The sequence below is a fragment of the Gossypium arboreum genome, chromosome 2, assembly GCF_025698485.1.
Source record: "Gossypium arboreum isolate Shixiya-1 chromosome 2, ASM2569848v2, whole genome shotgun sequence".
NCBI lineage: Eukaryota > Viridiplantae > Streptophyta > Magnoliopsida > Malvales > Malvaceae > Gossypium > Gossypium arboreum.
In genome coordinates this window covers 99,690,501-99,762,589 of record NC_069071.1, presented here as the reverse complement: position 1 = coordinate 99,762,589, position 72,089 = coordinate 99,690,501, and the positions used below count along the sequence as shown (strand labels likewise).

The 72,089-nt window shown below is 37.0% G+C and overlaps 1 protein-coding gene and 1 non-coding gene across 2 annotated transcripts; one reads left to right on the top strand and one right to left on the bottom strand.

Annotated features, from left to right (window-relative positions):
• The first annotated feature begins 24,926 nt into the window (after window positions 1–24,926).
• LOC108477495 (uncharacterized) lies at window positions 24,927–41,303 on the top strand. Its single transcript, XM_017780042.1, has 5 exons — window positions 24,927–25,320; window positions 25,437–25,646; window positions 26,139–26,288; window positions 26,822–26,933; window positions 41,147–41,303. Exons 1-5 carry the CDS (start codon window positions 24,927–24,929, stop codon window positions 41,301–41,303), a joined length of 1,023 nt encoding a protein of 340 aa, XP_017635531.1.
• Window positions 37,961–38,067, bottom strand: LOC128289912 (small nucleolar RNA R71). The gene has a single exon (XR_008279553.1). It is a non-coding gene; the product is annotated as a small nucleolar RNA R71 (small nucleolar RNA).
• Window positions 41,304–72,089: the final 30,786 nt, after the last annotated feature.

Below are 72,089 nucleotides of genomic sequence, written 5' to 3'. Positions count from 1 at the left end.
CAATAGTGAAATGACTTCGTGACAAAATGAGTTTATAATTAATAGGCGAAAATTTGGAACCTAATTCTAAATCATTTGAGTCTCAACTAAATATGTCCAATTGGTTCCTCCGCTAGCTCGTTGAAACTAAAAATGAATTGCATGTTTAAATAGAAATGAACGGAATGAATAGAAAAAAAGAAATGGGAAACATTCAGGAATGATTATGGTTTTCTATGAAATAGAGAAATTGAATCATTTGGAAATGAATGTAGGTTTCGAAAAATGGAAATGAAAATGAAAATGGAAACTTTCAATCCTATATAAGATTACTTAAAAATGATGAAAGAATGAGTTTATGTTTTCGGACTGTTTTGAAACCCGGAAATGAAAATTAATCATTCGGTCATAGTGAACATGTTGAATTGTGATATATTGAACGAATTTTTTCGAAAATTTTACCAAAGGTAAAATTGTCAAAAAAATTTACTAGTTAATTGGGATGAGAAAATTATTTAATTTGCAAATATTAAAGTTTATTTTGAGAAATAGAAAAATTGAATCGGGTTGGAACGTATTACAGAATACTAGGTCAAAAAAGCCCAAGAAGTACTCGTAATTGGACCCGATGTGAGAGAGACCATAAACCCCTCATATAACATGAAAGAGGTGAAAACTTTAGTAAATACAAGGGTAAGTCCTACTCTAAGTAGGACGTTGTTTTTATATTTAAAGTAAACCTCTACAATTCTACAAGGGTTCTACATTCTCTTCCTATAAGTAGATGGCACCGATAAAGCTATTAACACAACTTTTAAGATATTGCTATTCTACTAAAAAATAGAGAGAATTTATTCTCAACTTATAAACATATTTTTTAAAATAACAATTTTACTGATTTCTATTATAGAAGAGGGAATTTCTGCTTTCGCCCTAAAAAGAAAATTTTTTCTCATCCTGTGTTTTGGTTGAATTGGTTTGAGCCCATAGTCGAAGCATTTTGTGGTATAAGAATAACAGAGAAGATCATTTAGTTGAAAGTCCAAAAACATCGAGGATCAGTTTATCAGAAAACACAGGTGTGTATTCAGTTAAGGTTTATAGCTATAAATATCACAATTCAAGTTGGTTTTAAAAATTTTAATGTTTTGCTGTACAAGAAAAAGGTTTCCAAACTGGATTTATTTTCCAACATCCATGGCATCCACAGAGATAAAGTTCATGGGGACAGTAAACATGAAACAGAGTAAGTTTGTCAAGACAGTAAACATTGGACAGAGTAAGTTTGCCGAAATAGTAAACACAGAATAGAGATAAAGTTTGCTGGTACAATAAACACAATGTAAGTCCTCTAGGACAAAAGGAAAGAGGTAAGATGGGTACAAAACCATAGCTGGGTTACGACATCCCATAAAGTCTGCTAGGAAACAGACTAAAAAGTATGCCAGGACCTCATGTGAGGGGTATACAGCTGATGTGCCAAGTACGGGATATCACATAAGTGGAAGAAAAGGTAAAGGAAAGTGTAAGTATGGTAAGTAGATTATGAGGAATCCACCAAAATAATGGAAGAGGTAAGGGATAAGGCATGGGCAAAGAACCAATAAAAAATATAGGAAGTTAGGTCATGCAAGGGCTGGCCTGTTCAAGGTAAATTATTCGAGGATGGCAAGCAAGGATCCGCCACAAAGTTAACTCCGTAGGGAGAATTAAAGTAAGAAGGGAAGCAGACCTGTGTAGTCTTATGAGTGATGACCTGTTAGGAAGATGAGTCATCTGGCTTTCATGAGGGACAGATAAGGTTCTAGGTTGGTCTTAAATATAAGACAAATATTGGAAGTAATCCCACACTACGAACAGTAAAGTGGAAGGAGAATGGGTTGTCAGAGCGGCAAGGTTTGATGAAATTCAACATAACACGAAAATGAAAACAAGTCCTTTGGAACTAGCACAAGAGTAGATGGAGTCTGCAAAGGACTAGTATGACCAAGTCCATCAAAGTAGGCGTGCAACCAAGGGAGCAGAGGTAACTAAACACCCTACATGTGGGATGTAAGAAGGGAAGAAGGAAAGATGAGAAGTAATGATAGGCTTCACTGATGCTGCAAGTTACATATAATACGGTTCAAGTATATGGTCGAGTGAAGAATTTGACCCAATGAAGGTATCAAGGCAAGCCGCGTAGCTCGAAAGATTGAGTAGAGCCCACCACCCTAGTGTCAAATAATCGTCGTGGACAAGCAGTGAGTATTTATATTGAATTCATTTGACATTTTTTACCCTTGTGCAATAGGGTTTAATTATAATGTGATAAAGGAACTCACTAAGTTCTCTCAAACTTATAGAGTTGTCTGATGTTTGCAGGACATGCGAGGATGTTCGAGGACTCAGAGGACGGACCAAGCTAGATGGAATGAGAACAAGGATCACATGAAGTTTAGAGTCATGCACATAGAAAAGAGATACCATTGGAGCCTTTTAATATCTAATTACAACCCAAAATGGAAAAGAAAACTACCCTAAACCTAAACTACAAGATGAAAGAAACCCTAAACATTTTTTTCTACCTCATAAAGAATGTCGCGATACCTATGGTTTGGTATCGCGATATCCTTATTAGTCTTGACTTGGGGTATTCCTTGGGAGTTGGATATCATAGTATCATTGTGAAAGGCTTCGATCCTCTTCAATTCAGCATTGTCCAGGGTATCACGACTTCCAAGCTTTGATGTCGCAATACCCTTCTTCTAGGGGATATTTTCACTCATGTTCGGACCTCTGATGACTCCCTACAACACTCAATCAACCATTAAGGTCCCTATGGAGCATTTGGCCATTTCAGGTCTCAAAGGTAATTGAAAACACACTAATCCACTTATTAAATCTAAGAATAGAAATTAAGTAAAAACATCACAAAAACATATAAATTGCTTGAAAACAAGCTCATTAAATGTACTGGGGAGACTAATTTGACATATCAAATTGTGGCAGATCAATAATTACTCTGGGTAAGGCCCTGTAGACATAGACTGAATTTGAATTGCATAAACAATCTTGGTGGTCTTCTTTATTATTTTTACACTTTTGGTTTCGTGGTTAAAACTATGACCATAGTTACAAGCACTAGTTACAAGCACTACTGCAGCCACAGTTTCCGTTTTGCAAAGCAAGTACCTCCTTGATTCTCGTTTCTACATTGTAAAAAAAGTACATACGAGAAGAAATACACATTTTAGACATGGTGTTGTAAAGTAAAAAAAAAATATGTGTTCAAATGATATTCAAGTTCATTAATATTATATTTTGATGTAAATTTCACAAAGGAAATGAAAAGATCTTATCTTTAGCAATAATAAATTAGTGTAAATAGATAATTTACCTTTAAAGTGATTTTTCAAAAGTCAAAGGCAAGAAACTCCGTCAAACCATATATAAATTATATTTTTATAAAAATATAAAAACCAAAAAACTTTCATAACAATATAATTTACTTAAAAATGATTTTTAAATCACTTTTCAATTGAGTTGATGTCGATTGACTTATTAAGGGTTCTAAGTGTAGATAAATATACTATGAAAGAATAATTGTTCATATTTAAAATGAAATATAAAATTTAATTTTATACATATTATTCAAATATGTAAATTTATTATTTAATGGATATAAAATATTTGTATCGATTCGGTTTTCAATGTGTCAAAAAATACGATTTTGGAGCTTTGTTTGCATAAATCGAGTCCGTAAATATTAAATATGGATATTTTAAGAAGTAATATATAGATGAATTGAAATTTGGTTAAGTAATTTAGTAAAAAATGTGATCAATTAAGACCTAGATACTAAATTGTAAAAGTTTAATCTCTATAGAATTTTAATTAGAAAAAGGATTGGGCACTTAGATTGCAATTATCTAAGGGAATAAAATGGCTGGTAAACCAATCTTAAATAGATGATAGTGGAATGTGATGGTGTATGTCATTTGTATTAATTAATTAAGGATTAAAGGATAATAAACTAAGATTTAACTAATTAAACTAGATTAATTAAGCCATAATCCTAAATTGATAGTGGAAAAAGATGAGAAATGTATTAATCTTATTCATTAAGCCACTGTCCCCCATTGTAGCTAAAGAAATGAAAGCTTTAAAACCCTTATGATATTTGACCAACATTATAAGTAAGTCACTAGCAATTTTTATTTGATTTTAATAGATTTTTTTTTTATCATGGGAGCTTGATTAAGCTAATCCATGTATCAATTTATTCAATTGGTGAAATTTTGAGAAGTTTCCATTTATGAGAAATTGAATAATTAGGCTTGAAATTGATAGAAATTAAACTTAGATTATAAAAATGACTAAATTGTAAAGCTTAACAAGCTTGATTGTTAGCTTTGTACATTAGGGACCGAATTGAATAAAATAAAAACATGTTATTAAATTATGCTAGGAAATGAAAGCATAGTGTCCCTAATGAATAAATGTGAAGTCAAATTTTAATCTAAAGCTCTGAATCGAAAGTTATGATTATCCCCAATTTAAAGACTAAATTGAATAAATTGTAAGACATACTTAACTTTATGTTTGGATGTGAATTAATAGAAATTTATATTGGTTATTTTATTGTATTATCATACATAACTAACATTGACACTGAACCATCGAGAGGGAAAGGGAAAGCAAAAGTTATCGACGAGTGACACGAAATCTTAGTTTGTACTATAACATCCTGAAATAGGGCCTAGTCAGAATAGTGGTTTCGGGACCACAAATATGGCATCAAAATATTTATTTTATGGTTATTATAAGGCCTAGAATATGAGTATATGCATTTGTTAAAGTTTCATAAAGAAATTCTAAGTATAAGATGTCCAATTGGAAATTAGGGACTAAATTGAATAAATTGCAAAACTTGGATTCTAGAAATAATTTGTATGAAATTGCTTTGGATGAATTAGAAGGTCATAGAGAGTAATTTTCCCAAATTCTAAATTTTTGGACAAAAATGGGATTGCATGGATGAAATTTTAAAGAAATGGCATGAGGGCATTTTGGTCATTAGGCATTTTAATGAAATAAAATGGGAAAAATGAACCAAAATCAGCTCATTTTCTCCTTCATCCAGCCGAATTTCAACGGTCACCATAGCTAGGGTTTTCAAGCTTTCCAAACTAAATAGTAAGTGCTCTCAAGCCCCGTTTTTCATGTTCTTTGTATTTTTGAAATCCCGGTAGCTTGCTCTCTTCATTTCTACCCATATTTCATGATAGGGTTTATGTTCAAAAATTTACCCATGCATGAGTTATTGGTATTTTAATGGATTATGGAGGAATATGAAAGATAAATGTGTGTTGAACATCTTTTCCAAGTTGGTTTTCATGAGAAACCCTTAGAGGGACCATTTTGCAAAAGATGTAAATGTGTGGTAAAAATGAGGAAAATAATGAAAAATGTGGGTTGCCATAAGAGAGAAAAATGTTCGGTTAGGCTTGGGTAAGATAGAAATTGCATGTGTTTCATTATACGAACCTAGGGCCTAAATCGTAAAAATGTCAAAGGTTAGGGGCAAAATGGTCATTTGGACCAGGGGTGGATATTAAACTTGAAATGTATAATGTGGGGTATTAATCAGTTAATTTTGCTGTTATAGACCCCGAGGAACAAATTCCGGAGGTCGATCGTGGTAAACGCAAAGTTTCAGAATAACCAAAACACAATCCCGAAAAGAATACTAGGTAAGTTCGGATAACTTAAAGTAAACCCCTAATATGCATAATTGCATAATTTATGAATGTATGATATTTACATTTATTGATGGTATGAAAATGCATGAAATGCACCTTTGGTAATGACTTGTTATAACTATCTCGGTTGAGGTTTAAAAAGGGGATTCAATGGATAAACCCTGATTGATATGTGTAACGAGGTCCTGCATGTGTTGCAGTAAGGATTTAGCCCAGACGGGCAATCCGTGATCTCGAGTATGGAAAGGAATCTAGCCCGAACGGGTATTCCTTGGATGATTAAGCCTCTCGAAGAATATGTGTGCGTTATGGATTTAGCCTAGACGGGTAATCCGATAAGGGTCTGAATTTAGCCTGGACTGATAGTTCAGATCTGAGCTCACTAAGGGTGTTTGTCGCTATAAGGGATTTAGCTTGGACTGGTAATCCTGACATCACCTTACAAGCTAATAATATGGGGAATTTAGCCTGGACTGGTAATTCTGCCATATGATGTGAGGTTCGTGGGAGTGCATATATGGAATGATCATTCGTATGAATTGATGGATAATGGGTATTCCATCGAGATTTATTAGAAACTCAACAAGGTTATCAAGGGATATACATATATGAATGAAATGTTGAATGAAGAGCTCATCTAGTTAAATTACATGATACATGATTATGTGACTAACGTTCATCTAGTTAAATTACATGATACATGATTATGTGACTAACTCATTGATTGAGTGCATGTGATAGGAAATCATTTCATACTGGATGAATTCATGATTTAAGTATTAATGTATGCTAATTACTCGGTAAGTTTACTTTCTAGTTATTCGAGCTTACTAAGCATGAAAATACTTACCCCCTCTCTTTTCCCTGGTTCACAGAGCTCAAGGACTCATAAGGATTGGAAGACGGTTGGAGAAGCAATACACTATCAACTAGCCAAACTTTGGTATAAAGACACTTTTATTTTGTTAATGGCATGTATAGGGCTTTGAGTATTTTGTCATATGTGTCATTTGAATCGCCAAAAGAAGGCATGTAAAGATGCATTCATCTTTTCGTATAAGGCCATGGAAAATGGCATATTTGAAAGTAGGCTATGACTTGCCTTTATATGCATGTTTATGCTCCATTATGTTGGGTTGCTACAAGTGGCAATGAGTTCAAAAACGAGCCAAGTTTTGGATGTAACAAATAACATAAGAACCCATGAATACTAAATGGGAAATAACCTCTTTGTATGAAACCAATGATATGAGGTTTCCATACAACTAACTTCATCAAGATAAATTACAAGTGTATAATCATGTTTTACTTTGAATTTGGTAATCTTTTAAGAAAAAGAAGTAGAAAGGGGTGACTAAAGGCTTAGAAAATAGCCTAATAAAGTCCACATGGTTGGACACACGGGCGTGTGTGACACACGGTCCATCCCCATGGGCGTGTGGTATGGCCGTGTGTCCCCTGCACCTAAAACTTTGAGTCAAATTAGTACACGGGTAGGACACACGGGCGTGTGCCTTGGCCGTGTCTAAAAGTTAGTGTTTCCTATGGATTAAAGGAATGGACATACCCTAGACCACACGGGCGTGGGTAATCACACGGCCCCTCATACACGGGGCGTGTGACACTCCAAAGCTAGAAATTTTATTAAGTTGCCCAAAGTTTCCCGAATGTTTTCAGTTTTGTCCCGAACCTCCTTAATGTAAGTTTTAGGCCTCGATGGCCTGTTTAAAGGATGATAGTATATGTTCTAAAAGTTTTAATTTTAGGCGAAATTTAGTGACCCGGTTTTGTATGTTTATGAATGTTTAAGTCTGGTAATGCCTCGAGCCCTGTCCCGGTGTTGGATACGAGTGAAGGGTGTTACATGTACTTTTATGATTCAGGATCACTTAAATTGTTTGCATATACATGTTGATTAAATTGTTGGATACCAAAATGAGTATATGATAATAGTATGAATTGTTTTTTGTCAAGTTTGATATGGAATTATTGTTGTATCTGGTGCCTTAAGTGTAATATATTCGTTTGTAAACTTGTAATTTTTTTGAAAAATTGGTTAATAAAATATTTCATGGATTACATTAATAAATTATGTATATTGTCCTCACATGGTTTTTGCACACAAAGCAAAATGGAAGCAATCTTGCTCATTGGTTGTCTAATATTTAACTAGTATTAAGTAGTATTACATGGTCATATCATAATGCAGAAAGATAACTTGTTTACGTAGTCGGATCGTAACATGGAAAGACGACTTATGTTAATAGATGAAAGACAACTTATATTAATAGATGAACTTAAACATGTCCTCAGTCTAATCAGAAATGAGCAAACCGATTAAAAGGCTAATATGTCATCTATCAAATCCAATTGGGGAGATGCTCTGTCTTGGGCATCGGAGCGGATGAATACTAGAAGAGAGACATGGATGTGACTAACTAGATTGATAGTACATCGAAATAGACCCAAGAAGAATAGATCCAGAATTCATTATTATTCACTTGTGACGTTCATAATGTGGCATACCTAAATCTTAAGTGGATGATGGACTATGTATACATGACTTGTATACTTTGATGTAAGTAAAAGCCTGAGTTCAAATAGATAAGGAACTAAAAGCTGGTGCATTGGGTATACAACTGTTGTAGTATGCAGCGCCATTCACAATAGTTGAATTCATAGCCCGAGACATGCATAAGTGATATCCTATTATTGGCATTACATGATTGATGAAAATTAAACGTAGTCATGGGTCGTTTGTCTTTGTGATGAATGACTTGATTACTATTTGATAGTAATTGAATTTTAATGAAGGAACAGTAATGGTTACAATGAGATAAAATAGAATCATATTGGGAGAACGGTTTTATCCCAAGAGACTAAAGATATCTTATAAGGGTAACAAACTTATGACACGGTCACTAGACGGACACTGATTAAGTTGTTTTTGTAATGATATGCCATTAAGGAGACCTTAGTCACGATACTATAGTGGAATGACTTCATGATTAAACTTATTAATAAATCATTTGAACCCTAACCGCATATGTGCAATCGATTCCTCCGCTAGCTCATTGAAACAAAAAACGAATTGCATGTTGAATCAAATGAATAGAAATGGATAGAAATGATGAAAATGGAGAAATGAAAAACATTAATTTGGAAATGAATATGGTTTTATCCAAAATGAAAATGAAAATAGAGAAATGGAAACATTTGGAATTTATAAGGATTTTTCAAAAATGAAAATGACCTGGAAATGAATTTATGGTTTTCAAATTAAATGAAGTTTGAAAAAAATTTTAATTAATCATTTGGTCATAGTAAACTCATTGAATGTAGAAATATTAAATATATTCTTATAGGTTCTTTTACGGTAAAGTCGTTGTGATTTTAACGGAATTAGAATTGTGTTTAGAAGATTATTTAATTGAAAAATTAATTAAGATGTTTATTTTTGGAAATAGAAAAATGAATATCGGTGTAACACCCCTTACCCAGTTCGATCTTCGAACCCAAGTTATAGGATGCTACAGCATATAACACAACAGTTACATTCAAAACCTATATTAACAATCAAACAAAACGTTAAACATTTCATATTTTAAGTATACCATGATTTCTAATCAATTCCGAGTCTCAAACAATCTTACGAAGGCTCTTAAACCAATTTGGAAACAAATAAGGACTTAACTGAACATATAGAAAAAAGTATTAGAATTTTTGAAAATAAGGGTCACATGGCCATGTGAAAGGTTGTGACCATGTGTGCAATAGTCACATGGTTGTGTGGCTAGGCCGTGTAACTAATTAGTGAATGTAAGGGACACTTGCATTCCAATTCCAAAACAGCAAACGATCGTGTCACTAACCTGTGTGGTCAAGAATATGTCTCCAAATGCCTAGTTTTGTGCAAAAATTCAATAAGGCTTAAAATGCACTCTTTCATTAACAATCAATCCAACATTAGAAATTTCATATTTTAAATATACCATGATTTACAATCAAATCCTAGTCTCAAACGAGCTTACGAAGGCTCTTAAATCAATCTGGAAACAAATAAAGACATAATTGAACATATAATAAAAAGTATGAGAATTTCTGAAAACAAGGATCACACAACTGTGTGAAAGGTTGTGACCGTGTGTACAATAGTCACACGATCATGTGGCTATGCCATCTAACTAATTGGTGACTATAAGGGACACTTATATTCCAATTCCAAAAGAGCACACAATCATGTCTATAACAACCCAATTTTAGTGGTGTCAGAAATAGTGGCTTTGGGACCACAAATTTTACGAGTGAGTCAGTATTTTATTATTTATTTAAGGTATATTATGGTCGTATTAAAGTTTCGTTAATAAATTTTGAAGTTTAAATGGTTAATTAGGTAAAAAGGACTAAATCGTAAAGGTTGCAAAAGTGAGTATCTATTAGTCTAAAGGGATAAATGGCTATGGACAAGGTTTTATTGAAATTTTTTATTAATAGTAAGGTTAAAGCAATAATTTAGTAAATAAAAGATAAAAGAAAGATGTTATCTTCTCCATCTTTGTTTCAAAAACCTAAAATAACCATTAGAGAGGGAGGAGAGTTCGACAAAAGCTTATTTCAAATGCATGATCAAGATAAACAAAAATCGGATTGAAGTCAAGGAAAGGCGAAAGCTTCAGATTAGCTTTCAACTCAACTGCTATGACTATAGTTATTAAGGTGACTTTGTATGAATTATAATCATTTTAATGATAGCTAAATTGATTATTTACTATATTATGTTAATATAAATGGACTTGAAAATGCTTATGAATCAATGTTTTGTGTAATTAATGGAAAATGAATCCCATTTGAACCTTAAGAATTCTTAGGATATGAATGACATGTCATTAGGGATTTCATGTTTTAGGTGCTGGTTTTAAGTGCCTTGTCGATGGCTGAGGTCCTACATTTTTTGTGGATTCTGCATAGCTCATATGAACAGCATAGTAAAGCTAACATTCCGACCCACAGCTCGTATGAGTAGGCCTATTTCACAACTCGTGTGAGCACTATTGAAAAGGAAAGGTTGCAGTTACATGGAAAGGCATACTATGTGTGAGCATTCTTGAGTATCCGATGTAATTTTAGATGGTTCAATGGGTAAGTAAAGGAAATGGCATGATAAGTATATAATTTAAATGGTTCGTGTTTTTATGAAAAAGTTGATGAGTTAAATGATGTGTATATGAAATCTACTTATTATATGATTACACTCATATGTATTATGGATGAACCTACTAACTTGTAAGTTTGATGGTACTTGTATAGGCTTTTACTAAGCTTATGGTCTTGGTAATGGTATTATGCTTATTCTATATTTTCTACTAAAGAAATGGTAAGTTATCTTTGAGTTTATACGAGCTTACTAAGCGCTAGTTGCTTACGTAGTTACTTTCCTTTGTTTTATAAAGTATCGGAAGCTTGATCAGTTGGAGGCTTGTCGAAGATCTATCACACTATCCTGCAACCACTTCAGCAGTTTTTGTGCATTTTGGCCAATATTATACATGGCATGTATAGGACCTTTTTATTATGGTAGTTCCTGAATGTGTAATGGTTGATTTGGTATTTATATGCTTTTGAAGTTTATATTTGGTTTGATGAGCTTTGGAACCTTGACAAGTTAGGTAATTTTGACCATTCTTAAGAGCTTGTTTATAAGATACTTTTTGGTATGTTGTGATGGCATGTAAATGTTCATTGATGATATCATTTGGTAGATAAATGAACTAGGTTTTTTGCTTGAAGTATGGCCATATTGATTTGTTGATTAATGATGTTTTGATATATATATGTGGTGCCTTCAAGTGGCATAATGGTTAAATAAAATTGAATTTTTTAAATGGTATGTTTATGAGTTTTTGAATGATGTTTAGACGGCTATGTGTGTCTTGGCCTTGAAATGGCATGTTTTTAGGGTTAGAATATGGATCACATGGCTTAGGGCACGGGCTATCACACGGTCGTGCGTCATTTGTAAATTCTTAGTGTATTAAGTTAGTGAGTTACACTGCCTACCACATGGCCTGTGACACGACCGTGTGTTGCAAGTTAGAGAGTTACACAGTCTGGCACACAGCCTGCGACACAATCGTGTGACCCAACTCAGTGAGTTACACGGGTGGAGACACAGGCTGTCCCTATGTTTGATTGTTACATTGCCTAGGGTATGTCACACCAGCCTGGCCGTGTGACCCCTATTTTTAAATTTTGCAACATTTTTTCAAATATTCTATTTTGTTTCAATTTAGTCTCGAGTTGCTTTTAAGCTATTTTTAAGGCCTCAAAGGCTCGATTTAGGGACCAAATGCATTTATTTGATTAGTTTTTTATGAGATTAGTCTATTTAATGTTATGATGTAAATGTTGTTTAGATTTTTGGTAATACTCGTAACCTTAATCCGATGATGGAGACGGGTTAGGGATGTTACATTTAGTGGTATCAAAGCTACAGTTTAGTCGATCCTCGGATTGAATGTAGCATGTATGGAGTCTAGAAATGCATGTCATTATATAAACTATGGTAGTGTGATATCTCCTAACTCAAATTGAATTATGTTTTCATATAGAGAAAAGATGTCATCCAACAAAGCCAATTTCGATGAGGTTCATAATAATGCACAAGCCTTCGTTTATGGAGTAGCTAGCAGTAGACCCGTAACTGAGGGCCAGGGGAGTGAGGCGAAAGAAGCCTTCTTCCAAATGATGTCTGAATGGTTCTCTGAGTTCTTTAGAACAAACCCTATAGCTCAACGACCTTCACCCCTTCCCGTACCCCAACCTGTCCCCACCATTCCTTAAAGTTTAAAATTGGTATTATGAATAGACCTCCAGTTGATAAAATTCGTAAGTATGGTGCTGAAGAGTTTTACGATACTGCGAAAGATGATCCAAAAAAGGCTGAATCCTGGTTAGATAATACTATCAGAGTTTTTGATGAATTGTCTTGCTCTTCTGCTGATAGTTTGAAATGTGTTATATTGTTGTTAAGAGATTAAGCGTATCAGTGGTGGAATACCTTTATTACAGTGGTACAAAAAAATTGTATAAATTGGGATTTCTTTCAGACAGAATTTAATAAGAAATATGTTAGTCTATAGTATCTCGACAAAAAGCGAAAAGAGTTTCTTGAGTTAAAACAGGGTCGTATGACTGTAGTCGAGTATGAAAGAGAATTTGTGCGACTTAGCAAGTATGCTCAGAAATGAATACCAACAGAATTTGTCATGTGCACTCGATTTGAAGATAGGTTAAACGAGGATATCAAACTGTTAGTAAAGATTCTTGAATTGAAAGAATTTGTGGTTTTGGTGGATCGAGCACATAAAACTAAAGAACTTAGTAAAGCTAAAAGAAAGGCAGATTTCGAGGCTCGTGATATTGGTAAACGACCTATGGGAAAATCATTTTCATCTCCATCGAAGAAATCAAAGGAATTTCAATTTGTACATCAGCTTTAGTGGGATTTTCGAGGAGAGATAAAGGAAAGAAACATTCAAATTCGAGTCTCAGCCTACTTCTGTAGCGAGTTTGAGGAGTGTTCGAAATAATAAACCTGGATGTCAACAGTGCAATAGATGACATTTCGAGTAGTGCAAATTGAGAGATGGATCGTGCTTCAAATGTGGTTCTTATGATAATTTTCTTCAAGACTGCTTTGAAAGATCTAATAGAGAGAAAACTCAGAATACTCGTCCAAGTAACAAATGCTGCAAGAGGAAGGCCATCCAGAAATAATGGTAATGCGGAGAATAGTCGAAGTGGAACGAAGAATCTACAGTTAAATCTGAGGCTCAGGCACCAGTTAGGGCTTATGCAATTCGAGCTCGTGAGGAAGCTTTAGCACCTGATGTGATTACTGATACATTTTATATTTTTGATACTAATGTTAATGCTTTGATTGACCCGAGGTTAACGCATTCATATATATGCACAACTTTAGTGTTGGATAAGAAAATGCCTTATAAGTCAACTGAATTTGTGATCAAAGTAATGAATCATTTAGGTTAGTATGTGTTAGTTGATAAAGTTTGTAGGAACTGTCCCTTGATGATTTGAAATTACAACTTTCGACTGATTCGATGCTATTTCCATTTGATGAGTTCGATGTAATTCTCTGTATGGATTGGTTGACTCTGCATAATGCTGTTGTGAATTGTAGATGAAAGTAAATTTTGTTGAAATGTTAGAATGGTCAAATAGTCCACATTGAATCTAATAAATTTGATAGTACAACTAATATTATTTCAGCTATGTAAACTTAGAAATATGTAAAAAAAGGTTGTGAGGCATATCTAGCTTATATATTTGATTCCAGAGCTTCAGAATTGAAATTAGAGTCAGTTCCAACTATTTGTGGGTTCTCGAATGTATTCCCAAAAAAGTTACCAGGGTTACCACCAGTTAGAAAGGTTGAATTTGCTATTGAGCTAGTATTGGGAACTTCTCCGATATCGATAAATCCGTATAGAATGGCACCTACAGAGTTGAAAGAGTTGAAAGCGCAGTTGCAAGAATTAACATACAGAAGAATTGTTCGACCTAGTTTTTCTCCCTGGGATGCTCATGGACTGTTTGTTAAGAAAAAAGATGGATCAATGCAATTATGTATCAACTATCGACAGCTTAATAGAGTCACTATCAAAAATATATATCATTTGCCACGAGTCGATGATTTGTTTGATCAGCTGAAAGGTGCGACTGTAACATCCAGAATCAGGGTCTAGTCAGAATAGTGGTTTCGAGACCATTAATTCAAAGTAGAAATAATTATTGTATGATTATTTGATGATCCATCATATGAATGCGTGTTTGTGTGAAATTTTCATGAAGAAATTTTATGCCTTAAGTGTCCAATTTGAAGTTAGGGACTAAATTGAATAAGTTAAAAAAATTGAATTCTAGAAGCTTTAAGCAAGAAATTGTTATGAATTATTAATTAGAGGTCTTTAAATAGTAATTTGACCAAGTTCTAAACTTTTGGACAAAAATAGGCATGAATAGGAAAATTTTGAAAGAAAGGCCTTAAGGACATTTTTTGTCATTTGGTTAATAAAAGAATAAAAAGGGAAAAATCAAACAAAATTCTATTATCTTCTCCAAGCCATAGCCGAAATTTTTAAGGGTTTTATAGCTAGGGCTTTTCAACTTTTCAAGCTTGATTGTAAGTACACACCCTATCCCCGTTTTTAATGTTCTTTACATTTTTGAAGTTGTCATCAACCGATCTATCTATTTCTACTATTATTTTGAGCTAGGGTTCAAGTTCAAAAATTTACCCATGTATGACATGCATGTATTTTGATGTTTAATGGAGGAATATGTAAGTTTGATGTGTGTTTAACATCATTTACTAAATGATTTTTGATAGAAATGCATGAAAAGGACCTATTTCTAAAAAATGCAAAATAAGTAGTAAGATGTATGTTTTAATGAGAAATGTGGGCTACTAGGAGCATGTTATAAGTTCGACTAGGCTTGGGTAACAAAGAAAATGCATGCATTCGTTTTACTAGCCTAAAGACGAATTTGTAAATAAGTGAAAAGTTAGGGGTAAAAAGGTAATTTTACCAAAGTATGTGTTATGAGTCGATTCGAACAATGTATGTATTAAATAAGTTAAATTTGGCATTATAAATCAAGAAAACATGATTCGGATCTTGATCAGGGGAAAAATAAGGTTTACGAAGAATAGACTCGTTTTTATCATTTTGTACCGAGGTAAGTTTGTGACAGCCCTAAAGTGACCCTAGTCGGAAAGCGGTTTCGGGACCGCTAAATCGAGTCACCAAATTATTTGAATATGATATTTATTGTCTAAAATATGTGAATATGAATGTATGAAAGTTTTAAGCTTCGATTTAGTAAATTGCATGTGAATTTAGTCAATAGGACTTATGTGTGACACTTTTGAAATGTGATAGGTTAATCTATAAGGATCTATTAGTGCATGTAATCAAAAGGGTGGACTTGCATGTCAATTTCCCCTAATTAGTAGTGGCCGGCCATGAGCATGAGGGTGGACAAAATGTTATGGCTAAAAAAACATGTCATGAACATGTTGGGTTAATGCTTTATGTTAGGAAAAATAAAATAAGGAGTATGGGCAATAAAATAATAATGGGAAGGTAAATGATGATGAAAAAAGAAAAGAAAGAAAAAAAAGCTCTCATGTTGTTCTTGGCCGAATAGAAGAAAGAAAAAGAAGGAAAAAGAGCTTTGAGGAAATCGGCTATGGTGGTTTGCTAGACTAAGGTATGTTTGATGATGTTCCATGAGATGCATGCATGTTTTAGTTGTTAGCTTGAGTTCTACCTAGCCCATGGTCTAAATCTTGCTATGTGATGGAGATGACACTCGGCCATGGATGTATCATTCTTGCTTGGTGTTGATGTTGTGTTGATGAGATATCAAGTTATTTTGTGACCCAAGTTGAGATTTGGATTTTGGAATGAGTAAGGTTTTCGGCTATGGTAATTATAAGGGTGATGGATGTTGTTTCATGCTAAATCTAGATGAACAATGTTAGTGCTTATATCTCGATATTTATGAGTTTCTTTCTTGGTTTTACCTCAAACCCATGAAGTATTCTCAATTGGTGTTGTTAGAGGTTTGGTCATGGGATTATAAGCTTGTTAGTTTTGATGGTGAAATTTATGCCTTGTAAGGGTAAATGGTTCAAAGGAACATTCGGCCATGATGTAAAAATTATGGTGGAGTGATGTTAAATGCTTTGAATATTGAATATATATATATATATATATATATTGTTATAAGTTGAATTTAAGGTTTGCTAAATTGTCTTTGTCATTGCCGAATATGTGTATAATTAAAGAGAATTTGTTTAAGTGCTTAGTTAATTGATATTGAGTTAATGATATGTGTATTCGGTCATAAAGTTGCACATGAGGAAATGTTAGATTAATGGTATTAAATTGCTTAATGTGATTAAAAATGCGTATGACCATTTTGTATTTGAGCTAAAGGTGGCCATATGACCTATCAAATTCATTGTCATATTCGCCATAAGCTAGCATAATGAGACTTTAATAAGTTAAATTTGTTTGAATTAGCTCAAGAGCTTAGAGGACCAAAGTTGGATAAGGAAAGGAAAAGTGATCGAATAGCCGTCGAAATCGTTCGACAACATCCGAGGTAAGTTTTCGAGTAATGAAACTTAGATTATGATTCGATTAGATTATGTTATAAGCAAATCAAAATCATGCCCTTTGTATGTAGCTATTGAGCCGAAAATGATAATGCTTGATAAGTGAATTGTGTTTGAATTCTAGTTATGAAAATGAAATATTGATGTGTCATGATTTATTGATATGTGCATGGATATTCGGATTGATAACCGGACCAAGTCCCGAAGGCATTTGTGCTAGTGGCTAATTCCGGGCTAAGCCCGAAGGCATTTGTGTGAGTTACTATATCCGAGCTAAGTCCCGAAGGCATTTGTGCGAGTTACTATAACCGGGCTAAGTCTCGAAGGCATTTGTACGAGTTACTATAACCGGGCTAAGTCCCGAAGGCATTTGTGCGAGTTACTATAACCGGGCTAAGTCCCGAAGGCATTTGAGCTAGTAGCTATATCCGGCTAAACTCCGAAGGTACTTGGTTTGGGAATGAGCGATCTTGCTGTAAATTTCAAATTAATACGCTCATAAAATCCAAATGAGGTATGTTTCGTATATGCATTGGAAAAGTCGATTCGTTTTAAATAGTATTCGTTCAATTGATTACCGAATTTTCGGCCTTTAGTTAGGTTTGATACCTTGTGAATGAATATATTGATTGAAGCGTGAAGTAAGTATGTTTATGAGAATGTGCATATATGAAGTTATCCATTTAGCCATATGAATGTTATACCTTAGCCGAAACTAATTTCATTATTCAAAACTTACTAAGCATTAAATACTTACTCCGTTTCTTTGATTCTCTGTTTTATAGATTTTGGTTCATCAGCTATCGGACTCGGGATTGTCGAAGTCGAAGTCGTCCACACTATCAAAGCCCCCCCCTTGGTACAGTTTTGGTTGAACTCTGAAATGGCATGTATAGGACTACCCTTTTTGTTGTTGGTCATGTACCCTTTGGTTTTGTATAAATTTGGATAACCATGCGAAAATGGCTTATATACACTTTGAGCATAGCATTATAATCTTCTTGTATGTTGTTCATTGATAGGTATGGAAATGTTTGGTAACGATTAGCCATTGGGAATGGTTAATTATGATTATTTTGATGCTATGTATGACAAACTCTAGTTGATTCATAGAAAACCATGAAATAGGTAAGGTTTACCTTAAAAACAGATGCTGACAGCAGCAGTGGTGTGGATTTGAAAAATCACTAAAAATAGTAAGAATGGAATTAAATAGTGAATAAATTATGTAATTGAACCTTGATGAATCTATTTTCATAGGGAAGTAATGAAACGATCATATGAACAGTATTTTATGAGATTTTAAAGTTTTTGTGAAATAGGACTAGAGCAGTTTCTGGATTCCCTGTTTGGACTTAGGAAATTCATTATAAATTAACCAGAGATAGTTAGAAGTCATTCCATATATCTATAGATTCCTTTTCGAGTCTAGTTTCTTTAGAAACAAACGACATAAGTATTGAAGCCCTGTACAAGGAGATATATAAGTCGTAATGCATGAAGGTCAGAGCAGTCGAACCCTGAAACAGGGGAGACTTTAACTAATAAACTGTACTAATTGGCTGACCAAAAATTCTAGAAAACAATTTGTAGATGGATATATGAGTCTAGTTTCAGGAAAATTTCTGAAACTGATTTTTGAGTTTTGGAACTCAAGATATGATTTTAAGGTGACAGTGACGTAGTTAGCCGACTAGTCTGGAAATTTTAAAATGGATTTGTAAAATAAAGGAATTAAGTCTGTTAACCCTCGTGTCCGACTCGCAGCGGTCTCAGTGCACGGGTGTTACAAAGTTCATATACAAATAATGTGATGTTATGTTATATTTTTTATGCTTGAGTATTATGTGAATTCATATTCTTTAATGTTATTATGAGTTATGCCTTGATTTCTCTATGAGCAAGTGGTTGGTATTATGGACACTGAGATCGACATTACAAGCAAGCTTGATAGAGATGTAATATTGACATATCCTGTTTGAACCTTAGGAATATTTTAGGACACAAGTGACATGTCACTAGGAACTATATGATTTATGAGCTCATGAGATATGTTTATGTGGTTCCGAGTGCTGGTCTTGTACGTTCTACCGGTGGTTAGGTACTTCGACATGTGTTGCAGATACCTGACAGCTTGTGTGAGCAGCCCGTGTACCTACATCTTTACCGACAGCTTATGTGAGCAGACCCGTGAATAGTTGAAGAATGAACCTTGATGTATTATGTGATATAAGGTAGCTTTAGCTATGTATGTGGCACTTATGTACAAGCTTTCTGTGTATCTGATAGTATTCGAAGCATTCAATAGGTAATTCAAAGAGTAAACTGATGTATATGACAAAGACAAGAAAGCAAGAGATTATGTTATGAGTTGATACAAATATGTTTACAAAACTCATGAATAATGCTTTGGTATGTGAAGAACTTATGACAAGGTTGTTTATAGGATGAGTAAGTGTAAGTGAATTGATTAAATAGAAATTTATGTTCATTATGTTAATTGTATGTTAAATACTTGTTTAGATTGCATATTATTTACATATGGACTTACTAAGCTTTAATGCTTACCCCCTTCCTTTCCATCTTTCATAGTGTTGCCAAGCTAGCTTAGGGATCAAAAGACGTTGGAGTTTATATCACACTATCGATTCAATCTTTTGGGTATACATATGGTTGAAGTATTTTGAGTATGGCATGCATAGGGGACTTGGTCATTTTGTTATGTGTCATATGGATTAGCCAAATAAGTTGGCTCATGATGGTATTATGATTCATTTTGTAGAAGGCCATGAGATGTGGCTTATATTTGCTTCTTGGGTTGTAACCCTAATTATTTATGCATGCATGCAATGTGTTTATGTTTTGTGATGTGGTTGATGGTTGCTTGTTGGTAATGGTTGTGATAGATGGCATATATGCTTAATAAATGAATTGGGACCAGTAGGTATGACTATAGCTATGCCATATGAAAGCATGATGGTTTGAGCACGTGATATGTTGACATTACAAAGACATGGATTAATCATAATTGTGAGAATTTGAGTGACTAAACAAGCTATGTTGCATGTCAAGAAGTGAGATTATGTATGTGAATGTTTAAGGGTGGCAAATGGCTTGGAAAATAGCCTCAAAGTTGTCCACACGGGTAGACACACGGGCATGTGTCTAGGTAGTGTGTGACACACGGTCTGCCCTATGGGTGTGTGATCCGGCCGTGTGTCCTCTGCACCCAAATTAGGCAAAACAGAATGCCCAGTAGTAAACACAGGGTAGAGACACAGTCGTGTGTCTCAGCCATGTGAAGGACACGGCCGTGTGTGTAATACCCCTTACCCATGTCCAATGCCGGGACAGGGTTCGAGGCACTACCAAACTTAAACATAAACATTCATACAAAATCGAGCCATAAAATTTCATTCAATTTAAAACCATTCATATACATGCATATCGTCCCTTATACGGGCTTACGAGGCCCAAAACATATATCGGAGATGATTCTGGACTAAACCGAGAATTTTCAGAAATTTTACAACACTTAAGAAATTTTCCACTTTTAGAGAGTCACATGCCTGTGTAGAGCAGGCCATGTGGTTACACACGCCCGTGTGGCTTGGGACACGCCTGTGTCCTCAACCTGTGTAACTCTCTTTTTATGATGTCATCATTCATTTAGGGGCACACGGCCAAGACACATGCCCGTGGGGGCGGACCGTGCATCACACACGACCTAGACACACGCCCATGGGTTTACCCATGTGGACGATTGCAAGGCTATTTTCCAAGTCATTTTTTCACCCTTACTTGCACAATTTCATAACACATCGCATGGCACATTATCAAGCATATAAATGCAATTTAAACTAACCACATTCATGCAATAACATGTCATTTACATATGATTAAGCATATGATTATCATAAGCCACCATTTATGGCTATGTATATTCAAATTGAATCACAACTCATTATATGCCAACACACTTGGCCCTAATAGTAATGACTAATAGAACAAAAGATATAATTCCTATACATGTCATAAACTCGAGTACTTGAATACTTATACCTCAGATGGTAGCTTGATAGTGTGATAGCATCTCCGACGATTCCAACCCGAACTAGCTAAATAAATCTATAAGAGATGGAAAGGAAGGGGAGTAAGCTTAAAGCTTAGTAAGTTCATATGAAAACAATAAGCAATTTATTTACATGCTTTTTCCAAATTCTTATGACATGTTCTCAAGGTATCACAATCATATTTGCACATTATTCCACTATTTGCTCAAATTCTAGTTAAGCTTTCTACTCAAGTCATAGTCACTAAATTATTTATATCTTAAGCTATAGAACTCCAAATTAAGTTCTGAAAATTTTCCCTGAAACTAGGATCACGTATATCCTTACCATAAAATTTTAAGAATTTTTGGTTTACCCAATTAGTACAGTTTATTCTTCAAATTTACCCCTATTCTGTTGTTTGATAGTTCCGACCCTTCTTCACTAAAAATTAATTAACTCCTCATAAAGGATCCATATGATGTTCCCATTTGTTTCTTTTGAAACTAGACTTATTAAGGATTCTAAGAATATAAATTATAACCCATAATTATTTTTGTAATTTTTTTTTATTTTCCCAAATCATAACAAGGGATGCCGAAAATATTCTGACTCTGTCTCACAAAAATTCAAATATCTCACAATCTGATATTCTTTTTCTTACACTGTTCCTTATATGTGAAATTAGGCTCAATAAAATTTAATTTCATATTTTATTCAGCCTCAAATTAAATTTCCACAATTTTTGGTGAATTTTCAAATTTGGACTACAGCTACTGTCCAAAATAGTTTTAGTACAAAAATGATGATAACTAAGCTCATCCCACCTTCATTTCTTTTAATAGAAATCTATGCATTTATAAGCATATATCATAGTACACCAAATTAATACAACATCATTTCACAATACTCATGGACTTACCATTCATGGATTTCATATTCAATTGAGTTTCTGTACATACCTGTACTCATTCATAACATAACTCAAGTTCGTTCTCACCAATGACATACCTCATTGAGACCATCATCAAACCCTTCCTTAAATTACCCGTTGAGCACTCAGAATACTAATGCACGAAAACTTGCACCTAGTGCCATATACGCAGCTAGAACCAACTCAGAGCACGTAATGTATGTACCTAAAGCTACCACATATTATGTAATGCCCGCATTTGAGCTACTCACGGGTCTGTACACAAAGTCAGCACCCAGACCCCAAAACATTATCCTGTAATGGCCGTTCATTGAGCTACTCACGGGTTTATACGCAAAGTCAGTACCTGGACCCCAAAGCATTAACATGATATTCTCGCTCAGCGAGTTAGTCACGGGCCTGATCACATAGTCAGCACCCGAACCCACATTACATATATCACTTATCTCATGAAATATCTCATGTATCCTATACTATTTCTGAGGTTCAAATGGGATTTCTTGTCTAGATAGATGTCATTGCACTTGCTCATAATTTCATTTATTCTTCCATCATACATTTCATACTTTCATGATAGTAATAAAACATTTAAATGCACATATTATCAAAGCATTAAAATATGCTACAACATCACATTACTTGCTTATGTACTTACTTGTCGAATCTTCATCAAGAATATCTGTATAATCAATCATACAATTTATATAATCATAACAATAAAGCATTTAATACTCAATTATAACATTGCACTATTATAATCACACGAATTTACCTTGACACAAAATCGGCAATTGGACATAACATCATATTCTTTGATTTCCCTCGTTCTAAGTCTGAATCTTGTTTTTCTTGACCTAAAATATAACATTTAGTCAAATTATTAGTCACATTATTCAATGTGATCCAAAAATCATATTTTTGAAAAATTACATTTTTGCCCCTAAACTTTGTCATAATTACACTTTTGCCCCTAGGCTCGTAAAATGAAACGCACTCAATTTCTTTGTACTTCAAGCCTAGACGAACCATAACTATAGCAAAATACAATTCTCATCAAAACACACTTTTATACCATTTTTACAACTTTTACAAAATGGTCGTTTCAGATGTTTTCACCAAAAATCACTTAGTAAAAGTCGTTTATTTAACAACAAGGATGCATTTTCCATCATCAAGCATCAAAATACACATATATTCATCAATGGAAAAATTTACAAACTTTAACATTTTTGAAAATGAAGGTACGAGATAGCTAAATTCAGTAGCTAAATTCAGTTACCACGGCTCCAAAAATGTAGAAATAATTAAAAACGGGACAAAAATCGTGCCTAGATGAGTCACAAAAGCTTGGTCAAATGTTTGCTCATCCATGGCTGCCCATTTTCTTCATAAACGGTTGAAGAAGAAAGAAGAAAAGATGATAGCTTTTAAATTTTTGTCTTATTATGCCTTTATTAACTTAATTACCAATTTGTCCTTTTCTGTTCAAACAAATTTCAAAAATACCAAACAAATATCTTCCACTAACTTATTAATGGGCTAATTATCACATAAGGACTTGTACTAAAAATTCTATAGCTATTTAATACCTCTAGCTTCTAGAACTCAAGTTTTGTACTTTTTAAAATTTAGTCCTTTTTACTAATTTGAGTACTCGAACATCGAAATTTTTGAACAAGATTTTCACAAAATCATTCCGTGAAGCTGTAGGCCATAAAAATATAATAAAAATAATTTTTTTTCTAGTCAGATTTGTGGTCCCAAAACCACTGTTCCGACTAGGCCCAAAATCAGGCTGTTACAGTGCATCTCAGCCATGTGAAAGACACGGCCTTGGGACATGGGCGTGTGCCCAGGCCATGTGAATTCTGCACTTAATTTTTAGAATTTAATTTGCCACATGGACTAAGCAATTGGGCGTATGGCTTGGCCGTGTGACCTTAATTGTGTTGATGATGTCATAAATAGATAGTTACACAAGCTGAGGACACGGGCGTGCCCCAAGCCAGACGGGCGTGTGTTACCAGATAGCCTATCCGGATGGGCATGTGACCCTGTTTCATAAAGATATTCTAAGTTTTCCCAAAGTTTTCTAAAGTTCTCAGTTTAGTCCCAAACTACTCCTGATGTATGTTTTGGGCCTCGTAGGCCAATATAGGGGACAAATTGTATATGTATGAATGATTTTAATTTAAACAAAATTTTATGGCCCAATTTTGTGCGTTTGCTTGTGTTTAAGTCCGGTAATGCCGTGTATCCTGTCTCGGCATCAGACACGAGTAAGGGGTGTTACATTTAGTGGTATTAGAGCTACGGTTTAATCGATTCTCAAACTACATAGCATGTGTTTGAGTCTAACTCTACATGTCATACATGAATTATGATAGTGTGGCGACTTCTGACCTTTTAAATTGTGTTTTTGTATAGTAATGGATCCCAATCGAGCTGAAGCTGATGACGTAGAAAGCAATGTGTCGGCTCCCACTCAAGGGGCAGCGCCAGTTGAGAGTAGACTTGTAACTGTGAGTCAGGGAGGAGAAGAGGCTAGGGAAGCCTTTCTCCGTATGATGAGTGCTTGCTATACGGAGTTCATTCAAACGAACCCAAATGCTCAACCCCCTCCACCCCCTCAAAATCCTCAACTTGTACCCTTAGTGCCACAAGGTATGGACTTTATAAGATTTCATAGAACCCCTATTGATAAGATTCGAAAACAAGGGGCAGAAGCGTTCAGAGCAAATGCTAAGGATGATGCTGAAAAAGCAGTATTTTGGCTTGAAAATTCGATAAGAGTATTTGATGAACTATCATGCACACCCAAAGAATGTTTGAAGTGTGTTGTTCCCTTGTTGAGAGAACCGGTATATCACTGGTGGAAGATACTAGTATCTGTGGTACCTCAAGAGAAGGTCACATGGGAATTCTTCCAAGAAAAATTTCAAAAGAAGTACGTCAATGAGTGATTCATTAAGCAGAAGCACAAGGAATTTTTAAAATTGAAACAAGGCCGCATGTCAGTCACCAAGTACGAAAGAGAGTTTGTCTGGCTCAACAAATATGCTCGGGAGTGTGTATCCTCTGAGGCTAAAATGTATAGAAGGTTTGAAGGCAGACTTAATGAGGGTATTAGAGTGTTAACGGGTATTCTTGAGCTGAAGGAATTTGTTGTGCTCATTGATCGGGCTTGTAAAGTGGAGGAACTGGCTAAGGAAAAGAGAAAAGCCGAGGCTGAGGCTGAGGCTAAAGATATAAGGAAGAGGCAGATGAGCAATTCATTCCCTTCTCAGTATAAGAAATCTAGAGATATGTATTCTCGTTCTCATGTTTCGGTCAGGCATTCACACGAAAATTACAGGAAGCAAAATTCGGGTTTTAATTCTCAAGCTACATCTGTGGCTAGTATGGGTAACGCTAGACCTTTTAAACCTGAGTGCCAACGTTGTGATAGATATCATCTTGGTGTATGTAGGATGAACAACGGATCCTGTTTTAGATGTGATTCTCAAAACCACTATATCAAGACTGCCCCGAGATGATCGAGAAAGAAAAATTTCAGAGTACAAGGCTTAATAGTACGGCTATAAAGGCGAGACCCTCTAAAAATGCCGGTAATGGGGCTAGTAGCAAAAGTGTAATGAGGGATACAACGGTGAGATCTGAAGTTAGAGTTCCAGCTAGGGCCTATACCATACGTGCACGTGAGAACGCTTCTTTTCCCGATGTGATCACTGGTACTTTTTCTCTTTATGATACTACTATTATTGCCTTAATTGACCCTTGTTCTACTCATTCGTATATGTGCATGAAATTGGTATCTAGCATGAATATGCCTGTTGAGTCTACAGAATTTATGATTAAAGTGTCAAACCCATTATGCAAGAAATGTACCTTGATGATTAGAGGTCATTGTTTTATGGCTAAATTGATATTGTTGCCGCTTGATGAATTTGATGTTATATTGGGTATAGATTGGTTGACACTTCATGACGCTGTTTTAAACTGTAGACAAAAAGTTATTGAATTGAAATGTGAAAATAGTGAAATTCTCTAAGTTGAATCAGATGAGTCAGACAGGTTGCCAATCGTGATTTCTCCGATGTCTGCTCAAAAATGTATGAGAAAAGGGTGTGAGGCTTATTTGGCTTATGTGTTGAATACAAAAGAGTCTGAATTGAGAATTGAATCAGCGTCTGTTGTATGTGAATATTTGGATGTATTTCTAGAAGAATTGTCAAGTTTAACTCCAATTAGAGAAGTAGAGTTTGGTATTGATGTAATGCTAGGGACGACACCTATTTCGACTGCCCTGTATAGGATGGCCCCGACTGAGTTGAAAGAATTGAAGTCACAGTTGCAAAAATTGACTGAAAAAGGTTTTGTGAGGTTGAGCTTTTCACCGTAGGGTGCTCCGATATTATTCGTGAAAAAGAAAGACGGTTCTATGAGGTTGTGTATAGACTACCAGCTACTCAATAAGATAATGATCAAGAACAAGTATCCTTTGCCAAGGATTGATGACTTGTTTGAGTAATTGAAGGAGCATCATGGTTTTCTAAAATAGACTTGAGGTCTGGCTACTACCAGTTGCGAGTTAAAGAGTCGGATGTGCCTAAAACTACTTTTAGAACAAGGTATGGCCATTATGAAATTCTTATTATGCTATTTGGGTTAACAAATGCTCCTGTTGTGTTTATGGATTTGATGAATAGAATATTTCAGCCATATTTATACAAGTTTGTTGTTGTGATTATCAATGATATTCTGATTTATTTGAAAGATATGGCGGAGCATGTCGAGCACTTGAAAACTGTTTTACAAATTTTAAGAGACAAATAGTTCTATGGTAAGTTCAGTAAAAGAGAGTTTTGGCTTCGAGAAGTTGGATTCTTGGGCCATATTGTTTCAGGTGATGGTACCCTAGTTGATCCTAGCAAGATTTTTGCTATTGTCGAATGGAAACTGCCAAGGAATGTATCTGAGGTTAAAAGCTTTTTGGGCTTAGCAGGTTACTATCGATGGTTTGTAAAAGGATTTTCTATGATTGCCACTCCCATGACAAGATTACTTCAAATGGATGTTAAGTTTGAGTGGAAGGAAAAGTGTTAGTAAAGCTTCGAGAAATTGAAGATGTTATTGATAGAAGCACCGATTTCGGTACAACCTGATTCAGGTAAAGAATTTGTGATTTATAGTGATGCTTCCTTAAATGGTTTGGGATGTGTACTTATGCAAGAAGGTTAATTCGTAGCTTACGCTTCAAGGCAGTTGAAGCCTCACGAGAGGAACTATCCGACACATGACTTAGAGTTGGCCACTATAGTGTTTGCTTTGGAGATTTGGTGACATTATTTATTTGGTGAGAAATCCCATGTCTATACCGATCACAAAAGTCTTAAGTACTTAATGACCCAAAAGGACTTGAACTTACGGCAATGGAGATGGTTAGAACTGTTAAAGGATTATAAGCTTGTGATTGATTACTATCCAAGTAAAGCGAATGTGGTTGTCAATGCTGAGTAGGAAGTCATTATTTTCCTTGAGGGCTATGAATACATGGCTAACTTTGTCCGATGATGGTTCCATTTTAGCCGAGTTGCGAGCTAGACCAACTTTTCTTCAATAGATTTGTGATGCTCAGAAAGTTGATAAAGAGTTGCAAGCTAAGAGAGTTCATTGTGAATCTAGCAGTGAACTGGATTTTTAGAGTGACTCCGATGGTTGCTTGAGATTTCGTGGTAGGATTTACGTTCCGAAGGACACTAAGTTGATTCGAAAAAATTTAAATGAGGCACACAGTGGTTGTTTGATGTTCACCTGGGCAATACAAAAATCTACAATAACTTGAAGAAAATGTATTGGTGGAATGGTATGAAAAGAGATATCTTAAATTTTGTATCTAAATGTTTAATTTGTCAACAGGTAAAGGCCTAACACTAAGTACCTTCGGGTTTACTTCAGCCTGTGATGATTCTCGAGTAGAAATAGGACCGTATTACTATAGATTTTGTGAAGGGTTTGCCTTTGACAAAGAGAAAGAAAGATGTCGTATGGGTTGTTTTAGATCAATTGACAAAATTGGCTCACTTTATACCGGTACGTACCGACTATTCACTTGACAAGTTAGTCAAGTTGTATATTTCTGAAATAGTGAGATTGCAAGGAGTACCTTTGTCGATTATATCGGATAGATATTCGAGGTCTAATTCACAGTTTTGGAAAAAGTTACAAGAGGCTTTGGGTACAAAGTTAAACTTTAGTACTGCTTTCCATCCACAAACCGACTGTAAGTCGGAGAGAGTAACTCAAATATTTGAAGACATGCTTCGATGTTGTGTATTGGAGTTCAAGGTAGTTAGGAAAAGTATTTACCGTTGGTAGAATTTGCCTACAACAATAGTTTCTAGAAAAGTTTGAAAATGGCACCATATGAGGCATTATATGGGCGTACGTTCCAAACTCCCATGTATTGGATCGAACTTAGAGAGAATCAGAATCACGAAGTTGATTTAGTCAGAAAAATTGAAGAAAAGGTAAAGATAAAACGTGATTGTTTGAAAGCTACTTCGAATAGACAGAAATCTTATACAGATTTGAAACGAAAAGAGATTGAGTTTCAGGTCAGTGATAAGGTATTTTTGAAAGTGTCTCCATGGAAAAAGGTTTTGAGATTTCGTAGAAAGGGCAAGTTGAGTCCACGTTTTATTGGACCGTATGAGATCAACGAGAGAGTAGGGCCAATTACCTATCATTTAGCCTTACCATCTAAATTGGAAAATATTCCTGATGTGTTACATGTGTCTATGTTGCGCCGCTACTGATCTGATCCTTCACATGTGATTTCACCGATAGAGGTTGAGATTCGACAATATATAACTTATGGTGAAGAATCGGTTAATATTTTGGCTCGGGAAGTCAAACAATTGAGAAACAAAAGTATTGCTCTTGTGAAAGTGTTATGACAAAGGCATAGGCTCGAAAAGGTTACATGGGAGCCTGAAGAGGCCATGAGAAACCAATACCCAAATCTTTTCACCGGTAAGATTTTCGAGGACAAAAATCCCTAAAGGGGGGAGAGTTGTAACATCCAGAATTAGGTTCTAGTCGAAATAGTGATTTTGAGACCACAAATTTGAAGTTGTAACATCCAGAATTAGGTTCTAGTCGAAATAGTGATTTTATGATTATTTGATGATCTATGATATGAATACGTGTTTGTGTGAAATTTTCATGGAGAAATTTTATGCCTAAAGTGCCCAATTTGAAGTTCGGGACTAAATTGAATAATTAGAAAAACTTGAGTTCTAGAAGCTTTAAGCATGAAAAATTGTTATGAATTATTAATTAGAGGTCCTTAAATAGTAATTTGACCAAGTGCTAAACTTTTGGACAAAAATGGGCATGAATAGGAAAATTTTGAAAGAAAAGCCTTAAGGGCCTATTTGTCATTTGGTTAATAAAACAATAAAAAGGGTAAAATCAAGAAAACTTTGCTCATCTTCTCCATGCCATAGGTGAAATTTCTAAAGGTTCCATAGCTAGGGTTTTTCAACTTTTCAAGCTTGATTGTGTGTACACCTAGCCCCGTTTTTAATGTTCTTTACATTTTTGAAGTTGTCATCAACCGATCTAGCTATTTCTACCATTATTTTGAGCTAAGGTTCATGTTCAAAAATTTACCCATGTATGACATGCATGTATATTGATGTTTAATAGAGAAATATTAAATTTTGATGTGTGTTTAACATCATTTACTAAATGATTTTTGATAGAAATGCATGAAAAGGACCTATTTGTAAAAAATGCAAAATAAGTAGCAAGATGTATGTTTTAATGAGAAATGTGGGCTGCTAGGAGCATGTTATAAGTTCGGCTAGGCTTGGGTAACAAAAAAAAAAGCATGCATTTCATTTTACGAGCCTAAAGACCAATTTATAAATAAGTGAAAAGTTAGGGGTAAAAAGGTAATTTTACCAAAGTATGTGTTATGAGTCGATTCGAACAATGTATGTATTAAATAAGTTAAATTTGGCATTATAGATCAAGAAAAACGTGATTCGGGTCTTAATCGGGGGAAAAACAAGGTTTACGAAAAATAAACTCGTTTTCACCATTTTGTACCGGGGTAAGTTCATATACAAATAATGTGATGTTATGTTATATTTTTGATGCTTGAGTATTATTTGAATTCATATTCTTCAATGTTATTATAAGTTATGTCTTGATTTCCCTATGAGCAAGTGGTTGGTATTATGGACACTGAGATCGACATTACAAGTAAGCTTGACAAAGATGTAATATTGAAAAATCTCGTTTGAACCTTAGGAATAGTTTAGGATACAAGTGACATGTCACTAGGAACTATATGATTTATGAGCTCATAAGATATGTTTATGTGGTTTCGAGTGCTGGTCTTGTACGTTCTACCGGTGGCTGGGTAGTCTGACATGTGTTGCGGATACCTAACAGCTTGTGTAAGCAGCCCGTGTAGCTATGTCCTGACCAACAGCTTGTGTGAGCAGACTCGTGAGTAATTCAAGAATGATCCTTTATGTATTATGTGATATGAGGTAGCTTTAGCTACATATCTGGCACTTATGTGCGAGCTTTCTATGTATCTGACAGTATTCCAAGCGTTCAACGGGTAATTCAAAGAGTAAACTGATGTATATTACAAAGATGATAAAGTAAGAGATTATGTTATGAGTTGATACAGGTATGTATACAGAACTCATGAATAATGTTGTGGTATGTGAAGATCTTATGACTAGGTTGTTTATATGATGAGTAAGTGTAAGTGAATTGATGGAATACAAATTTATGTTCATTATGTTAATTGCATGTTAAATACTTGTTTAGATTGCATATTATTTACATATGGACTTACTAAGCTTTAATGCTTACCCCTTTCCTTTCCATCTTTTATAGTTTTGCCAAGCTAGCTCGGGGATTAAAAGACTTTGGAGTACAGATCACACTATCGATTCAATCTTTTGGGTATACACATGGTTTAAGTATTTTGAGTATAGCATGTATAGGGGACTTGGTCATTTTATTATGTGTCATATTTATTAGCCAAATGAGTTGGCTCATAATGGTATTATGATTCATTTTGTATAAGGCCATGAGATGTGGATTATATTTGCTTCTTGGGTTGTAACCCTAATTATTTATGCATGCATGTAATCTGTTTATGCTTTGTGATATGGTTGATGGTTGCTTGTTGGTAATAATTATGATAGATGGAATATATGCTTAATGAATGAATTGGGACCAATAGGTATGACCATAGCTATGGTATATTTGGGTAACTTGAAAGTAGGTTATTGAGGTTGATTAAATATGAAATTGGTGTGGAATGCCATATGAAAGCATGATGGTTTGAGCATGTGATATGTTGACATTAAAAAGTCATGGATTAATCATAATTGTGAGAATTTGAGCGACTAAACAAGCTATGTTGCATGTCTTGAAGTGAGATTATGTATGTGAGTGTTTAAGGGTTGCAAATAGCTTGGAAAATAGCCTCAAAGTTGCCCACACAGGTAGACATGCGGGCATGTGTCTAGGCCGTGTGTGACACATGATCTGCCCTATAAGTGTGTGTGTTCCGGCCGAGTGTCCCTTGCACCCTTATTAGGCAAAACAAAATGCCCAGTAGTAAACACATAGGCAGAGACATAGTCGTGTGTCTCAGCCGTCTGAAGGACACAACCTTAGGACATGGGCGTGTGCCCAAGCCGCGTGAAGTCTGCACTTAATTTTTGGAATTTAATTCACCACACGGGCTAAGCACACGTGCGTGTGCCTTGGCCGTGTGACCTTAATTGTGTTGATGACATCATAAACAAAAAGTTACACGGGTTGAGAACATGGTCGTGTCCTAAGCCACACGAGCGTATGTTACCACACGGCCTACCCACACGGGTGTGTGACCCTGTTTCATGAAAATTTTTGAAGTTTTCCAAAAGTTTTCTAAAGTTCTCGGTTTAGTCCCGAACTACTCCTGATGTATGTTTTGGGCCTCGTAGGCCCCATATAAGTGACAAATTGTATATGTATGAATGATTTTAATTTGAATGAAATTTTATGGCACGATTTTGTAAGTTTGCTTGTGTTTAAATCCGGTAATGCCTCGTATCCTGTCCTGGCGTCGAACACGAGTAAGGGACGTTACAGCAACAATATTTCCAAAGATGGATCTCTATTCTGGATATTATCAGTTACGGGTTTAAGATTCTGATGTGCTGAATACTGCATTTAGAACCAGGTATGAACATTATGAATTTTTAGTTATGCCATTTGGTTTAACCAATGTGCCTATTGTGTTTATGGATATGACAAACATAATATTCTGACCATATTTAGAAAAATTTGTAGTTGTATTCATTGATGATACTTTAATCTATGCTCGAGATGAAATTGAGCAAACACAGCATTTGAGAATAATTTTGCAAACTTTTCGAGAGAAATAGTTTTTTGCTAAATTTAGCAAGTGTGAGTTCTGGCTCCGAAAAATTAGATTTTTCTGATATGTTGCATTGGTAGATGGTATTAGAGTTGATTCGAGTAAAATATCAGCTATAGTAAACTGGAAACCTTCGAGAAATGTTTCAGAAATAAAAAGTCTCTTGGATCTAGCTGGATATTATCGGAGATTTATAAAAGGGTTTTCGATGATTTCTACACCGATGATGAAGCAACTTCAGAAAGAAGTCAAGTTTTAATGGTCCAAAAAGTATCAACAAAGTTTTGAGCAGTTGAAAAAGTTGTTGATCGAAGCCCCTGTGTTGATCCAGCCAAAGCCTGGTAAAGAATTCGTGATTTATAGTGATGCTTCTCTAAATGGTTTAGGTTGTGTTTTGATGCAAGAAGGCAAAAGAGTATATTATGCTTCCCATCAATTTAAATCGCACGAGAAAAACTATCTGACTCATGATTTGGAGCTTGCAGCTATTCTGTTTACTTTATTACATAGAAAAATGTCATATCTTTAGAGATAACAAAAGCTTGAAGTATTTGATGTCACAAAAAGAATTAAATTTGAGACAGCATAGATGGTTGGAGCTGCTAAAAGATTACGATTTGGTCATCGATTATTATCTAGGAAAAGTTAAAGTTGTTGTTGATGCTTTAAGTAGAAAGTCCTTATTTGCTTTGAGAGCTTTGAACACTCGATTGACAAATATTGATGATGGTTCCATTGTAGCAGAATTAAAAGCTAGACTGACATTTCTGCAACAAATTTGTGAAGCTGAGAAAAGTGACTACGAATTGAATGCTAAACGGAAGTATATTGAAAAAACAAATGATTCAGAATTTCATGTTAATTATGATGGTAGTTTTTATTTCCAAAATAGATATGTTCCGAGGAATTCTGATATTATATAAAAGATTTTACAGGAAGCTCACAGTAGTAAATTTTTTATACACCCTGTAGTAATAAAATGTACGGTGATTTGAAAGAATTTTATTGGTGGCCAGGTATGGAACGAGAGATTTCAAATTTTGTATCAAAATGTTTCATCTGTTAGCAAGTCAAAGCCAAGCATCAGGTACATTTTGATTGTTACAGCCTGTGATGATTCGAGAGTGGAAATGGAAGCGGGTTACAATGGATTTTGTATCAAGGTTGTCTCTGTAGAAGAAAGATGATTTGGGTTATTGTTAATTGTTTAACTAAAACGACACATTTTATTCCTATATGTATGGATTATTCACTTGAGAAGTTGGCAAAACTATACGTTTCTAAGATTGTTAGACTACATGGTGTACCAGTGTCTATTATCTTCGATAGAGATCCACAGTTTACTTCTCAATTTCGGAGTAAATTGCATGAAGCTTTGGGTACTCGACTTCATTTTAGTACGGCACTCCATCTACAGAGCGATGGTTAGTCAATGCGAGTGATTCAGGTACTCAAAAATATGCTTCGTTTTTGTATTTTAGAGTTCGAGGGTAGTTGATAGAAATTTCTTATGTTAGTTGAGTTTGCCTATAATAATAGTTATTAAAGGAGTATTAAAATGGTGTTGTATGAGGCTTTCTATGGTCAAAAATGTAGAACCCCATTATATTGGACTGAATTGAGTGAGAAAAAGCTATTCGATGTTGATTTGATTCAAAAAGTAAAAGAAAAAATCAAAGTAATTGGTATTAGTTTGAAAGCTACTTCTGACCGTCAGAAATCATATACGGATTTGAAAAGAAAAGACATTGAATTCCAAGTTGGCGATAGAGTGTTCTTAAAAGTATTGCCTTGGAGAAAAATTCTTCATTTTGCCTGAAAAGGAAAGCTTAGTCCACGATTTATCGGGCTGTATGAGATCATCGAGAGAATTGGGCCATTTCATTACCGTTTAGCCTTACCGTCTGAATTAGAGAAAATTCACAATGTACTTCATGTATCAATGTTACGGTGATATCTGTAACATCTCGAATTAGGGTCTAGTCAAAACAGTGGTTTCGAGACCACAAATCTGAAATAGAAATAACTATTTTATGATTATTTTATGATCCATGACATCATTGCATGTTTGTTTGAAATTTTCATGAAGAAATTCTATGCCTAAAGTGTCCAATTTAACTTTAGGGACTAAATTGAATAAGTTGCAAAACTTATGTTCTAGAAGCTTCAAGCATGAAACTGCATTGGATTATTAATTAGAGGTCTTTAAATAGAAATTTGACCAATTTCCACATTTTTGGACAAAAATAGGCATGCATGGATAAAATTTGAAAGAAAGGCTAAAAGGGTATTTTTGTCATTTGGTTAATAAAAGAATTAAAAGGGAAAATGAAGTGAAAATCTTGCCCATCTTTTTCAAGGGGGCACCAAAATTTCTAAGGACATAGCAAGGGTTTTTCTTCAACTTTCAAGCTTGATTGTAAGTGCTCACAAGGCTCGTTTGTAATGTTCTTTGCATTTTTTAAGTCTTTGATTCATGATCTATCCATTTCTACCATTATTTTGAGCTAGGATTCATGTATGAAATTTTACCCATGTGTGACATGGTTGTATTTTGATGTTTGATGGAGGAATATAAATGTTTGATGTGTGATAAACATCTTTTACTAAGTAATTTCTAGTGAATATGGTTAAAAAGGACTTGTTTGAAAAAGGTGTAAAAATTAATAGTAGAAATGAGTTTTAATGAGAAATATGGGCTGATATGAGTTAGAATATGAATCGGCTAGGCTTGGGAAACAACAAAAATGCATGCATTTCATTTTACAAGCCTAGGGACTAAAGTGTAAATAAGTGAAAAGTTAGGGTAAAAAGGTAATTTTACCAAAGTATGTGTTATGGGTCGATATAAGCAATGTATGTATTGAGCAAGTTGAATTTGGCAGTATAGATCAAGAAAAACGTGATTCGAGTCTTGATCAGAGGAAAAACAAAGTTTACGAGGATTAGGCTCGTTTCTATCATTTTGTGCCAAGGTAAGTTCATTTGCAAATAATGCAACATATACCATTCTTTAGATGTTTGATATTGCATGTATGGTAAGTATATATAATTAATGTGACATTGTATCATGTGTTTTAAATGCTTACACTTTTATTGTGAATGATGCCTTAATTATTCCATGAGTATGTGATTGGTGCTACTAGTATTGAAATTGACACTACGAGCAAGCTCAACGGAAATGTGGTATCAAAGAATCCCGTTTGAACCATAAGAATAGTTTAGAATACAAGTGACATGTCACTAGGAACAATGTGATCTGAACTCATTGAGTTGTGGTCTGAGTTCATGATATATGTGACATCTGAGCTCATCTAGTTGTGCTCTGAGTTCATGATGTATGTGACACATGTTTTGTTTTCTCAATGTATGACTACTTATGGTTTACTTTGAGATATTATCGATAGGGATTATAAGTTGAGAAGAGTTTATTTTGATTATGAATTGAGGATTTTGCTTCAGGACAAGCAAATGCTTAAGTGTGGGGGTATTTGATAAACCGTAATTTATACATTTTTTATCCCATGCTTAGCATATTCATGGATGATTTCTCCTTAGATTTGATGAATTCAATGGTCCTAATCCTTTAATTTCATGTTTTATACTTAGGTGAGCATAGGAGAATAAAAAGAGCAAGAAACTAGCCGAAAACAGAGAAAATGGACCAATATGAGAAATCAACACGGCCTGGACTTCCTTACACGGGTAGTCCACACGGCCATGTCCTTTTGGTAGAATCAAAGCACGACTTACATGGGTAGACCACACGCCCGTGCCTATTTAACAGCCTTGACCACGGTCTAAAGCAATCGCACACGGGCGTGTCCCTGTCGAGCCCAAGTATAGTCCTATTCGGAAAAGGCCACTTTTGAGGGCTCTTACATATTCTAAAGCCTATTGAAGCACCTGAGGAGGCACTAGAAAGAGGGACATGGAGTAGGAGGCAAGGAATTACTTAAAGAAAGCCGATTAATCCATCCCAGAAGCCAGATTCTTCGTCAAGACTAAAGATCTCCCTTCAATTTTCTTCAGGAGTTTTGGGTTCTCTTTATGTTTTGTTATCTTTACTCTTTTGAGATGTTCTCTTTCATAATTATGAACTAAACCCCCTAAATACCTAAGGGGAATGAAACCTAAGATAGATCTTAATATTATCATCTAAATTGTATGATAAATATTTGACTTGTTCTTAATTATGTGTTCTTAATTCTTGTTTTAATATTCCAGGATATTGATTCAAGTTAATGCGCTTATTCAGAGGAGCAAAAGTCCCTGTCTAAGAGTAAATTTGTCGTAATTAAGCGGAGCTGATTGCACACCTAGAGATAGGGTGACAAGATTTTTTCAGATTAGGGTGAAACCTAATAAAGGAGTCCATAGATCGAGCTAATGCAACACTAGGGTGTTAATTAGAAAGAGATTTCAATTAATTAACCTAGGGTTAGACGTTATTAGTCCCGAGAGAGATAATAATATAACTTATGGATTTTTACGGATCAAGTCAAATGAATAAGTCGTCTGATTCAGAGTTAAATAACAAGTGAAGTCTAGGTCGATTTTTCCTTGGGTATTGTCTTAATCAATCGAGTTTTCCCAAAAGCTTTTCCCCAATTTTCTCTCTATGCACCCTTAGTTTAATTAATTAGTTTAGATAAACAAATCCCTTAATTTTTAGGCTAGATAATAAAAAGAAAGTAATTACTAGTACTCTTGGTTCCTTTAGGTTCGACAATTTGGTCTTGCTAAAGCTATACTACTGTTCGATAGGTACACTTGCCTTCATTGTGATAATAGTTAGTTTCAAGAGTGATTAATTATAAATTTTTAAAACCTGTCACGAATATCACGTATCAACTTTTTTTGGTGCCATTGCCGGGGAACTAAGATATTAGGAACATTCCATTTTTATTACTTTAGCCATATTTACTTTTAGTGCAATCTATTTTTAGTTTAATTTCACTTTTCTAACTTTTACTTTATTTTCTTCTGACAGGTTTTTCTAGTTTATGACCAGAAGAAACCCGTCAGGACCACTACTTTTCAATAGTGAGATCGATCGCACAGTTCGCAGAAACTGAAGAGAAATAAGGCGAAGTTTAAGATACAGAGAGGAAGAGCAAGAGAACGATACTTCAACCACAACCGAGGAGATGGCTGAAAACTAGGAAAATCCACTACCTCCTGCGATTGCTGCTAATCAGAATCCTGCTTCACGTACTATGTATGATTATGCTCAACCTTCTTTAACAGGAACTGAATCAAGCATAGTTAGGCCTGCTATTGCTGCAAATAATTTTGGACTGAAACCTAACACAATTCAAATGATACAGCAATTTGTTCAGTTTGATAATTTGCAGGACCAAGATCCCATCGCTCATTTGGTGAATTTTCTGGAGTTTTACGATACATTTAAAATCAATGGCGTTTCTGATGATGCCATTCGTCTTCGGTTATTTCCCTTTTCATTGAGGAAAAAAGCTAAACAATGTTTGAACTTGTTACCACGAGGGTCAATCACTACTTGGGAACAAATGACCGAAAAAGTTTTTATTAAAATATTTTCCACCAGCTAAAACATCTAAATTACGTAATGATATCTCTTCTTTTATGCGGATGGATTTAGAAACACTCTACAATGCATGGGAGAGATACAAGGACCTTTTGAAAAGATGCCCTCACCATGGGTTACCACTCTTGCTACAGGTTCAAACATTTCACAATGGCTTGAATCCTTCGACTAGACAGATGATTGACGCAACTGCTGGTGGAACTATCAATAATAAGACACCTGAGGATGCTTATCAATTTATAGAAGAGATGTCACTTAATAATTATCAGTGGCAAGTCATGAGGACAAAGCCAAAGAAAACAACCGACATTTTTATCATCGATTCGGTCACCATGCTCTCTAATCAGATAGAACTTTTGAATAGAAAAATTGACGGTTTTCTTGGTTCTTCATAGGTTCACCCAGTAATGCAGTGCGAAGCAAGTGGAGGTGAATCAAGCAATTCAGAATACCCACCCTATGGCCATTACATGGAGAACGAGTAGTTACATTACATGGGTAATAATCCTTATAATAACACTTACAATGTAGATTGGAGGAACCACCCCAATTTCTCATGAAGAGGCCAAATGAATCAGAGACCACCACCTCCTGGCTTCCAACAACCACCCTACCAACAAGAGAAAAAGTCAAACCTTGAAGAGATACTAACAAAATTCATCTCAGTGTCAAAAACTCATTTTCAGAATACTGAGGCAGCACTTAAGAATCAACAAGCGTCGATCCAAGGGCTCGAAACTCAGATAGGACAACTCGCCAAATTAATATCTGAACGACCACAAGGTAGCCTGCCAAGTAACACTGAATCTAACCCAAGGGAAAAACTCAACGCAATTACCATCCAAGATAAGGAAGGGTTAGTGGAACCTAAACCAGAACCAAGGCAAGGAATCGTGGTAAGTAAAAGTAAAGTTGAGGTAGACCACAGTGAACAAACACCAGTAAGTAAAGAGTACAAATCGCGTGTGTCATACCCTAATGCGATAAGGAAAGACCGTACAGACGAACAATTTGGTAAATTCCTTAAATTATTAAAGAAATTACATATTAACTTACCGTTTATTGAAACTCTTTCGCAGATGCCAAAAGCAGTCAAATTCTTAAAGGAGCTTTTAACAAATAAGCGGAAGTTGGATGAGGCGTTGCATATGGAGCTAAATGCGGTTTGGTCAGCCATACTACAGAATAAGCTGGCCAACAAATTAAAAGATCCAGGAAGTTTTACGATTCCTTGTTTAATTGGTAGCTTAGATGTTAGTAATGCAGGGGCTAGTATCAATGTCATGCCTTCCAAAATGTTTAAGCAACTAGGTCTTGGGAAACCCAAATAAACTAGGATGAGTATTAAATTAGCCGATAAAATAATCAGATTTCTTAGGGGTATTCTTGAAGATGTAGTCGATAAATTGACAAATTTATATTCCCAGTTGATTTCATTGTTCTAGACATAGAGGAGGATAGTAACGTGCCTTTAATTTTAGGGAGGCCCTTTTTAGCAACTACTAGAACGATAATTGATGTTGGTACAAGTGAACTCACACTTCGTGTGGGTGATGAAACAATCACTCTTCAAGCTCGTAATTCGAGTAACACCTTAAAAATCGAGGGTGATTGCATAAATCATACTACTAGTACTGATCATGTGGTGAAACCCTCTGTATAGAAAACAAGTTCGAAAAGTGCACATGAGTTGTGTTCAAGCAACAATAAAGGACCTATCTATAAAGAACGAAGGCTGCGAGTTAAGGAACTAGATGAATGGCAGACACATAAACCAAAACCACACCTTGACGAGCTCAATATTCCACCAAATCAACTTAAGGTTGGAGACAAAGAACTACTGGATGCAGCAGATCCTTGTATTGCCACTTCTGAATCAAATGGAGAAATTCCTCTGACGGTGCTCAATATTTTTCCATACGGTACAGTCGAGGTAACTCATCCTAAATTTGGCACTTTCAAGGTAAATAATACTCGTCTAAAACCTTATTTTGATAAAATTGATAGCAGGGATGAGGAGTATAAACTCCTCGAACCACCATGACTATGCGAGATCGAAGTAAGTCGAGCTTAGACTATAAATAAGCGCTTCTCGGGAGGCAACCCGAGCACTAATAGTATTGATTTCTTTAACATTTTAGTTTTTAACATCTTATCACTAACTGAGTCCTTGAAACATAGGTTTTCTAATCCACACGGCCATGCACACGGGCATGCCTTAGGCCATGCTCACACCACAGGTGGAGACACGGTCGTGCGATACGACCGTGTGAAAATAGGGAAAAATTTTTCCCAACACATGATATGATAAGTTGCCACGGCCGTGCGACATGGCCGTGGGCGAGCCTGTCAAAACAACACGAGCGTGAGACACGCCCGTGTCTCGAAATCGTGGTTGAAACTGAAAATTTAGCATGGGCATGCGACACGCCCGTGCCCACCACCGGTGCTCAAGACTGATAAAACAACACAGGCATGCACCTATATCCACGGGTGTGGGAGAAGCGAATGAAGTCAAACACGGCCATGCGACACGATCGTGCGACACGGCCGTGTGCATCGACACGCCTAAAGAACATGGGCGAGGGACAAATTTCAGAAGTGCCCAAATTAGAAAATCACGATAAACACGGCACGGCCGTGTGCCCCAAAATCTATATAAATCCCTCACTATTCATCATCCTCTTCCCCAAAATCCCTAGCCCTTGCCGCCGCAACTCTTGCCCACCCCCGTGCACCGACCCAAGCTCTTCCATCTTGCGTTTGTCTACTCTTTTCTCTCTATTCTCTTCAAATATTTTACCTATTTCATGATTTTTTATTGTTTTATTTGACTATTTTGGGTAAATATTTATGGTTATAATGATAGTAATACTTATGCTCTTTGTTAGAAATTTGCCATTTTAGTCAATGCATTATGCTACATTCATCCATTTTTCTTGTTTACATGGATTTCATGCCTACCTACACCATATTTCATATTATCAAACCCACATGCATTCATTCACTAGATATTCCATTAGCACTATTCCCATGTTCCTATTGTTAATAATGATTTCCATTAGGATTTAGTTACTTTTCATCTTACCTGTTACTTGTGATACCCATGAAGTATTCTTCAATAATGTTAACATACTTGCATACCTCTCCATGCCATTCTTGAGGAGTATTGTTTTAACTTCGACTTTTCATTGCAGGTATACCATGTCAACCTCACGTGGTAAAAAGACCGTCGTCCCCGCTTCGAAGAAGAGGAAAGGAGCAACGTCATTTTGGGGTCCTACCGCTGAGATTTGCCACCCTTTCCTTCAGTTCCCCTTAGGACCCCAGGAAGAACTCTTTCAGATACTTTGAGCCCGACCCTTAGGTGTGGGCTGCTGCATTGACTGGGCCGCACTTGAACAAGTCCAACTGGCTAAAATGGTCTGAGCTCTTCTGACGACTGACCCGTGGGAGCTTTTCTTTGGGATCAACGAGCCGACGTACCTCGAGCTCACCCTGGAACTCTATTCGACCTTTCACTTCCAACCGTTATGATGGAGTTTGATGATCCAAGAATGGTCCAGTTCCGCCTCGGGGGTTTGGTTCGCCAGTTGAGCGTACCCAAGTTTAGAATTGCAGTCGGGCTGTATACGGAGTTCATGGACGACAACGAGCTCGACACCCTTTATCTCCATATCCACTATTCTCCTTCGAAGTGTTAGAGAGATTTAGTCCCTGACTCCGCCACCTATAACCCCAGCCACTCCAAGGCATCAGCTCTCGCCCCGTCCCTAAGATACTTGCACGCTATCCTTGCTCACACCCTGACAGGAAGGCAAGAGAGCACCGGTGTCGTCAACACTCACGACGCCTACTCTTTATGGAGTATGGCGAACGGGCATGTCTTCGACCTTGCCTATTTTATTGCCCTCGCCATTCACCATCAGATGGAGTGACATAGGAGATGAGTCATCTCCATTGGCCCCTATGTGACTAGACAAGCACGGTCGGACCCTTCAACACAATAGCACAATCATCCTCCCTCACCCTCATCGGCCAGATGTCCCCACAGGGCATCTCGAGTATGCTTCATATGAGGATGATCGAGAAACGACGTGGAACCTACCCTCCTCAGTACCACCTCGTCCAGTCCCCCAAGGAGGAAGACCCAGAGGACATTACTGATGATGTCCCTCCACGTCATGAGGACCCACCGTCTCAGCCACCACCAATCCATCGTCCAGTTCATACGGCAACTTCATACTGTGACATCTCTAAGCACCTTACTCGATTTGAGTAGTAGTGTTTTCAATGCTTTGATCACATTGATGCTACTCTTCATCAGATTTGTCAGCACTTTCACATCTCATCGCCACCACCACCTCGCGAACCATCCGACAATAACGATGTTTAAGAACCTTTTTTATTTATCATTTTTATTTTTACTTTTATCTTTATTTATCTTCTTTAAGTACTTTTTATTTTATTTTCCTTTAATATTATTTCATTTTAGGTTTTATAATTTTTATTAAACAATTTATAGTTTCGGCTATTCCTTTACGAGTAATTATGCCTCTTTATATTTCCTAAAGAGTTCTTGATGTTATCACAGTTATAGAGAGCTCCAAAGCTCATCATCACCTAGGAAATTGAACCTCCACTGGCAAAGGTTCTCCACGACTGCCATGTCCTACTCGACAACGACCATAGCAACTACCAGATATAATATTCTTTGGGCGCAAGACTTATGGCCTAATGAACCTCTACCACCACCGGAGTATCCTCCTCTACTCTTATCAAGGCACTTGGCTGATTATTCTCCATAACTCCAATTCAAGGAATCTATTCATCATTCACGAAGTTTCACTTCTCCCCTTATCTTATGATCTTATATATATACCGTCGTAAATCTAACTTTGTACATTGAGGGAAATGTACATCTTAAGTGTGGGATGTCTTTTATATCATTATCAGAAAAATCCCTGAATTTTGTCTTATTCTTATTTGATCTTCTCATATCATTATTAGAATGAATTTTGATTGATTTATAATTTTCTATTAATATCTCTTGAATTAAAACATAGGCATTTATGCATTGACTATTCAAACTTTAAGGAATTAGAGAATCAAGCATGATAAAGTTGATTTTTGAGAATTAAAATTTTTTAGGTTGTTTCCCCAAGTTTATGTATTATCTTGAGTTGAAATTCACAGGTTTAAACATCAAAAAGCCATAATTTTTGTGAGATCTTGAGCCTTTAGAGCATTCTTTCATGCTCACTTTTATTGTTGCTTTGAGTGCGTCAATATTGAATTGTCTTCTAGAACTTGCTTGATTATGCATGTCAAGACCACACCATTTGATTTGATACGTCGAGATGATAAAGGCATTTAGGTTTAACCTACTCACTCCATAAAAGCCTACCTTCACAATTAACCCTTAGTGAACCCCCTTGAGCCTAACAACCCAATCATTGATTTACCCTCAACATTAACCTTTAACCCATTATTGTTGAAATCCCCTAAATTAATTTGATCCCTATTTTTGTCAAGATTTGATTTGAATAAATTGCTTAGATATGTTTTATTTTTAATAGATAGCCTATTTTATTTGACTTGTTCTAAATAATAATAATAATAATAATAATAATAATAATAATGATAATAACAATAATAATAATACAATACATACATATATTTTAGTAGTTATTCATCGTTTTTTTTTAGCTTAAGTGTTAATTGAAGCTCACTTGTATTCAATTAATGATTAGTTATTTTTCTAGTTAGGTAATTTTTCAATTCAATCTCGATTCTAACCTTTTCTTTCAACTTGCAACCACACCCCATTACCAAAGCCACATTACAACTCTCTAAATATCTTTTGATTGATGTACCATCTCAATTTATAGTGGTGGAGATTTGATTTTCATGCAAGCGTATAGTAATAATCTTTCATATTGACTAATGAGTGCTTTACTTATTGTCCTTAAACACCTCGAGTGATTTGAGTGAATCTTAAGTGAGGATGTTAAACATTGTGATATTTTGAATCAAGGGTAATCACTTAAATGAGGGGAGACACCTATGCTTTCGTGATAAAATGCTCAGCTTGGAATGTTTGAAACTTTGATGTTCTTCTAGTTGAATTCTCAATGTATGACTACTTATGGTTTACTTTGAGATATTATCGATAGGGATTATAAGTTGAGAAGAGTTTATTTTGATTCTGAATTGAGGATTTTGCTTGAGGACAAGCAAACGCTTAAGTGTGGGCGTATTTGATAAACCGTAATTTATACATATTTTTATCCCATGCTTAGCACATTTATGGATGATTTCTCCTTAGATTTGATGAATTCGATGCTCCTAATCCTTTAATTTCATGTTTTATACTTAGGTGAGCATAGGGGAATAAAAAGAGCGAGAAACGGGCTGAAAACGGAGAAAATAGACCAACATGAGAAATCAACACGGCCTGGACTTCCTCACACGGGTAGTCTACACGGCCATGTCCATTTGGTAGAATCGAAGCACGACTTACACGGGTAGACCACATGCCCGTGCCTATTTAACAGCCTTGACCACAGTCTGAAGCAATCGCACACGGGCATGTCCCTGTCGAGCCCAAGTATAGTCTTATTCGGAAAAGGCCACTTTGAGGGCTCTTAGGCATTCTAAAGCCTATTTCAACACCTAATGGGGCACTAGAAAAGGGGACACAGAGTAGGAGGCAAGGAATTACTCAAAGAAAGCCGATTGATCCATCTTAAAAGCTGGATTCTTCTTCAAGACTGAAAATCTTCCTTCAATTTTCTTTCAGGAGTTTTAGGTTTTCTTTATGTTTTGTTATCTTTACTCTTTTGAGATGTTTTATTTCATAATTATGAACTAAACCCCCTAAATACCTAAGGGTAATGAAACCTAAGACGAATCTTGTTATTATTATCTAAATTGTATGATAAATATTTGACTTGTTCTTAATTATGCGTTTTTAATTCTTGTTTTAATATTCTAGGATATTGATTCAAGTTAATGCGCTTATTCAGAGGAGCAAAAGTCCCTGTCTAAGAGTAAAATTGTCGTAATTAAGCGGAGTTGATTGCACACCTAAAGATAAGGTGACAAGATTTTACCGGATTAGGGTGAAACCTAATAAGGGAGTCCATAGATCGAGTTAATGCAACACTAGGGTGTTAACTAGAAAGAGATTTCAATTAATTAACCTAGGGTTAGACGTTATTAGTCTCAAGAGAGATAATAATATAACTTAGGAATTTCTACGGATCAAGTCAAATGAATAAATCGTCTGATTCAGAGTTAAATAACAAGTGAAGTCTATGTGGATTTTTCCTTGGGTATTGTTTTAATCAATCGAGTTTTCCCAAAAGTTTTTCCCCAATTTTCTCTCTGTGCACCCTTAGTTTAATTAATTAGTTTAGATAAATAAATCCCTTAATTTTTAGGCTAGATAATAAAAAAAAGTAATTACTAGTACTCTTGGTTCCTTTAGGTTTGACAATCCGGTCTTGCTAAAGCTATACTACTGTTCGATAGGTACACTTGCCTTCATCGTGATAATAGTTAGTTTCAAGAGCGATTAATTATAAATTTTTAAAACCTGTCACGAATATCACGTATCATGATTTGAGATATGAAGTAGCATTGGTTACATAAGGGGCACTTAGGTGCAAGGTTCTGATGTATCCAATAGTATTCCAAGTGTTCAATGGGTAGTTCAAGAGAAGCTCAATGAGTAATCATAATGATTGCATCAAGATAAGAAAGTAAGTTATTATGTGCAAATGGGCACAGGTATGTACATCGAACTCATTAGAATGACATGAGATATGATGAACTTGTGGTTTGAATATATGTGTATATATATATGAAGAATAAGTTTAAGAGATTTGATAAAATTCAAGATTATGTTCATTATGTTAAATGTATGATGAATGCTTGTTTAAGATGCATCTTATTTGCATGTGAACTTACTAAGCTTTAATCCTTACCCCCTTCCTTTCATTTTTTTATAGTGTCGCCAAGCTAGCTCGAGGATCAAAGGATGTCGGAGACTCGATCACACTATCAATTGAATATTTGGGTATAGTTAGTCTTATCATTTTGAGTATGGCATGTATAGGGACTTGGTCTTTTTGTTATGTGTCATATTGATTATCCAAGTGTGTTGGTTCCTGATGGGATTTATGAACATTTTGTATATGGCCATCAGAGGTAACTCATATTGATTATTTAGGTTATAACCCTAATTATTGATGCATGCATGCAAATGTGTTTATGCTTTAATGTGGTTATGGTTGCTTATGGTTAATGAGTGTGATGGATAGCATGTATGTTTGGTGTATGAGATGTGATTAATGTGTATGACAATAAATGTGGTGCAAGTGTGTAACTTGAAAGTAGGTTAGCAAAGATGATATATAAATATGGAATTAGTATGGAATGCTATATGAAAGCATGACAATTTGAATAGGTGATATGTTGACCTTACCATGTCATAATTTAACCATAAATGTGAGTGCTTGAGTAATCAAATATGCCATGTTGTATGTCATTAAGGGAGTGTGAGTATGTGAGTGTTTAAGGGTGGCAAATGGCTTGGAAAATAGCCTAGAAATTGTCCACACGGTTAGCCACACGAGCATGTGTCTAGGCCGTTGTGTCACACAGTCTGCCCCATAGGCGTGTGATCTGGCTATGTGTCCCCTGCACCCTAATTATGCAAAACAGGATGCCCAGTAGTAAACACACAGGCAGAGACACGGCTGTGCATCTCAGCTGTGTGAAGGATACGGCCTTAGGACATTGGCATGTGCCCAGGCCGTGTGAAGTCTGCACTTAAATTTTGGAATTTAATTCGCCACACGGCCTAAGCACACAGGCATGTGATTTGGCCGTGTGATCTTATTTTTTTGATGGCATCATAGTCAGAGAGTTACACGAGCTAAGGACACGAGCGTGTGTGATCACACGGCCTACCTACAAGGATGTTTGACTCTCCAAAACAAGAAAATTTTCTAAGTTATCCCGAGGTCCTGAAAGTTTTCGGATTAGTCTCGAACCACTTTTGATGTATGTTTTGGGCCTCGTAGGCCCTTATAAGGGACAATCTGTATGTGATTGAAAAGCTTTAAATTTGGATGAAATTTTATGGCTCAATTTTATATGTTTTCTTACGTTTAAGTCCAGTAATGCCTCGTACCCTGTCCTGACGTCAGACATGGGTAAGGGTGTTACAGTATCTGTCTAATTGTTCACACATGATTTAAATGGTTGATCTTGAAATTTAGCCAGATATGTCGTACAGTGAATAAACGTATAGCATTAGTTAAAATTCTCTGAAAACATCATGGAGTTAAGGAAGCTACATGGGAACTGGAAGAAGCCATGAAAGTGCAATACCTGAACCTATTTTCTAGTAAGATTGTTTGGGACGAAAATTCCTCTAGGGGGAGAGTTGTAAAAATCCAATTTCAGTGGTATCAGAAATAGTGATTTTGTTACCATAATTCTGACGAGTGAGTTATTATTTTATTATTTATTTAATGTCTACGGGATTATATGAAGGTTGTATTAAAGTTTCATTAATAAATTTTGAAGTTTAAATAGTTAATTAAGTAAAAAGGACTAAATCGTAAAGGTTGCAAAAGTGAGTATCTATTAGTCTAAAGGGATAAATGGCTATGGAAAAGAAAATTAATGTACTTAGATGGTAAATATACCATAATTAAGTTAGTGGATAGTTATGGACAAGGTTTTACTAAAATTTTTTTATTAATCGTAAGGTTAAAGCAGTAATTTAGTAAATAAAAGAAAATTTAAGTAAATAAAAGAAAAAAGAAAGATGTTTTCTTCTCCATCTTTGTTTCAAAAAACCTAAAATAGCCATTGGAGAAGGACGAGAGTTCGACAAAGGCTTATTTCAAATGCATGATCAAGATAAACAACAATCTGATTTAAGTCGAGGAAAGGCGAAAGCTTTAGATTAGTTTTCAGCTCAACTTCTACTACAATAGTTATTGAGGTAAGTTCATGTGAATTATAATTGTATTAATGATAGCTAAATTGATTATTTACTATATTGTGTTAATATAAATGGAATTGAAAATGCTTATGAATCAATGTTTTGAGTAATTAATGGAAAACGAATCTCGTTTGAACCTTAAGAATTCTTAGGATACGAATGACATGTCATTAGGGATTTCATGTTTCGAGTCTTGGTCTTGAATTTCCTACCGATGCCTGAGGTCTTGCATTTGTTGCAGATTCTCCACAACTCATGTGAGCAACATCGTGTAGCTAACATTTCGACCTGATAAATCGTAATTTATACATATTTTTATCCCATTCTTAGCACATTTATGGATGGTTTCTTCTTAGATTTGGTGAATTCGATGCTCCTAATTCTTTAATTTCATGTTTTATACTTAGGTGAGCATAGGAGAGTAAAAAGAGCGAGAAAGGGGCCAAAAACGGAGAAAATGGACCCACATGGGAAATCAACACAACCTGGACTTCCTCACACGGCCGTGTCCATTTGGCAAGATCGAAGCACGACTTACACAGGCAGACTACACGCCCGTGCCTATTTAACAGCTTTGACCATGGTCTGGAGCAATCTCACACTGGCGTGTCACACAGGCGTGTCCCTATCGAGCCCAAGTATAATCCTATTCGGAAAAGGCCACTTTTGAGGGCTCTTAGGCATTCTAAAGCCTATTTAAACACATGAGGAGGCACTTAGAACAAACACACAGAGTAGGAGGCAAGGAATTACTCAAGGGAAGCCGATTGATCCATCTCAGAAGCCAGATTCATCGTCAAGATTGAAGATCTCCCTTCAATTTCCATTCAGGGGTTTTGGGTTTTCTTTATGTTCTGTATTCATTATTCTTCTGAGATGTTTTCTTTTATATAATGGGAATGAAATGTGACAGCCCAAATTTGACCCTAGTCGGAATGTGGTTTCGGGACCACAAAACCGAGGCATAAAAATAATTAAAAATTTATTTTGATGCCTATAATATGTGTGTGCTCATGTATGACATTTTATGATGATTGATTTAGTGTTATAAAGGTGAATTCCACAAGAAAGGACTTAGTAGTGAACTTTGAAAGTACGATAGGAAAATGTGTGATGACTAATTAAAGCATGCATGCAAAATAATGGACTTGCATGTCAAATTCCCCTTTTTACAAGTGATGGCCGGCCATGACAAAGAGATATGGGCTAAACATGTCATGAAACATGTTTTGTTGGGCATTAGGGAGAAATAATAAACAAATAAGCATGGGTAAGAAAAGAATGAAAAAAAATGTGTGAGAGAGTAGCATTCCCCCTTGCCGTGAGTTGAGAAAGAAGGAAGAAAAAAATTGTTGTGTTCATCCATTTTCACTTCTTGGCCGAAAATACTAAGGAAAAGGGGAGGATTTTGCTTCATGCTTGGTTTGGAAGAGATCTAGAAGGAGATTTGGCTAAGTTTGCATCAAGATTAAGGTATGTATGAGGTTGTGTTAGGAGTTTCATGCATGTTTTGGTTGCTAACTTGATGTGCATGTTAGCCATGGCTCAAATCTTTGTTATGCCATGGAAATGGTATTTGGCCAAAGTTGTTATGGTGATAAAGCCATTGCATGCTAAGTGTGAAGCTTGATGATGATGCATGCAATGATGGATTGTCTACTCTTGAGTAAGATTTTGAGTTTTCTTTTGTTTAATCATGATTGAAGTTGAAAAGGGCATGATTGTCATATTCGCCATGATGCATTCATGAGCATGGTTCATGCTTCTTGCATGTTAGTTAAAATTTGTGTTTTGGATGGCTATGGACACCTTGAAATTGGCCATGCTCATATATGTATATATATGTTTGCACATGATGTTTTGGTTATGAAGGAAGTGATGAATATGTTTGTTTAAAGAAGAAGATGTTGAAGAATAATTGTGAAATTGCAAGCACATTCGCCTAGCACACATATGAGTGCTTGATGCTATATTATAAGTTTTGAGCTACAATATGCAAAGCATTAACTAGTAAAATGCATGCTGTTTTTGTGAGGTATTAAGTGCATAATTGGCCTCAACATGTACATGAATATTCGCCTTGGGTAGCCTATTGAAGGCCTTAGCTTTTCCTTGATGCTCGAATAAATTGTATTGAATTGCTTGATGTAGTATAAAGGTGCATGACCATTGTGTATTCAAGCTAAAGGGTGGCCATATGACCATTTAAACTCCTTGTCATATTCGCCATAAGCTAGCACAATGAGGTTTTAATAAATTGAATTTGTTTGAATTAGCTCAAGAGCTTAGAGGGCCACAATTGGACAAGGGGAAGGAGAAAGTGATCGAATAGCCGTAAAAGCCGTTCGACAACATCCGAGGTAAGTCCTCAAGAAGTGACCTTACTTGAATTATGTGGAATGAAATATGGATGTATTGATTATTGATTTATGTGTGTATGAGTATCCGAATAATACCCGGGCTAAGTCCCGAAGGCGATTATGCTAATGATTATAATTGTGTTTGAGCCTTAGTAACGAAAATGAAATATGTATGTCCAATGATTATTGATGTATGTGTGCATGAGAAATTGAATGATATCCGGGCTAAGCCCCGAAGACAATTATGCTGGAAATTATATCCGGTTAAGACCCAAGGCAATTGTGCTAGTGGCTATATCCGGGCTAAGACCAAGGCATTCGTATGAAGTCATTCTATCCGGGCTAAGACCAAGGCATTTGTGCACATGGTTATATCCGGTTATATTCAAGAATCTTGGGCTGGAGGTGAGTGTTGGTTGCTGTAATAAATTCAATTAGTACACTCGAAAAGCCCAAAGAATAAGGTACGTTTATATGTGCATTGAAAGTCGACATGTTTGAGCAACATTCGCTCAATCGACTAATGAATTTCAGCTATTGAATTGATTGATACTTTGTGAAAGTATATAATGATGAAGTGTGAAGTAAGAATGTGTATTAATGAAATGATGCATTTGGCTATGTGAATGTATTGCTGTAATTAGAGTTGATTATATTCCTTGAGACTTACTAAGCATAAAAATGCTTACCCGTTACTTGGGCTCTCTGTTTTATAGATTTCGCTCGATAGCAATCGGATTCGGGATCAATAAAGTCAAGTCATCCACACTATCAACGCCTCTATTTTGGTATAAATTTTGTTTGAACTTTGAAATGGCATGTATAGGACTACCCCTTGTTGGTTTAAAATGTGGTGATGTATATGTATACGGCCATGCGAAAATGGCTCGTAAAAGGAGGCATGAACTTGGACTATTTTTGGTTTGTATGTATATATATGGTGTCATGATGTGATTATGGATTGGAAATGGGAGTGTTGGTCACATGATCAGCCATTGGTATGGTTAAAATGATCATATATGAACCTATGTATGGCAAGACTAGTTGGTTCATGGAGACTACAAAATAGGTAAGACCTACCTTAAAACAGATGCTGCCAGCTGCAGTGACGTGAATGTGAAAAATCACCAAAATTTGTAGGAATGGTATTAAATAGTGAATAAGCTATTTAAATGAACCTTGATGAGTCTATTTTCATATGGAAGAAACGAAATGGTCATAGGAGTTACATGTTAAGATATATTAAAGCTATTGTGAGACAGGGCCAGAACGGTTTCTGGGTCCCCTGTCGCAACTTTAAAAATTTACTATAAATTATCCAGAAAGAATTAGGAGTCATGCCTTATATTTACAGATTCCATTTTGAGTCTAGTTTCATTAGAAACAAACGACACCAGTATTAAAGTCCTGTACAGTGAGATATTCAAGTTGTAACCCGCGAAGGTCAGAGCAGTCGATCCCTGCAACATGGGTGACTTTAACTAATAAACTGTACCAATTGGCCCGACCAAAAATTCTAGAAAAAAATCCATGGATGGATACATGAGTCTAAATTCAGGGAAAATTTACGAAACCAGTTTCCGAGTTTTAAAACTCGAGATATGATTTTTAAGGCGACGGTGACGCAGTTTTCCAGCCTGACTGGAAATGCCAAATGGGTGGGCAAAATATGTGAACTTGGCTTGTTAACCCCTCGTGTCCGACACCGGCGATGGTCTCGGGTTCAGGGTGTTACAATTTTATTGGTATCAGAGCCACGGTTTAGTCGATTCTAGGACTACCGTGATGTGTTTGGGGTCTAGCTATACATGCCATTAAATGATGACTCGATAGTGTGGTGATTTCTGACAATTTGACTTTGTGTTTGTTTATAGCAATGGATCCCGATCCCAACCGAGCGATAGCTGATGATGTGGAGAGTGTGGCGCTGCTCGCGCAAGGGACAGCGGCGGCGGACTCTCAACCTATGGCCAGCAATCCGAATGACGAGGCTAGGCAAGCCTTTTATAGTGTGATGAACGAATGGTTTAATCAATACATTCGAACTAACACTACTGTTCCACAACCTCCATTCCCGACAAATGCAACCCCGCACCTACAATACCTCCGGTGATCTGACCAAATAAGGTCAAGTAAGCCCCGGTCGATAGGATTCGAAAACATGGGGCCACTGAATTTAAGGCTACGGATGATGATGATGCCGAAGCGAGCTGAATTTTGGTTGGATAACACTATCCGGGTGCTTGATGAGCTATCCTGTACACCCGATGAGTGCTTAAAGTGTACCATCTCCTTGCTACGTGAGTCTGCCTACTATTGGTGGAGTACTCTGACTTCTGTGGTACCTAGAGAGCAAGTGACTTGGGAATTCTTTCAAACCGAGTTCCGAAAAAGTATATCAGTCAGAGATTCATCGACCAAAAGCGAAGGGAATTCCTTGACCTTAAGCAAGGTTCTATGCCAGTTACCGACTACGAACGAAAATTTGTGAGGCTTAGCCGGTACGCGCGAGAATGCATTTCATCCGAAGCCATTATGTGTAAACGCTTCGAGGATGGGCTGAATGATGATATAAGGATGTTCGTTGGCATTCTCGAGATACGAGAGTTCGTAGTACTTGTTGAGCGAGCTTGTAAAACCGAAGAGCTTAGAAAGGAGAAACAAAAAGCTGATGGGGGAACTGGAGAATTCCGAAAGAGGTCCTCGGGAAAGTCTCTTCAACAAGCATCAAAGAGATTTCGAGATGATGCGAGCGGTCTAGAGGCGTTCGGGCTTTTCTAGACGAGGATGCGATCGACCCCTGTGACCACACGAGTCACTTCGATCGCCATGGTGGAAATGATCGCCGAGAGAGGCGGAGTGTCCATATTGTGGCAAATGGCATTCGGGAGCTGTTGGTTTCGTGATCGCTCTGCTATAAGTGTGGGTCGGCCGACCACTTTATGAAGGATTGCCCGAGGATGCATGAGCAGAATGTAAGTCGAGTGGAAACCCGGGTGCTACCCTCGCCGAGGTAGGCCACCTAGAAATATGGGCAATGTCGGTGGCGGTCGAGAGGATCTAGAGATGCTACCATCAGATCTCGAGGCTCGTGCTCTGTAAGGACTTATGCCATACGCGCACGTGAGGATCTTGCCTCTCCGGATGTCATTCAGGTACTTTCACTCTTTTCAATACAAATGTGATTGCTTTGATTGACCCTGGTTCTACTCATTCATATATATGTGAAACCTTAGCATCCAAAGAAGACTTTGCCTATTGAGTCTCTGAGTTTGTAATTCGGTGTCAAACCCTTGGGTCATTACGTGCTTGTCAACAAAGTGTGCAAGAAAAGTCCCCTAGTGTTCCGAGGTTCTTGTTTTCCGGCGGACTTGATGTTTTGCCGTTCGATGAGTTCGACGTTATTCTTGGTTTGGATTGGTTGACCATGCACGATGCGGTTGTAAATTGCAAAAGCAAGACTATTGATTTGAGGTCGCGAATAATGAGATAATTCGGGTTGAGTCTACGGACTTAAAGGGTTGCCATTTGTAATATCGCAATGTTGGCCCGAAAATATGTAAGAAAAGGGTGCGGCGTACCTTGCGACGTGCTTTCGATGACAAGGAATCGAAAAGAAACCCGAATCTATGCCCGTGGTTTGTGAATACCGGATGTTTTCACGAAGAATTGCCGGGTTTACCACTGCTCGGAAATAGAATTTGGCATCGAATTGGTACCGGTACCACTCCAATTTCGATAGCTCCGTATCGTATGGCACCAACGGAATTAAAGGAATTGAAAGCTCATTGCAAGAATTGGTGGATAGAGGTTTTGCTCACTTTGAGTTTTTCGCCTTGGGTGCGCCGGTGTTGTTCATGAAAAGAAGGATGGAACCATGCGGTTGTGCATCGACTATCGTCGCCTTAATAAAGCGACAATAAAGAACAAATATCCGTTGCCACGTATCGATGACTTGTTCGATCAATCAAGGGAGCCTCGGTGTTCTCGAAAATAGATTTGAGATCGGGCTATTATCAATTGCGAATCCGAGATTGGACGCACCCAAGACCGCCTTGAGCGAGATATGGTCACTATGAGTTCCTAGTGATGCCGTTTGGGCTCACTAATGCCCTGCGGTATTTATGGATTTAATGAATCGGATCTTCAAACCATATTTGGATCGATTCGTAGTCTTGTTCATTGATGACATCTTGGTCTATTCAAGAAATGAGACCGAACATGCTTGAACACTGCGGTTAGTGTTTGTAAATTTTACGGGATAAGCAATTATATGCTAAGTTCACAAGTGTGAGTTCGTTAAGAGAGGTTAGCTTCTTGGGTCATGTGGTATTCGATCGGGTATTCGAGTCTAACCGAATAAAATTTCAGCCATACTTAATTGGAAACCTCCAGAAATATTACCGAGGTTCGAGCTTTTTGGGGCTTGCTTGGTTATTACCGACGATTTGTAAAGGTTTCTCAACGATAGCCACGCCGATGACGAAGCTACACCAAAAGGATGTTAAGTTCGAATGGACGGAGAAATGCCAAAAAAGTTTCGATCAACTGAAAACTTATTTGATGAAGCCCCAATTCTAGTGCAACCCGAGTCCGACAAAGAGTTTGTCATCTATAGCGACGCCTCCCTACTTGGGTTAGGTTGTGTATTGATGCAAGAAGGTCGAGTTGTGGCCTATCGCCGAGGCAATTAAAGCCACACGAGAAAAATTATCGACCCATGATCTCGAATTGGCGCCATCGTATTCGCCTTAAAGATTTGGCGACATTATTTATTTGGTGAAAGGTGCCATGTGTACTCGGATCACAAAAGTCTCAAATATTTGATGACCCAAAGAGACTTAAATCTGCGACAAAGACGTTGGCTCGAGTGTTAAAGGATTATGAGTGATCATTGACTATCACCCGGAAAGGCGAATGTGGTTGCGGATGCCTTGAGTCGTAAATCATTATTCGCTTACGAGCGATGAACGTGCACTTGTGCATTCGATCCGATAGTGTGTTAGTAGCTGAATTGAAAGCCAAACCACTATTGATACATCAAATTCGAGAAGCTCGTAAAGTCGACGACGAGTTAGTCGCAAAACGGCCGAGTGTGTTCCGAACAAGGACTCGGAATTTCAAATCGATGATGACGATTGTTTGAGGTTCAAAAGTCGTCTGTGTGTTCCAAAGAATTCGGAACTCATTTCGATAATTCTGAATGAAGCCCATTGTAGCCAAATGGCAATCCACCCGGGGAGTACGAAGATGTACAATGATTTGAAACGTCGGTTTTGGTGGCATGGTATGAAGCGAGACATCTCCGACTTTGTTTGAGATGTTTAATATGTCAACAAGTGAAAGCGGAACATCGTGCCTTGAGATTACTTCACCAATCACGATACCCGAGTGGAAATGGGATCGAGTCACAATGGACTTTGTATCCGGACCGCCATTGTCGCAAGTAAGAAGGATGCGGTTTGGGTCGTGGTAGATAGATTGACTAAGTCGCCCACTTTGTCCCCGTGACGCACGGATTTTTCAATGGACAAACTAGCCGAATTGTACGTTTCTCGATTGTGAGATTACACGGGTGCCTATTTCCATCGTGTCGATAGAGATCCGAGATTTACCTCGCGATTTTGGAAAAAGTTGCAAGAAGCTTTGGGTACCAAGTTGCATTTCAGACCGCTTTCACCCCCAAACCGATGGTCAATCCGGCGGATAATTCAGATACTTGAGGATATGTTAAGATGTTGCGTCCTCGAGTTTAGTGGTTCATGGGAAGCGGTATTTGCCGTTGATTGAATTCGCTTACAACAACAACTTTCAATCAAGTATTAAGATGGCACCCTACGAGGCCTTGTACGGTCGTAAATGCCGTACACCATTGTTTTGGACTGAGCTCGGTGAAAGCAAGATTTTCGGGGTGGATTTGATTAGAGATGCTGAATGAAAGTGAAAGTAATCCGTGAAAGTCGAAGATAGCCTCCGATCGTCAAAAGTCGACGCGGATCTGAAGCGTAAGGATATCGAGTATCGTGGGTGATAAAGTGTTTCTCAAGGTATCGCCTTGGAAAAAGATACTCAGATTCGGCCGTAAGGGCAAGCTGAGCCCGAGGTTCATTGGGCCATATGAGATATCCGAGCGAGTCGGTCCAGTGGCATATCGTTTGATTTTGCCCCCTAAACTCAAAAAGGTTCACGATGTCTTTCATATTTCGATGCTTCGACGCTATAGATCCGATCCATCACACGTGATTAGTCCATCAGAAATTGAAATTCAAGCTAATATGAGTTATGAGGAAGAACCGATCCGTATCCTATCACGGGAAGTGAAAGAATTGCGAAACAAACGAGTTCCGCTAGTGAAAGTGTTATGGCTCAAGCACGGGATAGAAGAAGCTACTTGGGAGACCGAGAACTCTATGAAAGAGCGATATCCAAACCTATTTACCGGTAAGATTTTCGGGGACGAAAATTTCTTAAATGGGGGAGAGTTGTGACAGCCCAAATTTGACCCTAGTCGGAATGTGGTTTCGGGACCACAAAACCGAGGCATAAAAATAATTAAAAATTTATTTTGATGCCTATAATATGTGTGTGCTCATGTATGACATTTTATGATGATTGATTTAGTGTTATAAAGGTGAATTCCACAAGAAAGGACTTAGTAGTGAACTTTGAAAGTACGATAGGAAAATGTGTGATGACTAATTAAAGCATGCATGCAAAATAATGGACTTGCATGTCAAATTCCCCTTTTTACAAGTGATGGCCGGCCATGACAAAGAGATATGGGCTAAACATGTCATGAAACATGTTTTGTTGGGCATTAGGGAGAAATAATAAACAAATAAGCATGGGTAAGAAAAGAATGAAAAAAAATGTGTGAGAGAGTAGCATTCCCCCTTGCCGTGAGTTGAGAAAGAAGGAAGAAAAAAATTGTTGTGTTCATCCATTTTCACTTCTTGGCCGAAAATACTAAGGAAAAAGGGGGAGGATTTTTGCTTCATGCTTGGTTTGGAAGAGATCTAGAAGGAGATTTGGCTAAGTTTGCATCAAGATTAAGGTATGTATGAGGTTGTGTTAGGAGTTTCATGCATGTTTTGGTTGCTAACTTGATGTGCATGTTAGCCATGGCTCAAATCTTTGTTATGCCATGGAAATGGTATTTGGCCAAAGTTGTTATGGTGATAAAGCCATTGCATGCTAAGTGTGAAGCTTGATGATGATGCATGCAATGATGGATTGTCTACTCTTGAGTAAGATTTTGAGTTTTCTTTTGTTTAATCATGATTGAAGTTGAAAAGGGCATGATTGTCATATTCGCCATGATGCATTCATGAGCATGGTTCATGCTTCTTGCATGTTAGTTAAAATTTGTGTTTTGGATGGCTATGGACACCTTGAAATTCGCCATGCTCATATATGTATATATATGTTTGCACATGATGTTTTGGTTATGAAGGAAGTGATGAATATGTTTGTTTAAAGAAGAAGATGTTGAAGAATAATTGTGAAATTGCAAGCACATTCGCCTAGCACACATATGAGTGCTTGATGCTATATTATAAGTTTTGAGCTACAATATGCAAAGCATTAACTAGTAAAATGCATGCTGTTTTTGTGAGGTATTAAGTGCATAATTGGCCTCAACATGTACATGAATATTCGCCTTGGGTAGCCTATTGAAGGCCTTAGCTTTTCCTTGATGCTCGAATAAATTGTATTGAATTGCTTGATGTAGTATAAAAGGTGCATGACCATTGTGTATTCAAGCTAAAGGGTGGCCATATGACCATTTAAACTCCTTGTCATATTCGCCATAAGCTAGCACAATGAGGTTTTAATAAATTGAATTTGTTTGAATTAGCTCAAGAGCTTAGAGGGCCACAATTGGACAAGGGAAGGAGAAAGTGATCGAATAGCCGTAAAAGCCGTTCGACAACATCCGAGGTAAGTCCTCAAGAAGTGACCTTACTTGAATTATGTGGAATGAAATATGGATGTATTGATTATTGATTTATGTGTGTATGAGTATCCGAATAATACCGGGCTAAGTCCCAAGGCGATTATGCTAATGATTATAATTGTGTTTGAGCCTTAGTAACGAAAATGAAATATGTATGTCCAATGATTATTGATGTATGTGTGCATGAGAAATTGAATGATATCCGGCTAAGCCCAAGACAATTATGCTGAAATTATATCCGGTTAAGACCAAGGCAATTGTGCTAGTGGCTATATCCGGCTAAGACCAAGGCATTCGTATGAAGTCATTCTATCCGGGCTAAGACCAAGGCATTTGTGCACATGGTTATATCCGGTTATATTCAAGAATCTTGGGCTGGAGGTGAGTGTTGGTTGCTGTAATAAATTCAATTAGTACACTCGAAAAGCCCAAAGAATAAGGTACGTTTATATGTGCATTGGAAAGTCGACATGTTTGAGCAACATTCGCTCAATCGACTAATGAATTTCAGCTATTGAATTGATTGATACTTTGTGAAAGTATATAATGATGAAGTGTGAAGTAAGAATGTGTATTAATGAAATGATGCATTTGGCTATGTGAATGTATTGCTGTAATTAGAGTTGATTATATTCCTTGAGACTTACTAAGCATAAAAATGCTTACCCGTTACTTGGGCTCTCTGTTTTATAGATTTCGCCGATAGCAATCGGATTCGGGATCAATAAAGTCAAGTCATCCACACTATCAACGCCTCTATTTTGGTATAAATTTTGTTTGAACTTTGAAATGGCATGTATAGGACTACCCCTTGTTGGTTTAAAATGTGGTGATGTATATGTATACGGCCATGCTAAAATGGCTCGTAAAAGGAGGCATGAACTTGGACTATTTTTGGTTTGTATGTATATATATGGTGTCATGATGTGATTATGGATTGGAAATGGGAGTGTTGGTCACATGATCAGCCATTGGTATGGTTAAAATGATCATATATGAACCTATGTTGGCAAGACTAGTTGGTTCATGGAGACTACAAAATAGGTAAGACCTACCTTAAAAACAGATGCTGCCAGCTGCAGTGACGTGAATGTGAAAAATCACCAAAATTTGTAGGAATGGTATTAAATAGTGAATAAGCTATTTAAATGAACCTTGATGAGTCTATTTTCATATGGAAGAAACGAAATGGTCATAGGAGTTACATGTTAAGATATATTAAAGCTATTGTGAGACAGGGCCAGAACGGTTTCTGGGTCCCCTGTCGCAACTTTAAAAATTTACTATAAATTATCCAGAAAGAATTAGGAGTCATGCCTTATATGTACAGATTCCATTTTGAGTCTAGTTTCATTAGAAACAAACGGCACCAGTATTAAAGTCCTGTACAGTGAGATATTCAAGTTGTAACCCGCGAAGGTCAGAGCAGTCGATCCCTGCAACATGGGTGACTTTAACTAATAAACTGTACCAATTGGCCCGACCAAAAATTCTAGAAAAAAATCCATGGATGGATACATGAGTCTAAATTCAGGGAAAATTTACGAAACCAGTTTCCGAGTTTTAAAACTCGAGATATGATTTTTAAGGCGACAGTGATGCAGTTTTCCAGCCTGACTGGAAATGCCAAATGGGTGGGCAAAAATGTGAACTTGGCTTGTTAACCCCTCGTGTCCGACACCGGCGATGGTCTCGGGTTCGGGGTGTTACATGAAACCTAAGACGGATTTTGTTATTATTATTTGAATTGTATGATAAATATTTGACTTGTTCTTAATTATGTGTTCTTAATTCTTGTTTTAATATTCCAGGATATTGATTCAAGTTAATGCGGTTATTTAGAGGAGCAAAAGTCCCTATCTAAGAGTAAATTTTTCATAATTAAGCGGAGTTGATGCACGCCTAGAGATAGGGTGATAAGATTTTGCCGGATTAGGGTGAAACCTAATAAGGGGATCCATAGATCGAGTTAATGCAACACTAGGGCATTAATTAGAAAGAGATTTCAATTAATCAACCTAGGGTTAGAGATATTAGTCTCGAGAGAGATAATAATATAACTTATGGATTTCTACGGATCAAGTCAAATGAATAAATCGCCTGATTCAGAGCCAAATAATAAGTGAAGTCTAGGTGGATTTTTCTTTGGGTGTTGTCTTAATCAATCGAATTTTCCCAAAAGATTTTCCCCAATCTCTCTCTATGCACTCTTAGTTTAGTTAATTAGTTTAGATAAACAAATCCCATAATTTTTAGGCTAGATAATAAAAAAAAATAATTACTAGTACTATTGGTTCCTTTGGGTTCGACAATCCGGTCTTGCTAAAGCTATACTACTATTCGATAGGTACACTTGCCTTCATCGTGATAATAGTTAGTTTCAAGAAAGATTAATTATAAATTTTTAAAACATGTCATGAATATCACGTATCACGACCCACAGCTCGTGTGAGCAGGCCCATTTTATAGCTCATGTGAGCACTATTGAAAAGGAAAGGTTACGGTCATATGGAAAGGCACACTATATGTAAGTATTCCCGAGTATCCGATGTAATTCTAGATGGTTCAACGGGTAAGTAAAGGAAATGGCATGGTAAGTTTAAAATTGAAATGGTTCATGTTCTTATGAAAAGGTTGATGAGTTAAATGGTATGCATATGAAATCTACTTATTATATGATTGAACTCATATGTATCATCGATGAACCTACTAATTTTTGAGTTTGACCGTGCTTGTATAGGCTTTTACTAAGCTTATTGTATTAGTAATGATATTATGGTTAATCTATAGTTTGTACTAAAGAAATCGTAAGTTATCTTTGAGTTTATACGAGCTTACTAAGCACTAGTTGCTTACATAGTTACTTTCCTTTATTTTATAGATTATCGGAAGCTTGATCAGTTAGAAGCTTGTTGGAGATCTATCACACTATCCAGCAACCATTTCGACAGCTTTTGTGTGTGCTATAGTCACACGGTCGTGTTGCTAGGCCATGTAACTAATTGGTGACTATAAGGGACACTAGCATTCCAATTCCAAAAAAGCACACGATCATGTCTGTAACGGCCCAATTTTAGTAGTGTTAGAAACAATAGTTTTGGGACTACAATTTTGACGAGTGAGTTATTATTTTATTATTTATCTAATGTCTACATGATTATATTAAGGTCGTATTAACATTTCGTTAATAAATTTTGAAGTTTAAATGGGTAATTAGGTAAAAATGACTAAATCGTAAAAGTTACAAAAGTGAGTATCTATTAGTCTAAAGGGTTAAATGGTATGGAAAGGAAAGTTAATGTACTTAGATGGTAAATATACCATAATTAAGTTAGTGGATAGTTATGGATAAGGTTTATTGAAATTTTTATTAATAGTAAGGTTAAAGCAATAATTTAGTAAATAAAAGAAAAATTAAGAAAATAAAAGATAAAAGAAACCATCTTTGTTTCAAAAACCTAAAATAGCCATTAGAGAAGGAAGAGAGTTCGACAAAGGTTTATTTCAAATGCATGATCAAGATAAACAACAACCGGATTGAAGTCGAGGAAAGGCAAAAGCTTCAGATTAGTTTTCAACTCAAGTTCTATGACTATAGTTATCGAGGTGAGTTCGTATGAATTATAATCGTTTTCATGATAGCTAAATTGATTATTTACTATATTGTGTTAATATAAATGGATTTGAAAATGCTTATGAATCGATGTTTTGAGTAATTAATAAAAAATGAATCCCGTTTGAATCTTAAGAATTCTTAGGATACGTATGACATGTCATTAGGGATTTCACGTTTCGGGTGCTGATCTTGAATGTATTGTCGATGGCTGAGGTCTTACATTTGTTGCGAATTCTCCACAGCTCATATGAGCAGCATAGTGAAGCTAACATTCCGACCTACAGCTCATTTGAGTAGGCCTGTTTCACAACTCGTGTGAGCACTATTGAAAAGGAAAGGTTACGATTATATGGAAAGGCACACTATGTGTGAGCATTCTCGAGTATCCAATGTAATTCTAGATGGTTCAACAGGTAAGTAAAGGAAATGACATGATAAGTATATAATTGAAATGGTTCATGTTCTTATGAAAAGGTTGATGAGTTAAATGATATGTATATGAAATATACTTATTATATGATTGAACTCATATGTATCATCGATGAACCTACTAACTTGTGAGTTTAATGATACTTGTATAGGCTTTTACTAAGCTTATGGTCTTGGTAATGATATTATGCTTATTCTATAGTTTGTACTAAAGAAATGGTAAGTTATCTTTGAGTTTATATGAGCTTACTAAGAACTAGTTGCTTACATAGTTACTTTCCTTTATTTTATAAAGTATCGGAAGCTTGATCAGTTGAAGGCTTGTCGAAAATCTATCACATTATCTAGCAATCATTCCAATAGTTTTTGTGTATCTTGGCCAAGATTATAAATGGCATGTATAGGACCCTTTTATTATGGTAGTTCTTGAATGTGTAATGGTTGATTTTGTAACACCCCTAACTTGTGACCGTCGCCAGTGTCGGACATGAGGGGTTAACGGCCAAATCCTCTCAAGGTACCAACCAATTTGACATTTCCAGTCAGGCTGGAAAACTGCGTCACCGTCGCCTTAAAAATCATATCTCGAGTTTCAAAACTCAGAAACTGGTTTCGTAAATTTTCCCTGAATTTAGACTCACATACCCATCCATGGATTTATTTCTAGAATTTTTGGTCGGGCCAATTGGTACAGTTTATTAGTTAAAGTCACCCATGTTACAGGGATCGACTGCTCTGACCTTCGCGCGTTACAACTTGAATATCTATCTGTACAGGGCTTTAATACTGGTTCCGTTTGTTTCTAATGAAAATAGACTCAAAATGGAATCTGTACATATAAGGCATGACTCCTAATTCTTTCTGGATAATTTATGGTAAATTTTCAAAGTCGCGACAGGGGACCCAGAAACCGTTCTGGCCCTGTCTCACGAGAACTTTAATATTTCTCAGTATACTGCTCATATGATCGTTTCGTTTCGTCCATATAAAAATAGATTCATCAAGGTTAAATTTCATAATTTACTCACTATTTAATTCTACTTCTACTATTTTTAGTGATTTTTCAATCTCATCTCACTGCTGCTGTCTGCAACAGTTACTGCAGTAGACTATGCCAATTTCATGAATCTTTCCTTGGCCTTAATCATCCATCATACATGACACAAATTATGGCCACCTTATCGAAATTAAAGTTTCTAAGACTCGTGGCTATAAGTTCTAGCATCCCACTCGACGACCACATAGGCCATTTTCACATGGCTTAAAGTTTACAACCCTCAATTCGACAAAATATAATAGCCTATACATGCCAAATGTTCTTCAACAACGAAAACAATACCACAAGATTTCAGCCGGTGTGATGACTTCAACGACGGTCCCGATCACGCAAACAATAAGAGTCTGAGAGACCTAAAATGGGTGACAAGAAAACACCGAGTGAGTTTACAACTCAGTAAGTCATAAGCATTCATCAATCCACCGATAAAGTTACTACAACATGTACAACAAACGAGGCTAGGTACTCATCCATATCGAATCTATATCAGTAATACCTCGGACCTTTCGGTCCAATCTCGTACCAAGTCATACGTCCACATTTCATATTCTACACAACAAGATAATCAAGCATTTTACACGTTAACTCATTTTCCAGCACAACCATACAATTTCAATCATCACATAGATTTAAGGCTTGCCAAATTCAATCCCCAAGCATGAACGAATTCTCTATTCGTCATGAGCTCGAGGTACTTACCCGATCCGCTGTCCATACTCAATTCAATGGAGACACACCTCCATATATATAGCGTCACACACACACAAGGCTTACTACTCGATTTCGCACACTTAGTGCCACATAATTTAAGCCCGCACACATAGTGCCATACCCTTCGAGCTCGCACACCCAAAGGTCAGTATTTTTCCAGCATGCACATTTAGTGCCATATATTTCCAGCACGCACACTTAGTGCCATATATTTCCAGCACGCACACTTAGTGCCAATCTCGTCACCATACACACGTATTGCCCACACACATAGTGCCGAAAGCAAACTTTCTACACATTCCACTATTTCTTTTACATTCAACAATTATCCTCATTCCATACACATACAATTTCATTTATACATATATATAGCATTCCATTAAACACAATTGCATAGATTTTCCAATCATTTAAGCAATATCAAACATATGTGCTTAATGACTTACCTTGTTTGGGGTAGAATGGTTCCAAATCGGCTACTCGTTTGCTTTCTCCTTTCCTTTGTCCAATCTAGTTTCCTTTGCTCTTGAGCTAAATCAAACAATTTATCTCTCCATCAAACACAAACATACGGCATTCACATGCATTATTATGGTTATTGCGAATACTTAACACAACTAAGTTGAAAATTTACTCAATCTCATCTTAATTTATTGCTACTTATTTATCAAAGTTTCCAATACAAGGTATTTAACACCTATGCCCATTTATACCCCATATGGCCGAATGCTTCATTCCTTACCCAATTAACCATCCAACAATTTTTCAGCCTCATTACCACCCTTTTCATGTCTAATTGTTTAAATACTCTCAAGCTCATTCACAAGTACTATTATACATCTCATTAAGAATTAATCATTTTGCAACATAAATTCTATAGCATGGCCGAATACTCATGCACACACACACATAACAACAAGAACTCAATGGCACAAAATTTCCTTTTTGTTAAACATTCGAACTCACTCATCTCCATGCTTTCATCACAACAACATCAAAACACTCACCAAGGAAAACAACATGCATGGCCAAATGTTCTAGTCACCTCAAAATCACAATTTCTAACATGGGTCACCTTATTTATGGCTTAGAAACCACATGGTTGCTCTCTTTTTCTCCCTTAGAATCGGCCAAGAAGAATCAAGAACAAGGGCTTGTTTCTTTCACCCATTTCTAATTATTCCTTACATCATAAAGGCAACAACCATCTCCTTAAACATCCTCCATGGCCGAACACTTGTATTACTACCACCTTCAAATTTTTTTGACATGAGCAAGTAAAGGACTTAGTAACTAGCTTCATACATGCAAAGATTTCAAAGACTAACATGGATTCCATACCTTAGTTCAAGCTCAAGTGACCGAATGCTAAGTCTTCCTTTTCTTCTTGAAGGATCGGCTAAGCTAGGAGGAAGATGAGCCAATATTTTTTTTTTCAATTTCCTTTCTTCTATTCGCCAAGGCACCCAAGGATGAGCAACAAATTTTCTTCCCTTTTTCTTCTTTGTTTCTCACGGCAAAAGAGCATCCACACCCATTTTTTTGTTTCATCATTATCTTTTTCTTTTTTATTATTTTATTCTCCTTACATCATGCACTAGGCCAACATGTCTAGGACATGTTTTCCTTGCCCATCACCTAGTCATGGCGGCCACTCACCTTAGGAAAAGGGGTTATTTGACATGCAAGGACAACCTTTTTCCACATGTATTAATAGGCCACCTTACATTTGCCTAGCACATTTCTAAATTTTCTCACATAAGTCCTAATCACTAAAATTCACCTATAATTAGGCAAAAATTCAATAAAGAAATTATCACACATGCATATTCATATATTAGACAAGAACTATCATACTCAAATAATTTAGTGACTCGGTTTAGCGGTCCCGAAACCGGTTTCCGACTAGGGTCACTTTAGGGCTGTCACAACTCTCCCCCACTTAAGAAATTTTCGTCCCCGAAAATCTTACCGGTAAATAGGCTCGGGTATCGCTCTTTCTTAGAGTCCTCAAGTTCCCAAGTGCCTCCTTCAATTCCGTGTTTATGCCACAACACCTTCACTAATGGGATTTTCTTATTGCGCAACTCTTTTACTTCGCACATCAGAATGCGAACGGCTCTTCTTCATAACTCAAATTAGGGTGAACCTCGACCTCGGATGGAGTAATTACGTGTGTCGGGTCGACCTATATCGTCGAAGCATCGAGACACGGAAAACGTTGTGGATCCTTTCGAGCTCGGGGTAAAATTAATCGACGCTCATCGCCCAACTCGTTCGAGATATTTCATACGGACCGATGAACCTCGGACTCAATTTGCCCTTACGGCCAAATCTAAGCACCTTCTTCCGTGGTGAGACTTTGAGAAATACCTTGTCTCCAACCCGATATTCAATGTCTTTTCTTTTCAAACCCGCATACGACTTTTGGCGATCCGGCGACTTTCAAACTTTCACGAATTACTCGAACTTTCTGCTCGGCATCCTTAATCAAATCAACCCCGAAGATTTTGCTTTCACTAAGTTCAGTCCAGAATAATGGGGTACGACATTTATGACCGTATAAAGCCTCGTAAGGCGCCATCTTAATACTTGATTGAAAGCTATTGTTGTAAGCGAATTCAATCAAAGGCAAATATCTTTCCCATGAACCACTAAATTCAAGGATGCAACATCTCAACCTATCCTCCAGGATTTGAATTACCCGTTCGGATTGACCATCGGTTTGGGGATGAAAAGCAGTGCTAAAATGCAGCTTGGTACCCAAAGCCTCTTGCAACTCCTTCCAAAATCGCGAGGTAAATCTCGGATCTCTATCCGACACGATGGAAATAGGCACCCCGTGTAGTCTCACAATCTGAGAAACGTACAATTCGGCTAGTTTGTCCATTGAGAAATCCGTACGTATGGGGACAAAGTGAGCCGACTTAGTCAATCTATCTACAAAGACCCAAATCGCATCCTTCTTACTTGCTGACAATGGCAGTCCGGATACAAAGTCCATTGTGACTCGATCCCATTTCCACTCGGGTATCGTGATCGGCTGAAGTAATCCCGATGGCACTTGATGTTCCGCTTTCACTTGTTGACATATTAAACATTTCGAGACAAAATCAGAGATGTCTCGTTTCATACCATACCACCAAAACCGACGTCTCAAATCGTTGTACATCTTCAGACTCCCGGGTGGATTGCCATTCGCCTCGTTCGAATTATCGAAATAAGTTCAATTCTTTGGAACACACAGACGACTTCGAACCTCAAACAATCGTCATCATCGATTTGAAATTCGAGTCCTTGTTCGGAACACACTCATCCCATTTTGCAACCAACTCATCATCAACTTTCCGAGCTTCCGAATTTGATGAGCCAACAATGGTTTGGCCTTTAATTCGCTACTAACACATTGTCGGGTAGGATAGACAAGTGTACATTCATCGTCAGAAAGCAAGCAGTGATTTCCGACTTAAGGCATCCGCAACCACATTAGCCTTTCCGGGTGATAATCAATGACGAGTTCATAATCTTTTAACAACTCGAGCCATCGTCTTTGTCGCAGATTTAAGTCTCTCTGAGTCATCAAATATTTGAGACTTTTGTGATCCGAATACACACGGCACTTCTCACCAAATAAGTAATGTCGCCATATCTTTAAGGCGAATACGATGGCAGCCAATTCGAGATCATGGGTTGGATAATTTTTCTCATGTGACTTTAATTGTCTCGACGATAGGCCACAACTCGCCCTTCTTGCATCAATACGCAACCCAACCCAAGTAGGGATGCGTCACTATAAATGACAAACTCTTTGCCCGATTCGGGTTGCACTAGAATTGGGGCTTCGGTGAAATAAGCTTTCAATTGATCGAAACTTTTCGACATTTCTCCGTCCATTCGAACTTAACATCCTTTTGGAGTAGCCGTCATTGGCGTGGCTATCGTCGAGAAACCTTTACAAATCGTCGGTAATAACCGCAAGCCCCAAAAGCTCCTAACTTCGATAACATTCCTTGGTGGTTTCCAATCGACTATGGCGAATTTTGTTCGGGTCCACCCGACACCGTCACGGACACCACGTGCCCCAAAAGCTAACCTCTTTCAACCAAAATTCACATTCTTGAACTTTGCGTATAATCGCTTATCTCGTAAGATTTGCAACACTAGCCTCGTGTGTTCAAAGATGTTCGGTTTCATCTCTTGAATAGACCAAAATGTCATCGATAAATACAACTACGAACCGATCCAAGTATGGCCTAAAAATTCTATTCATTAAATCCATAAACACCGCAGGGGCATTAGTGAGCCCAAACGGCATCACCAGGAATTCGTAGTGACCGTACCTTGTTCTAAAAGCGGTTTTGGGTATGTCCGATTCTCGGACCCTCAACTGATAGCACCCCGACCTCAAATCTATCTTTAAAAACACCGAGGCTCCCTTTAATTGATCAAACAAATCATCAATTCGTGGCAACGGATATTTATTCTTTATCGTCACTTTGCTTTCAAACACATACACAAGGTATGTTTCACACCCCTTTTTCACATATCTCCGAGCGGTCATAGAAGATATTATCGCTGGCACTCCTTTTAAATCAATAGACTCGACTCGGACTACCTCATTATTTGCACTCCTCAAATCAATGGTTTTCCTTTTGTAGTCCACCACTGCATCATGTATAGTCAGCCAATCCATACCAAGAATAACATCGAATTCATCAAATGGTAGAAGCATCGGATCGGTAGGAAAATAGGATTCTCAATTATTAGGGGCATCTCTTGCACACTTTATCAACGAGTGCGTATTGACCCAAAGGGTTTGACACTGAATTACGAACTCGAGAGACTCAACAGTAGAGTCTTCTTGGATGCTAAAGTTTCACATACATATGAATGAGTAGAGCGGGGTCAATCAATGCAATCACACTAGTATCAAAGAGAGTAAAAGTACCAAGTGATAACGTCGGGGAGGATGCCTCCTCTCGTGCGTGGATGGCATATGCTCTAGCAGGAGCACGGGTCTCGGATCGAACAGCCGTATCAGTGGCTCCTCTCTGATTACCACCCCTACCTCCTGAAATCCTCGGGGTCTACCTCTAGCCGTCGCCCCACTAGATCTTGCACCTTGCGTCTTATTCTTCTCATCTAGCTCGTGCAATCTCTAATGAAGTGGTCCTTGAACCACATCCGTAATGAGCCCTATTAATGACTTACCCCAACATTCACCTAGGTGTCGTCTTCCACATTGGGGACATTCAGTCTCTCTTGACGATTATTGCCCACACTAGCTACCGATGTAGCTCGGAGTCCGTCAATGGTCGGGCTCTAATGGAAATTCCGCAGATGGCCCTCGACTTCTTGGTGTCCTCCGGAACCTCTTTACTGATGAGAACGGAGCTTTACTCGTTGATCTTTTACGGTAATCTCGCGCTCAAATTCAACCTTCTTCTTCTCCTTCCCAAGTTCTTCCGCCTTGCAGCTCGTTCGACTAGTGTCACGAACTCCTTTATCTCCAAAATTCCCACTAGTAACTTTAACTCTTCATTCAATCCTTCTTCAAATCTTTTGCACATAGCAACCTCATCAGCCACACACTCCGAGCATACCGACTAAGTCTTACGAACTCATGTTCAGATTCAGATCTGATCATACGGCCTTGCTTGAGTTCCAGAACTCCTTACGCTTCGATCGATGAACCGTTGACTAATATATTTCTTCGAAATTCGTTAGAAAGAAATCCCAAGTAACTTGTTCCTTTGGGACTATGGAAATCAAGGTCCTCCACCAATAGTAGGTGAGTCTCGCAACAAAGATATAGCACACTTAAGACATTCATCGGTGTGCATGACAATTCATCAAACACTCTAATGGTGTTATCAAGCGAACTCGGCCCTTTCGGCATCGTCGGTAACTATGGCCTTAAACTCCTCGCCCCACGCTTCCTAATCAAGTCCACGGTGGTTTACTCACCTCACAGGATCGAAGAATCGATGGCATTACGGGCTCTTGGGGTGGATTATTTAAATTCGGAATGGTTGGACAGCGGATTGGTTCGGGCATAGTCGCGACCCACTCATTCATCATGGTGAAGAAGGCTTGTTTCGCCTTCATTTTGATTATTCGCGGATGATCGAGGCTCAACAGGCGGTGTCCCTTGCGCAGAGCAGTCGCTACACTTTCAACGTCATCCGCCAAGGGTCTCTCTACCGGGTTCCATTGCTAATCAAAACAAAAATTTCAACCGTCGAAGTCATCACATTATTAAGCACTAACAATTTGGCATGTATAGCTAGACTCACACGCTATGGTAGTCCTAGAACCGACTAAACCATAGCTCGATACCAATAAAATTGTAACACCCTAACTTGTGACCGTCGCGGTGTCGGACATGAGGGTTAACGGCCAAATCCTCTCAAGGTACCAACCAATTTGACATTTCCAGTCAGGCTGGAAAACTGCATCACTGTCGCCTTAAAAATCATATCTCGAGTTTCAAAACTCGGAAACTGGTTTCGTAAATTTTCCCTGAATTTAGACTCACATACCCATCTATGGATTTATTTCTAGAATTTTTTGTCGGGCCAATTGGTACAGTTTATTAGTTAAAGTCACCCATGTTACAGGGATTGACTGCTCTGACCTTCGCGCGTTACAACTTGAATATCTCTCTGTACAGGGCTTTAATACTGGTGCCGTTTGTTTCTAATGAAACTAGACTCAAAATGAAATCTGTACATATAAGGCATGACTCCTAATTCTTTCTGGATAATTTATGGTAAATTTTCAAAGTCGCGACAGGGGACCCAGAAACCGTTCTGGCCCTGTCTCACGAGAACTTTAATATTTCTCAGTATACTGCTCATATGGTCTTTTCGTTTCGTCCATATAAAAATAGATTCATCAAGGTTCAATTTCATAATTTACTCACTATTTAATTCTACTTATACTATTTTTAGTGATTTTTCAATCTCATCTCACTGCTGCTGTCCGCAACAGTTACTGCAGTAGACTATGCCAATTTCATGAATCTTTCCTTGGCCTTAATCATCCATCATACATGACACAAATTATGGCCACCTTATCGAAATTAAAGTTTCTAAGACTCGTGGCTATAAGTTCTAGCATCCCACTCGACGACCACATAGGCCATTTTCACATGGCTTAAAGTTTACAACCCTCAATTCGACAAAATATAATAGCCTATACATGCCAAATGTTCTTCAACAACGAAAACAATACCACAAGATTTCAGCCGGTGTGATGACTTCAACGACGGTCCCGATCACGCAAACAATAAGAGTCCGAGAGACCTAAAATGGGTGACAAGAAAAACACCGAGTGAGTTTACAACTCAGTAAGTCATAAGCATTCATCAATCCACTGATAAAGTTACTACAACATGTACAACAAACGAGGCTAGGTACTCATCCATATCGAATCTATACCGTAATACCTCGGACCTTTCGGTCCAATCTCGTACCAAGTCATACGTCCACATTTCATATTCTACACAACAAGATAATCAAGCATTTTTACACGTTAACTCATTTTCCAGCACAACCATACAATTTCAATCATCACATAGATTTAAGGCTTGCCAAATTCAATCCCCAAGCATGAACGAATTCTCTATTCGTCATGAGCTCGAGGTACTTACCCGATCCGCTGTCCATACTCAATTCAATGGAGACACACCCTCCATATATATAGAGTACGCACACACAGTGCTTACTACTCGATTTCGCACACTTAGTGCCACGCAATTTAAGCCCGCACACATAGTGCCATACCCTTCGAGCTCGCACACCCAAAGGTCAGTATTTTTCCAGCATGCACATTTAGTGCCATATATTTCCAGCACGCACACTTAGTGCCATATATTTCCAGCACGCACACTTAGTGCCAATCTCGTCACCATACACACGTATCGCCCGCACACATAGTGCCTAAAGCAAACTTTCTACACATTCCACTATTTCTTTTACATTC

Excerpts from the sequence above, each read along its gene's own strand:
- LOC108477495 (XM_017780042.1), top strand. The coding sequence starts at position 24,927 with ATGTCAGTCACCAAGTACGAAAGAGAGTTTGTCTGGCTCAACAAATAT. Across the intron at positions 25,647-26,138 it reads TTTTCCCGATGTGATCACTG|AAGAATTGTCAAGTTTAACT; the intron begins GTACTTTTTCTC and ends ATGTATTTCTAG. Across the intron at positions 26,289-26,821 it reads GCAAAAATTGACTGAAAAAG|GTGATGGTACCCTAGTTGAT; the intron begins GTTTTGTGAGGT and ends ATATTGTTTCAG.